This window comes from Glycine max, chromosome 10 (genome assembly GCF_000004515.6).
Source record: "Glycine max cultivar Williams 82 chromosome 10, Glycine_max_v4.0, whole genome shotgun sequence".
Taxonomy (NCBI): Eukaryota; Viridiplantae; Streptophyta; class Magnoliopsida; order Fabales; family Fabaceae; genus Glycine; species Glycine max.
In genome coordinates, this window is record NC_038246.2 from 10,357,239 (window position 1) to 10,429,327 (window position 72,089).

Below are 72,089 nucleotides of genomic sequence, written 5' to 3' on the forward strand. Positions count from 1 at the left end.
GGAAGGTGCAGATGACGACGTTAGTCACTGCATGCTATCGGGCTTTGAGTCTTACGAATAGCAAATGAGACTTTTTCGCAGTTTCGACCGGAAGATGCTGACATCTTCGGGAAAGGTGCAGATGATGATGTTAGTCACTGCATTCTATCGAGCTTTGAATCTTACGGATAGCAAATTAGACTTTTTCGCAGTCTCGGCCGGAAGTCGCTGACATCTTCGGGGAAGGTGCAGATGACGACGTTAGTCACTGCATGCTATCGGGCTTGGAGTCTTATGGATAGTAAATGAGACTTTTTCGCAGTCTCGGCTGAAAGACACTGACATCTTCGGGGAAGGTGCAGATGACGACGGTAGTCACTGCATGCTATCGGACTTTGAGTCTTACGGATAGCAAATGAGACTTTTTCGCAGTCTCGGCCGGAAGACGCTGACATCTCTGAGGAAGGTGCAGATGACGACGTTAGTCATTGCATGCTATCAGGCTTTCAGTCTTACGGATAGCAAATGAGACTTTTCCGCAGTCTCGGCCGAAAGACGCTGACATCTTCAAGGAAGATGCAGATGACGACGTTAGTCACTGCATGCTATCGGGCTTTGAGTCTTACGTATAGCAAAATGATACTTTTTCACAGTCTCGGCCGGAAGACGCTGACATCTCCAGGGAAGGTGGAGATGACGACGTTTGTCACTGCATGCTATCGAGCTTTGAGTCTTACGGATAGCAAATGAGTGTGTACGGGTTACCGTATAGGGCGTCTCCTACATATCCTCAATTTATGATGAGGAACTCAGACCAACGTAGTTCTCGACTTTGTGTGAGACTAAAATAGTCTCGGAGTTCTTTCGCTAAAATGCGAACATGCTTTAGCAAAGAAACAAAACCTCCAATTTATCAGAGCAACATATAGTTTTTGGAGAAAAATAAGTGTGTCTACCGGGGGGAAGGAGGGTATGCTGATAAAATTTTCTTCTAAGTGACCATTTAGAGGAAACACTGGGTCCAACAAAAAACAAGAAAAATCACTCAAAGTGTATAAATCTCACACAGGTAAGTGTTTTATCCTAATTCCGAACCATAGATACGTCATGACTTGATTATGCAAATCATTTCCTATCAAATTAAATATTACACACGTGATCATGGATCAATAGGACTTTTTCGGGAATGTTGTTTTGGTGGGAAATTCGACTCTGAGTGTTTAGGCCTTTTCCCTTTTCTGTTTTTGTTTAGTGCGGGGCGAGAAAGTCGTTAGTGCACAGGATTTTGGTTGGCGATCAAAGGGAAAGGACCACTTCAAGCTGTGGTTTCCTTTCTTTTCTTGTATGCTTGTGACAATTTGTATTGTTCAGATATTGTCTAGTCCAAAGACTTTTCTGTATATTTCTTTTGTTTTCTTCTGATCTTTGATCGAGAATTTTTCTTTCTTCTTTTTTTTGCTTTCTTCCAATCTTTGATTGGGAATTTTCTTCTTTTCCTCTTCTTCCGATCTTTGATCAGGAACTTCTTTTTTTTCTTTTCTTTTCTTTTTCTTTTCTTCTGAGGGCAAAGATGGACATTCTCACCCTGGGTCAATGTTTATGGTGAGTTGGTATTTTTGGCTCAGAGCTTGTAGAATGACTGGACATGATATATGTCAGGGTGTTGGTTTGGTCAGCAGTCCAGGGGTAAAGGGATGTCCCACATTATTTCCATGACACGCGCGCAACGATGATGATTCAGAAATTTTATGCAAAACTGGTCACGCATGCACCTATGTGGACACTCAAGCATCAAGTTTTTGTGGTCACATGACACTAGGGATCATGATTCATCATTTTTCCTATTTAAGTTAACCCAGTGTTTCCAAAATATGCTCATTTATCAATTCATACATTTTTCCGAGTCTATCTTGGGCGTTCGGGAAAATTTTCACAGCATTCACCCTTTAGGTGCGTACACACATTTTTTTTTAACAAAGCCTTTGTGTCACGATCAGTAAATCTTTTCTATCGAAGAAAAGCCAAAAGTTATTTCTTTTCCAAAGCATGTTGGCATTTTAGTTAACCAATTTATTTTTATTTTGTTTTTCTTTTTGACAAAGGTGATATCTACGATCACATATGTTTTTTTTTCTTTTCTAAAAAGTCGTGCGAACGAGGGTACGCAAGGCCCACCTACGTCAAAATAAACAAAGAAAATGCAATGATAAGTCGTAATAAAAAAACAATGCAAAACAAATTGAGAGACGTAATGCCAGACCACGGTGGGAGTAAACACAATAACTGAAAGCAGTAGTGTTAAATCACAATGGAAAAAAAAACAATAACTGAAAGCAGTAATGGAAACAAAAACAATAACTGAAAGCAGTGATGTTAGACGACATAGAATCATAAGTGCGACGACCTTGGCCGTGTAGCTCCGCCCTCTCCTAGGTAACCAAGCAGGTCGGCCATATCCTCATCCATGTGGGCTTCCTCCGCTTCGCCCGGGGATCCTACGGGTCCGGTTCCCTCCTCAGTGGGCCAATCTCCAGGCCACGTGACCTTAGCCCTGAATTGCTCTGGGGTAGGGCATACAAAAGGAGGGGAGCCCTGCCCCTACTGGATGAGGCTGAATTGGTAGAAGCACTCATGCAATTGCACCTGCACGTGGTGGTTGGCCGTCTGCTGGCAAACCATATGTCGTAGATACTGCTCCACACTCAGTGGGATAACCGGATCGGGCTGCTGAGGTGGTGGTGCATCCGCAGCCTGTTGTGTGTCACCCTTCGCTTGCCTAGGGGTGCAATGTTTCTCGATGAAAAGTCGAGTGATCGGCGGCTGGATTACCTTGCTGGGGATGACAAGTACCCCGTAGAACTGGCAAAGGCCCGTGATCAAGGCCGAAAATCCCAGGGCCCTATTGGACCTCTCCGGGTCCAAAGGGTGCCTAGTGGGCGCCGTCCCTGCAAATAAATAAATGGCGTAAGCAATTATCTGGGCCATGTGAACAGTCATCCTTGTCAGGATGGTGTACACCATCTGGCACTTAGGCAGAGGGAGGTAAAAATTATGGTCGTTGGGCAGGATGTTGCTGAGTAGTAGCGTCATCCTTATCTGTGTCAGAGTAGTCATGCTGGTGCACATAATCCACACCCGCCTCCCCGCAGCAGTCCGGGCAAAGTCTTGCCCCGATATGCACAATAGCTGGGCGATGACCTCCTCGTCAAAGCCAGAAGTCTGGTCCCTCCTCTAGCTGAATTCACACCGATGGTCCTCCTCCAAGATCAGTGGGTGACCCAGGAACTAGCTGAGGGCATCTGTGCCGAAGGAAATCCACTGACCCCTTACCCAAGAGCGCATATCTCAAACTCCCTCCTCCGTGGGCCAGGCATTAGCGTAGAACTCTAGGACTATCTCAGGGTCGAACTTGGCCATTGGAGTCACTAGAGGTGTCCAATGCCTGCATGCTATCTCCTCCAGGAAGTCTGAGTACTCATCCTCTATGAGCTGGACGCGCCTCTCCCTATGGAATGACTATCCCTTGATGGCCTCAAAACGCTGCTGGTGCTCGGCACTCCAGAACCGGTGACTGTCGAACTCCATGGAGGCGCTGGAGCTTTCCCCATGGGCGTTCCTCCTGGACCTCTTTGTGGAGAGCTTCTTCGGTGCCATCTCTTGTTGGGGATGAATAAAAGTGCAAAATGGAATCAAAAAACGTTGAGAAATGGTGACCTAAGGCTGGAAATCCAAGGGATCCAGTGAGCATACGTTTTTTGGATGAGAGGAAGACGTTTTGGGTGAAAAACTCACCCTTTCCCTCTCCTTTTAATCTTTCTCGTGCAGGGGGTGCTCGCCCAGGCGAGCTAACCCTGTGCATCCTTTTTTTTTCAAACAAGAAAATCACGCATTCACCTATGGGTCCGTGCTTGTTCGCTCGGAGTCCATAGGATAAGTTAGGCATATAAAAAGACAGAAGCTTTAAAGGATACTAGGTTGTCTCTTAACAGGGCCTCCTCAACATGCGAAGCCAGTCGCGGGATGATGATCTGATGACCATCAGCCTAGTGCCTGCTCGTACCCGTCCCTGAGCATCTGAAAGCAAGAAATGACATTTATGCAGTGAAAATATGGCCACGCTACCACTTACCTTGGTTTATCCCTGTCTTGGATTTGACGCTGTATTGACCACCTCTCGAAATGATCATGTCCCTGTCTGTCGATTCATAAGGTACAAAATGCATGTGCATGCATATGCATGAGCAGTTTCAAACGCCATAATTCTTTAGCAGGGTTGAAACAACGAATCATCAATCTCGCGCTCTTTAAATGATCGCGACGACAATTTACAGAGGACAGGAATCCGTGGGGGAAACCAACAAAAAATTAAACATGCAACGACTCTCCTAATTGCCCCAAGTCTCAAGTGTAGTATCGCTTGACGACATTGGCATTTACGAGTGAAGGTAGCTCCTCGTCATCCATGTTAGTGAGCAAAAGGGCCCCTCTGGAGAAAGCCTTTTTTACCACGAAGGGCCCTTCGTAGTTCGGTAACCATGTAGTGCGAAAGGGAGCATCTTGTGCGAGTCCTTGTATGACACGGTCATCTTCTGAATAATCTTCTTGATATTCTTGTTGGCTGCCTACACTGCTCCGTTCATCTTGGGCCTGTAGGGTGTGGAATTGTGGTGTTGGATCTTAAATTCCTCGCACATTTCCCCCATCATTTTATTATTCAAATTGGTGTCGTTGTCTGTGATAATCTTCCTTGGCAAACCATACCTGTAAATTATCTCCCTCTTGATGAACCTAACCACCACACTCCTTGTGACACTAGCGTATGAGGCAGCTTCGACCCACTTGGTGAAGTAATTGATCGCCACCAAGATGAAACGATGTTCGTTCGCAGCCTTGGGCTCTATGGCTCAGATCACATCTATCCCCCACATGGAAAAGGGCCACGGTGCGGCCAATACATTCAATGGCAAGGGTGGAGCGTTGACATTGTTTGCAAACGTCTGGCATTTGTGACACTTCCTTACATGGAGGCAACAATCGCTTTCCATGGTGAGCCAATAATAGCCCGCCCTCAGGATCTTCCTAGCCATGGCCTTCCCGTTAGCATGCGTACCGAAAGAGCCCTCATGGACCTCCTCCAGCATGCGTCCAGCTTCCTTAGTGTTCACGCATCGGAGCAACACTATGTCATGGTTTCTCTTGTATAGTATACCCCCACTTTAAAAGAAACCGGCCACCAACCTCCTTAACGTCCTTTTGTCGTTGTCGGAAGCTTCCGGTGGGTACTCTTTGCTTTCAACGTATCGCTTGATGTCAAAATACCAAGGTTTACCGTCCCATTCCTCCTCTACCAAACAACAATATGCGGGCCTGCCACGACACCTGAACTCAATGTATGGTAGGTCTCCGTGCGGTGTCAGCTGGAACATGGACGCTAAAGTGGCGAGTGCATCCACCATCTGGTTTTCCTCTTGACGAACGTGATGGAAAGAGATCTCATCAAAGAACTCAGCCAGCTCCTTGATGTAGGTCTGGTAGGGTATTAGCTTGTGATCCCTAGTTTCCCACTCTCCTCTTAGCTGGTGAATCACCAGTGTCGAGTCTCCGTACACCTTGAGCAGTTTGACGTTGAAGTCAATTGCTGCCTGGACACCCAGGGCACATGCTTCGTATTCAGCCATGTTATTGGTGCAGTCGAAACCAAGTCTGGCTGTGAAAGGTATGCATTGATTTTTCGACGAGACCGATTCCGCCCCAACACCATGGCCCAGAACGTTAGATGTTCCATCGAACCACACGATCCACTTGTCCCAGTCCTTTTCTAGCTTCTCTTCATATTAGGCCATGATGTCCTCATCTGGGAACTCAGGATGCATGGGTTGATAATCATAGAGAGGATGCTGAGCCAAATAGTCCGCCAAGGCGCTTCCCTTTATCGCTTTTTGGGTTACGTAGACTATGTCGAACTCGGATAGCAAAACCTACCACCGAGCGATCCGCCCGTGAGAGCGGGCTTCTCAAATATGTACTTGATCGAGTCCATCTTGGATACCAGCCAGGTGGTATGGCTCAGCATGTACTGTCTTAGTCGGTGGGACGCCCATACCAAAGCGCAACATGTCCTTTCTAGCAGGGAGTAGTTCATCTCACAGGCCATGAACTTCTTACTTAAGTAGTAGACGACTCGCTCTCTTTTTCCCGACTAATCATGCTGCCCCAGCATGCACTCCTTTTGACATACGATGAAACCCAACAGCTTTCCTGACTTGACCCCGAAGGTGCACTTAGCGGGGTTTAACCTCAATTGATGCCTCCTAAGCCTCTCGAACAACCTCGCAAGTTGACGAGGTGTTCTTCCTCAGTTATGGACTTGGCAATCATGTTGTCTATGTAGACTTTGATTTCTCGGTGCATCATGTTGTGGAACAAAGCCACCATAGCCCGTTGATAGGCTACCCCGACGTTCTTGAGCCCAAAGGACATCACCTTATAGCAGAACGTTCCCCACAGTTGGTATACTTTATGTTCCTATTGGTTATAGCTTTGGTGCTAGAATGTTCAATTTTGAGTCCACAAGAGGAGGATCTCCATATGGTGCTGGAGTTTTTGCTGGAGATGGTACAAGACAAGCAAGTGACATGGAGCTGGAGCTTGCAGAGTATCATGGCAAGTATATATGAAATTAGCCCATAAAAGCTAGATTGAATTCCGTGATTAAAATTCCATTAAGCCCTCCTAGCTAGGTCAGCATTCTAGTCTGTCCCAAGTTGGTGACCTCTAAATCAAACTTCTTAATGCACTGAAACAAACCATTGGTGACCACAAAATCGAACTCCAAGTCAGTGTTGTCATAAAAGAACTCTAGATTTAATAAGTGGGCAGCTGCATGCAATGGTCTATGAAGCTGACAATTCCATCTTTTATCAATGATTGCAAACACATCTTTGTACTTGTTTTCATTGTTGTTGAAAGACTTGATAATTGTTTCTTTTGCCTTGTCCATTGCTGCATAAATATAGCCCATGGCTAGTTTTCTTTCACCATCCACAAGATGAAGCACTTTCACAAGTGGAGCCATGACTTTAAGAGTGTAAACCACACTATTCCAAAAAAAAAGGCATGAGCACTACCTTTGCAGCTTCTTTTCCCTTAAGCTCCTTAGATAGCTTGTTCAAAGTCCATTCATCAGAAGTAAACATCTTTCTAATATTGGCTTTCTCTTTGTGGAGCCTTTCTAAGGTTAGATAAGAAGTGGCAAATCTAGTAATAGCATGTCTCACCAATTCCCTCTTGTTTGTAAAATTTCTCAACAAACTTAAGGTACTAGAATAGGCATAGATAAACCCAACTAGATTAATTGCCCTTCTAATTGTCTTCCTTATCAAGGGAAGTTTCCCAATATCTTCAAGCATCAAATCAATACAATGAGCTGCACAAGGAGTCCAATAAGTATGTTTCCTTTTCTCCTCCAACAACTTACCCGCTAAAACATAGTTGCTCCCATTATCGGTTACAACTTGAACAACATTCTCTTCTCCAACTTCCTTCCAAGTGGCATCAAGCAACTCAAAAATCTTTTCACCCGTCTTTACAAAATCAGAGCCATCAACAGACTTCAAAAACATGGTACCAACTTGAGAGTTAATAAAAAAATTAATGATGCATCTTTGTTTCCGATCAGTCCATGCATCAGACATAATAGTACAACCATTCTTAACCCATTGCTCCCTGTGGCCTTTTATCAAATTTTCAGTATATTCAACTTCCTTCTTCAGGAGTGGAACTCTGATGTCATGATAGCTAGGAATGGGAAAATGTGGCTCATATTGACCAATGGCTGCAACCATATTCTCAAAGCTTTTCAATTTAATGAGGTTGAATGACAAACCGCTTGGTACCAAAAGCGAGAAATATGTTGATGCACCTTCAATACTTCATTCTTATCCATTGATTCTCTTATGTTCATTTGCCTCAACATCTCCATTTTTCTCCGATTGATTGTATTTTCTGGATTCTTACAAAATTTGTCCATTGGTTCCTTTTTAGTCCCACACTTTGTCTTTGCACTTGCAGTAGCTTTACAAGAGTCCGCAAACTCATCATCTTCACTTCCATCACATCCAATTGGTTCACCAAATTCAAAATCTCTTATATTTGCCATATTACCACTGCCAGAAGTACTGTAAGTGGTCCCACTTTTGTTTGGTAGTCATATATTCCTTCAACTCTTCGACTACATTTGATGGAGTTTTCTTGCAAGCTGCAATGTTACCCAACTTCCCAATCAGGTTTGTTTGGCTCTGGTTATTCCTCCCTTTGTGATTTTTCCACGAAATTACAAACAATTATGTTTGTTTCTCCTTCCACCAGTGGATGACAATATTTCCAGCCTGGGTCTGTCTTATTTTTCCTCGTTGCACTTGCAGTAGCAGCATCGGATGATGGTTCAGCCAATTAAAAGAGGACTAAACAAAAAAAATTGTGGTGTCAAATAGAAAAAAAAATAAAAATGGGACTGTCAAAAGTAAAAAGAGTGTCAAATAGCAAAAGGAAAAAGACGGTGCTCGTCACCGCCGTGGGGTCGTTGCTGCTGGCTGCGTTCTGCGTACGGGGGGTCGCGGCTGGGTGCAGGGGTTGCACTTTTAGTTGGAGGAGGGCTGCGTTCTGAATTCTAATTCAACTTGCGTGGGAGGGGACGACAACGCTTTTGATTAACTTACCGGGTAGGGTTGGGTCGGGTCTGCCCAACTCCTATAGCAGAAAAAAAAACAAAAAAAAAATGCTATTTGCGCCATGCTGCCATAACCGCCATGACCGCCATGGCGCCGTCATTCGCAACCCGTCACACCATCGCTATTCGGTGGCATTTTTTCAAAAAACCGCCACGCCTTTCCGCTATGGCACCGCCATGACTGGCATTTGACAACACTGGTCCCAACAGATCAAATAAAATTTTCATCAATATACTTCATTATAATTTAAAATATGTCACCACACCGTCTTTTTTTATTGATATTGTTATACAACCAATATAGATTTTCAACGTGAAATAACGTGAAATATCTTCATAATTAGTAGCGATATTATTATTCATCAAATGTCCATATCATGTCATATAAAATATTCCATGGATGGAAAACGGGAAAAGTGACCAAATTCAAATTCCATTCGAATTCAACTTTTCATAAACTATAGGATTTATAATACGTAAAGTAAAAACAACAGTATTTATTTGACATTAATTTGAAATAAATTAAATTTATAAGATATTTTTATTAAGTTAAAGGTGAAGAAAGCTTTTGCATAAAAAAAGTTGAATAAAGATTTACTTTCTAATTATTTTATACAAAAAATATATGGATGATAATTAATGTATAGATCAATGATAATAAATATTTGTAACTAGTGTATTTTTTTTTACTGAATCTAATTAGTGTACCTAAAAGTAACAATATTGAATGAAAATGTATAGTTAAACATTTTCAAATATTAATAATTAGTGGTTTTTTTGTGTGAATATATTAGTAAGTAGTGGTGAGCATTACCCAATCCGGTCCATTAGCTTTTTTTACATGAAATTGAGAGATGTGCTAAGACCAATTGAAGGGAGCAATCCTAATTATAGATTGAAACTACAACCTTTAATAGCCAAAATAACACATTCCAATATGAAGTGCCTTTGCACTGCATGTGCAATATAGTCTCCAAGTGTCCTTCTAGGATGTTCTTCTTCCGCCATTTCAGGCTCCTCAAAGATAGGAAGAGGTAAGAGTAATGGCAAGTGTGGTGGATGTGTAGGTTGTGGTTTTGGTTGTGTGGTGAAGAAGATGAAGCTTGTCGAGTTCTTTTCTTAGCCCTATTCTCTTTTTGCTTTTGCTTCTTTCTTAAGGCATTGCTTCTTCTACAAGTTCTTCGAATCTCTTGGTCCAAAGGGACTAGATCTTCTTAAGAAACTCTACCTCATATACATGGAACAAAGCAACTAAAGAACATGTTAGCAAAGAACTCAAGAGTAATACAAAAACAGAATTTAAAAGCAAAGAATTGAAGAATAATGAATCATTGCATAGAATATGAAATTAGCATAAGTTGCCTAATACGAGAAACAAGTCCCCGACAACGAAGCCAGAAAACTTATTACATCATTGACAAATGTACCAATTAGTGTAGTATTTTCAATAGTAAGTAGAAAGACGGTCTCCTCAAGGACTTATTTGTACTAAGATTTTTTGTGTAAACTCAACAACTAAGCAATGGTAATTTCTTCTTTTGAGATAAGGTTGCAATAAATTGAAGTTCAGCTCTAAAATTAAACTACTAAAAATAAGGTACATTTCACAAAGACAATATATCAAACAGTTGATGTGCAGTAATTGGAAACAACAATTAAACAAACTAGTTAGGGTTTTTAGTGGTAGCTGGCAATAACAATATCTCGATCCACACAAGTCTTCTAACCTTGATTTCTCAAGTAAAAGAGGCTAAATCACTTAACTCTACTCCTAACTCCTAAGCAAGTTAAGTTAAATGAATTATTTAAGAGAAAGGATTGCCAAGAGAATAATAAACATTACTTTATCCCCAAATGAGACATTCATTATATAGTATTCTCAAATCTCAGTTTTAAAGCATTTTCTAATGACAATGAAACATACAAATAAGTGTTTGGGTGATCAAGCCAAGAACAAACATTAAAAGCAGAGAAATAACATTATTATTGAATAATCATTAAATAGATAGTAGACATAGTTACATGAGATTTGCTAGTACACAAAATCCTCAACTTCAAAGAGATTAACTCCTCATTGTCATGAGAAGCTACCAAAACATACAAGGGAAAGTTAAAAAAAATGGAAGATTGGTGAAGGAAGTAAAAGAGAGTAAGTTCTTGAGTCTCTAACCGCTACACATGCAACCCTAGATTGATATTGATTGTCTCCAATGATGAGTGGATCCAAATTCCATGCAGTATCTTTGTTTTGTTGTTTCCTCATTAAAGCACACTAAGTGAATTTTTCATGGGATCACTTTTTTTCTTCTTCCAAAGAGGCTGCGTCACTCAACGAGCCTTGATGTTGTTGACATGGCTTCTTCAAGAGAAATCTGCTAAGAGAGATAGACTTCTCGCTTAGCCACCAGCTACCACGTGTCTTCTTCTAATATGGCTTCCTAGTTAAGCTACTTGGCAAACTCATTGAGTGATCAATTTTTACTTCAAAACCGTCAATTTCTTTCCAGGTGCACTAAAATGACTAAATTACTGTAAAAACATGTAAAAGCTAATAAATTTTCTAAATTTTAACTGTATGAAAATATCTAACTAATTATATATATTCCCTAACTTAAACAAGGGCAAACTTAGCTACGATCAAGGAAAAGTGAGATAATTGTTGTGAAATAGATTGCAAATATAGGAATGCACAACCGTTATCAAACTCCCTCAAACTTAAAGCTTTGCTTGTGCTCAAGAAAAAGTAAAATAAACTAAAATAAGTTAGATTAACGACAAGACTAAGGACTAGGATCAATTACAATTCCCAAAACATAAGCATGTTCACCAAAACAAAACAAGTTCACACGATCTCAAAATCACACTTGTTATGGTGATTTTGATATATAGAATCATAAAAGAAATGAACTCAAGAGTTCAAGGGATCAACAAGAATGGCAATTGGCAATGAAAAGATAAAAAATACAATTCATTTCTCACAAGGCTAGTATTTTACTTAAGTACACAAGTGTTTCAGCTGCACATGATATTCAATCAATCCCAATTGGAATTACACAATCCCAACTTTGCATACCATCTCATTCAAGCAATTGCACACACACAACATGGATCACTAAGGACTTTATTAAAGTTGTAATTTGGCTAGGCTACAAAGGAAAATTGTTTTTTTATATCCTAGAAATCAAAGCACCTAAGGGTCTAGGAGAACACTAACTAATTTCCTTTTCAATTCATGAGACAAACAATTCCAAACACTGTTTCCCAACATTTTATTCACAAATTTAAAATAGCAACAACAACTTGAAATTGTTTTTGAATTTGATTGATTTTCTACTTTTTTTAAACATTGTAGCTTTCCCAAATGTGTATGCTTTTGTTTTACAACAATCCCTTGAGCATTACAAAACAAACTCCCCTAAATTTGGAACAAATTTGCCTCAAACCATATGATATGATTTTCTATTCCCTAAAGTAAGGTAGACATTTTTTTCCTTTTTAGGCTCAAGGATTCAAGTACAAACTCATTTATTGTTTTTGGGTCAAAGGTTAATGCAAGGGAATTCATAATTAAAAAGTTTTTTTTTTTGCTATAAGTGGCTGAACATTTAATTATAAACACACAATGCCTTAATCATATCCACATAATGGATGCACTTAAACAATCTTCAAAGAATCATGCAAAATCGAGTGTGCAAAACCAATGGAAAAATAAAATACAAATATATTTTACTTACAATTAATTTAAGTAGTTATGAAGGTACATCTCATTTTGGAGTTTATGTAGAATGACAAAAAAGAGTGATGGAAAGAAAAAAAAAGTAAAAGAAAAGAGAGAAAATGACATATGATGAGTGATATATAATTGGAAATATAAAGAGAAATAAGAAGAAAATTCAATGAAAGAAAATAGATAAAAATATGAGCATAATTATTATATTAATATTCTATATTGTAACTCTACTTATAATCAACATAAAATTATTATAAAATTGAATTTATTTTTTGGATTTATTTTGTTAGAAACATAATTTTATCTCAAAACAAATGGGCTAAAGAAAATAAGGTGACCTTAAATATCAAACTATTATGTAATACATAATTGCATGATAATGATTAATTATAACCTTGTAAAATTAATTTAACTTTTTAAAAAGGTTTAAGTCTCTAATTGGTTCTTGAAATATACTCAAATTTTTTTTGGGTCCCTAGTAAGATTTTTCTTGTCTTTTCATCCTTGGATTTTTTTTATTTTATATTTGGTCCTTGCCATTAGGTTGGCTCTATTAAGTGTTGACGCATATGTGAAAATTTTTAAATTTTTTGGTGGTTTTTAAAATTGGTTGTATTTATTTAAATAATTAAATTACAATTTTTGGTATTTTAAAATTTTCTAAAACCATTTAAATGCAACCACACCATGGACCAGTTGTTTTAAAACTTTAGATGTCATTTAAATAAATCAATAGCTAGGATATAAACACTAATTATTATTAATTTAAAATTTGTAAATAATCAAGAAAATTGATTCTTGTTAACCCTAAACCTAAAGGCTTCTCCTTCCTTTTGAATCGTGACTGTTTACAAACCTTTCCTCGATGCTGATTCCAAACAGCACCCAAAAGCACCCTTTGAAGCTTTCGTTGCAGGCTCGACACCCCCTTAGAAACTCGACTCCTAATATGTGTGGTCTTTTGTTCTCAGTACATGTTTTTGGGTTTCTTGAGACCCCTAACTCATATCACCAACTTCAAGTTCACTTCTCAACCAATCACATTTCCCACTCGGATGAGGTTGACACATCACCTGACTCACCTTCATGTTGGCTCATGATCTAGGAAAGTGTACCTAATCTAGTAGTAAAGAAACAATAAGTATTATGTATTGTATTCACAAAGACTTGGTGTAATATTTATGAATTGAGCAAAAAATGTAATCTAAAACATTCACTGCAGTGTGTTGTCAATTTGTTTTAGTGAGTGAGACAATGTTTTTCAGTTTTCAAAAGAGAATTTTGTTGTAGCAAGACCGAGTTTGCTATAGCGAGAAAAGAACAATTGGTGGATTTTGAAAAAAATTGGAGCAAAAATGGAAATCAAAGAAAAAAGGCATTGCTGACTTGAATTCCATAGCATTCAACATATGGAAGTCAATTTCTAATCATTTTCCTAGTTCAATGCAACCAAGATTCAGCTCAATTGATTAATCCTAATTCCTTAGGTGATTAATCTTTTATTCCTAAGCTAAATTCCTAATTCCTTAGGTAACTTAACCAAGAACTCAGAACATGAACAAGAATCTCTTCAATGCAAAAATTGATTTCATTCCTAAAATTAAGCTCTCACACAATTCCAATTCAAATCTAGAATCAATTTTTTTCAACACAATTCAATTCCTAAAAGCTAGTTTGATCAAGCCTAAGCATGCATTTAAGCAAATATTTGGAATATGATCACATGTATAACAAAGAAAATAAATCAGAAAATGAAGAATCACATACTTGGTTACTACTTCATTCAATTAACAACTTCAATGTTTAGCTCCAATGGATCTTGATTTGGTCTAAAATAACATTAAAATCAAAAGTTACAATAGAGAGAGAGAGAGAGAGAGAGAGGAAAAAATGAAATCTATAAGTCTGAATCGAAAAAATGACAAAAGGTGCCAATTATGATGTTACAAGTTATTTTAGTTAGAGCCAAATCTATATATTTTTTCTGTCACATTAGACTTCATTGTAGCGAGGACACTTCTTGCTACAACGAGGCTTCATCTTTTGCAAATGATACTTCACTTGAATCTTCTTGCTCTATGACCAACTTTCGCTATGGTGAGAGTTGTACTCGTTGTGGCGAGTGCTTGCTCAATATCTTAGTCTTCAACATTCATATTCATTGTGGCAAGTCTTCACATTCATTCACTTGATAACTGGTCCTCTTTTGCTGTGGTGAAGGGTCATCTAGCTATGGTCAGCTTAAGTCTGCAACTTATCAATCCTTTAAACTAAAAAATATCTTTGTAACATCAAAATTTAAAACAAAACAATAAAAACTCTCTTTTTATTTCTGAAATGATTTTTTATAATAGTTTATTCACAATAGCAACAATATATTAACAAAAATCCTAAAAAAGTTAGGCTAATTGCTCACAAAAACAAAGTGTGAGAAACAATTATCACCTCACCCGCACACAACATTGTGGAAGGATAATAAAAGGGTCATCTTCAATTACCTTTGTGTTTTGGGTAGCATTGGGGTAGTTATGAAAAAATGGTCAAGGTTGTGACATCTTTAATTCAAGTGTTTGGACTTTTTTTTTTTTTGCTTTAATTGATGAGGTGCTTGTCATTGAAGGGAAAGTTAAAGTTGTGGCCTTAATGAATCATCCTTGTGTTCCAATGATGTTTTTGTTTTTATTTTGGATTGTGAAGAGTTGCATGAGAGTTGGGGATTTATGTACTAGATCTATTTTCTTGAAAATGCATATGTATTATTGAGAAGAGTTGCATGAGATTTTGGATTGTAAATTGTCTTTTCTTCCAAAATTTTTCAAGGTTAGTGCATATGTATTATTGTCAAGAGTTGGCATGAGGTTGTGGATTGTGAATTGTCTTTATGTTCCAAATATGTTTTCTTTCTTTCTTTTTTTCTTTAATTGATTTGACGGTTTTTAAGCTGCTAGAAATTTTAATTTGAAATTCTAAATGAATATTGATGATTTTAAAACCCACCACAAATTGTTGTTTAAAAATTTAATGGACATATGAACACTTAACAGAGCCAACCAAATGGTCGGGACTAAACACAAAATATAAAAATTTAAAATATTGATTGCATGCATTTTATGAATTCCATTTTGGCTTAATGATACTTTTGGTCCTTAAGGTATCACAATTGAGAATTGAAATACCTAAAGTTTCAATTGAGCTAGTTGGATCCCTCAGCTATCACAAATGTGTGACTTTAGTCCCCTATATATCAATTGCGTCAATTGGGTCCTCATGTACACAATTGTATAAATTTCATTTAAGTATTGTAATTGTGGGATTTTAGTCCCCAAGGTATCACAATAATGTGATTTTTTCCCTGAAAAATGATAGTTCTAATAGTGCAATTATAAATTTTAAGGTACTAAAATCGCACAATAGAGACACCTAAGGCACTCAATTGTCACAATTGAAATCTAAGGGACTAAAATCACACATTTGTGATACGTAGGGGATCCAATTGGCATAATTGAAATTTAGGAGACTAAAAGTATAATTAAAAATTATTTTAATTACTTAAAATACATTAAATATTTTACTTATCTATTTAAAATACATTAAATAATTCTTTGACCCCCTACGAAATGGAATGGAGATTTAATTATTTGTGCTGTTCTATTTTAAGCCTACCTCCAAACTCGACCTACCTTAGTTGAAGATGAGAAAATGAAAATCCCCAACCAAAGTTCAAAAGGTTGGAATTTCTAATAGAATTGGATTTTTATGTATTTAAGATGCCCTTTCATTCAAACACTACATCATGTAGAAACTACATCACAATTACAAACTCCACTAACAAAGCAAAGAAACAACATAAAGGAAACATAGTTTACCAACACATGATGAAGACTATTCAACATAACGAAAACATAAGTCCTAGATAATCAATCCTAACCACACCCCAAACATTAATTTGATTAAGCTAGTGCTTATTCTAAAACATATTAAATTAAAAAACATTGACTAAAACTTTAAATAGGGCATCATCAGTTGAGGTTCCCACGTTTTTCTTTGAGTTGTCTCTTAAAATCCTCTAACATCTTCTTATACTTGTCAAGTTGGGAATCGGTCATGCTTTCAATAGGCCTAGCCCACCAGAACTGATCCTCTGCAGCCTTCGCTAAATGATTTAAATCCTTTGTGCGCTTCTTCTCAATAGCAATTTGGTTGGACAAGCAGTGGAGGTGTGTGTGGAGCTCAACTTCGTCCACAGTGGAGTGCACCTTGTTGAGGTCCAAGGTAAGGAGGGGAGGTGGGCCCTGTGTCTTATAGCGTTGGACAACAGAATCAACACTGGGACTGCCAAACGAAAATACTCGATTACGGGTGAGAACATAATCACAGCGACATCCACGCCACAAAGGGTTGCAAGCTCACTGGCTTTCTTGAAAACCCCAGTGCGACGCTTGAGAATGTCACCGAAGGTTACTCTCTTTCTCATCTTCTTCATTTCGATCTTTTGTCGACCTTTAGTCTTCTTAGCGACACCGTTCAAGTCTGGCATGTTGTTTGACTCCATGGGTTATAGGCTTTGCTATCTTATATGATATGAAATATGAATATTGAGGTGCAACATAGAGGAGATGTTAGGCTCAATTTATAGGAAAAGGTTTGGTTTGGCGAACTAGAGTCTGATATGGTGAGCCAAGCGCGCCTCTGTGGACTTTCTGACCTGTATTTTGACCGCATTAAAATGGTTTCAAGATTAAGTGAATCTCAATTGAATGCCTTATATGGTATGTGCAAATGATTTTCTATATAAACCATTCTGGGTACAGAAATGTATATCTGTACTGAGTTTTTTTCCAGGTAGTTTTCTTTTACAGCGTCAGTCTTATCTGTTATTTTGAAGAATAATTTGGTTTAATAATTAATTAAGGAAAATGATAGTTAATTTATTACCAAAGGAGGGCTATGAAATAGTTTTTAGCATACCCCTTCTAACACCCCATCTGTAATTAGTTGGAATTTATTGAAAACTACAAATTCAAGAGAGAGAAAATCATTACATATGATGTGGGACCCAACAAATTTTGTCATTTCCAATGAATGTCAACCAATAAAAGAAAATGTATTGAAAATAATTTGTTCCTAACTTTTATCTTTTCTACTATATGTCAATTATATTTTGGTACAATTGACTTTATACTCCCATTGCAGTTTGCACCACTGAGAAATGAGTCATATCATGTTGAACTTGTTTATCTGAATTTGACTAGATAAGAATCAGTTATGTTTGAAGCTCAATTTGAATTTATTTTTTTTCAAGCTGAAAGTCAATTCAATTCAAGCTCATGAACCAATTTGGTTTAGATCATTAACTCGATTCGATTTAAAATTATTATGTTACATTAATTTATTTCATACAAATGGAATTAATTAGAAGTTAATTATATGAATTTTTTAATATAAAATATTAATATATATATATATATATATATATATATATATATTTGATATTATATATAATTAATGTAGAAGCAATGACTTCCAAGATTATTTTGTTGATGCCAAAGAATCATGAGTTAAGCAAATTCCAAAGATTCAAGAATCAAGTTTCAAGAATCAAGATTCAAGAACAATCAAGATCAAGATTCAAGACTCAAGATTTAAGAATCAAGAGAAGACTCAATCAAGATAAGTACTACAAAAGTTTTTCAAAATATTGAGTAGCACAAGAATTTTTCACAAAATCTTTTACCAAAGAGTTTTTACTCTCTGGTAATCGATTACCATAAGGTAGTAATCGATTACCAGTAGCCAACATTGTTTTCAAAACTGATTTACAAAGTTGTAATTCATTACCATGAGCATGTAATCGATTACCAATGTTTTAAAACGTTATAATTCAAACTTCAACAGTCACAACTAGTGATAAAACATTTTCAAATCATTTTTAACTTGTGTAATCGATTACACAATACTTGTAACCAATTACTAGTGTTTCTAAACATCTTGATTTTCAAATTTAAACATGAAGAGTCACATTTGTTTTTACGCACGGGGAAGGTATTAGCACCCCACGCGTCTGTCACAATGGACGGCAGACTTTAATCAAGTGTGCAAATATGACTTCAAAATGTTTTATTTTCCCTTTTTTATGTCTTTTTGTGTTTTTATGCTTTTTATGTTTTTTGTATTTTTTATCTTTTTGTGGTCGACAAGGGTGTTTCCCTCGCTCCTACGTATTCTCAATTGCGATGAGGAAATCAAACCTACGTAGTTATTTTAGAACTAAACGTTGGTTAAGTTGTTTTGATCTTTTTCCGCAAGATCGATTTTAACCGCACAAAAAATTGTTTAAGGCATTGGACCATTAAACGATCTTTTGAAAGGACAGAAACATTAAGGTGTTGGACCATTAACGATCTCTTATTTTAGAAACGTTAAGACGTTGGACCATTAACGATCTCTTGTTTTGAAAGGAGAGAAATGTTAAGGCGTTGGATCATTAACGATCTCTTGGGGTGGTCGACAAAAGCGGGGCTTTTGCTCCTACGTATCCTCAATTGCGATGAGGAAATCAGATTTGTGTAGTTCTTGCAAAAGCGGTAAAGTTATGGGTTGATTTTATGCTTTTGAACGGTTCATGTTAACCGATAAAAGCAAAGAGGACCGTTTGAGGCGTTGGACCTTAAAACGGTTTTAAGTGACTTTTACGGACAAAGCTTGATGTGTGAGTTGATTTTAACCTTAGTTTCACTTTGGTTATTAGTCAATTCATTCAAGGAAACTTCCAAAGAAAAACATCCGATTGATTTTTTTGATTATTTTATTCAAAGATATTTTGATTATTTTATTATTATTTTTTCAAGATATTTTGATTATTTTATTATTATTTTGTTTTTTTTGTTTAACCGAGGTTACAACGTGAACTATTGGTTAGATTTTGCTTTAACAGTGATTAAATGACATTACAACACAAATGATTGGTTGAAATTCATTTTATCATTTATTAGGCGAGATAACGGCTTAAATAAACGGTTAAAGCACGTTAAAAACAGAAGAAAAGAAAATCGAAAGTGAACGAGATGAAGATGAAAGCAAACAAAACAAGAAATGAATTGAAAGTCTCGGATTCAAACACTTACCGGTTGAAGAACGAAGAACAGTGAAGAACGAAGGAAAATCTTCATAGATTTACTCACGGAAACGTCTTGGAAGCGTTACGGAAGCACTTCGACTAGATTCTTCTTCACGAAAACATGTTTTTTACCCAAAATAGCTGAAATGCATAGCCTAAGGGTCATGAATATTTTTGGAACAGCCCCCCTCCCCTATTTATAGGGAAAAAGGGTGGTGCTTGCCGCCCAGAGGCTTTTTGAGGAAAATTTCTAAGCACACCCCAATTACTAAGTTCACCCCCTTTTGTACTTTACGAAAAAGTTATGGAAGCCTTACGGAAGTTTTTCGGATTTGATTTTCATCTTTTTTTCTCTTCCCTTTCACCAATATTAAGTGAAATATGCTTACCCAAGATTTTCAGAAATTTTACGGAAGCCTCAAAAACCATTTTTCAACAAAACGTGGAGGAGTTTGCCGCCTATTTGCTTCCTCCTTATGCAACCCAACTTCCAAAATATTCCGAAAGGGCCTAGATTCGAATTTCTATTTACATCCTATCTTGATAAGTCCACCCCTTATTTTTATGTTTTTGGCTGTTTTCTTTCCAAAATCTCATGAAACTTTATGGATTCCACCGCGATGAGTGTTAAGCATTCCGAAGCAATCAACAATGGTCCTCGGATGAAATTATAGTGTAACAGTTTATTTACACACACTCTACTTTGCTAAATACACTCCCGTTTTCGTGTTTTTGACTGGTTTCTTCTCGAAACATCTCAGAACTTTATGGATTCTACAACGATGGGTGTTAAACATTTTGAGGTGGTCAAACGAAGGTCGCATGCCGACAAACAATGGATTCCGGACGAAATTAGGGTATGATAGTAGTCCCTCTTTACTTATCTTTTATCGGAGATAAAAGGGAAGTAAAGATAAGACACTAATTTCGTTCGAGCGGATCCTCACTCGAGTAATCAATAGCCCAACCAGTGAAACTCATCGTCAGACTTGGACGTCTTTGGATGGAAACAGAAAAAATTGGGGAAAACCTGCAAAAATCTTCAAAATGATTAGATATGGCCGACCATCATCATTCTGATTTCATCAGACTTCTTTGTCTCTGGATGATAAAGGTGCAGATAACCATGAGGTATATCCATGTGCTACCGGACCCTTGAGTCTGACGGATAGCAAAATGAGACTTTTCGCAGTCTCGGCCCGAAGATGCTAAAATCTCCGGGGAAGGTGCAGATGACGATGTTAGTCACTGCATGCTATCGGGCTTTGAGTCTTATGAATAGCAAATGAGACTTTTTCGTAGTCTCGGCCGGAAGAAATTGACATCTCCGGGGAAGGTACAGATGACGACGTTAGTCACTGCATGCTATCGGATTTTGAGTCTTATGGATAGTAAATGAGACTTTTTCGTAGTCTCGGCCGGAAGACGCTGACATCTCTAGGGAAGGTGCAGATGACGACATTAGTCACTGCATGCTATCGGACTTTGAGTCTTACAGATAGTAAATGAGACTTTTTTGCAGTCTCGGCCGGAAGATGCTGACATCTCTGGGGAAGGTGCAGATGATGACGTTAGTCACTGCATGCTATCAGGCTTTCAATCTTATGGATAGCAAATGAGACTTTTCCGCAGTCTAGGCCGGAAGACGCTGACATCTTCGGGGAAGGTGCAGATGACGACGTTAGTCACTGCATGCTATCGGGCTTTGAGTCTTACTGATAGCAAATGAGTGTGTGCGAGTTACTATATAGAGCATCTATGCATGCCAACGGACTCACAGGTCACGATAGCAAAAAGTGGGGTCGTCGACAAAAGCGTGGCTTTTGCTCCTGCATATCCTCAATTTGTGATGAGGAACTCAAACCAACGTAGTTCTTGACTTTGTGTGAGACTAAAATAGTCTCAGAGTTCTTTCGCTAAAATGAAAACATGCTTTAGCAAAGAAACAGAACCTCCAATTGATCAGAGCAACATATAGTTTTTGGAGAAAAACAAACGTGTCTACCGAGGGGAAGGAGGGTATGCTGATAAAATTTTCTTCTAAGCGACCATTTAGAGGAAACACTGGGTCCAACAAAAAAGAAGAAAAATCACTCAAAGTGTATAAATCTCACACAGGTAAGTGTTTTATCCTAATTCCGAACCATAGATATGTCATGACTTGATTTTGCAAATCATTTCCTATCAAATTAAAGATCACAGGGTGATCATGGATCAATAGGACTTTTTCGGGAATGTTGTTTTGGTTGGAAATTCGGCTCTAAGTGTTTGGGCCTTTTCCTTTTCTGTTTTTGTTTAGTGCGGGGCGAGAAAGTCGTCAGTGCACAGGATTTTGGTTAGCGATCAAAGGGAGAGGACCACTTCAAGCCGTGGTTTCCTTTCTTTTCTTGTTTGCTTGTGACAATTCTGTATTGTTCAGATATTTTCTAGTCCAAATACTTTTCTGTATATTTCTTTTGTTTTCTTCCGATCTTTGATAGGAAATTTTTCTTTCTTCTTTTTTTTGCTTTCTTCCAATCTTTGATTAGGAATTTTCTTATTTTCCTCTTCTTCCGATCTTTGATCAGGAACTTCTTTTTTTTCTTTTCTTTTTCTTTTCTTCCGAGGGCAAAGATGAACATTCTCACCCTAGGCAGACGAAGGTCAAAATTATGGTCGCTGGGCAGGATGTTACTGAGTAGCAGTGTCATCCATATTTGAGTCAGAGTAGTCATGTTGGTGCGCATAATCCACAACCGCCTCCCCGCAGCGGTCCGGGCAAAGTCTTGCCCCAGTATGCACAACAGTTGGGCGATGGCCTCCTCGTCAAAGCCAGAGGCCTGGTCCCTCCTCTGGCTGAATTCGCACTGTCGGTAGAACTCTAGGACTATCCCAGGGTCGAACATGGCCATGGGAGTCACTAGAGGTGTCCAATGCCTACGAGCTATCTCCTCCTGGAAGTCTGAGTACTCATCCTCTATGAGCTGGATGCGCCTCTCCCTATGGAACGATTATCCCTTGATGGCCTCAAAATGCTGCTGGTGCTCGACACTTCGGAACCGGTGACTATCGAACTCCACGGAGGCACTGGAGCTTTCCCCATGGGTGTCCCTCCTGGACCTCTTTGTGGAGAGCTTCTTCGGAGCCATCTCTTGTTGGGAATGAATAACAGTGCAAAATGGAATCAAAAAACATTGAGAAATGGTGACCTGAGGCTGGAAATCCAAGGGATCCAGTGAGCATACGTTTTTTGGATGAGAGGAAGAAGTTTTGGGTGAAAAAGTCACCATTTCCCTCTCCATTTAACCTTTCTCGTGCAGGGGGTGCTCGCCCAGGCGAGCTAACCTCGCCCAGGCAAGCTAACCCTGTGCATCCTTTTTTTTTTTCAAACAAGAAAATCACGCGTTCACCTATGGGTCCGTGCTCGTTTGCTCGGAGTCCATAGGATAAGTTAGGCATATAAAAAGATAGAAGCTTTAAAGGATACTAGGTTGTCTCTTAACAGGGCCTCCTTAACATGCGAAGCCAATCGCGGGATGATGATCTGCTGACCACCAGCCTAGTGCCTGCTCGTACCCGTCCCTGAGCATCTGAAAGCAGGAAATGGCATTTATGCACTGAAAATATGGCCACGCTACCACTTACCTTGGTTCATCCCTGTCTAGGATTTGACACTGTATTGACCACCTCTCGAAATGATCATGTCCCTGTCTGTCGATTCACAAGGTACAAAATGCATGTGCATGCGTATGCATGGGCAGTTTCAAACGCAATAATTCTTTAGCAAAAACCCATTGGGTTCAGTTTTAAATAAGCACTTAGAGCATCCCTATAGGTCGAGCGAAAAGGCTCGGATCATTTAAAAAGAATATGCATCCTTAAAGGCACAAAACCAGGGTTGAAACAAGGAATCATAAATCTCGCCCTCTTTAAATGATCGTGATGACAATTTATAGAGGACAGGAATCCCTAGGGGAAACCAACAAAAAATTAAACATGGAACGACTCTCCTAATTGCCCCAAGTCTCAAGCGTAGTATCGCTTGAAGACATTGGCATTTACGGGTGAAGGTAGTTCCACGTCATCCATGTTAGTGAGCACAAGGGCCCCTCCGGAGAAAGCCTTTTTTACCACGAAGGACCCTTCATAGTTTGGTAACCATGTAGCGTGAAAGGGAGCATCTTGTGCCGGTCCTTGTATGACACGGTCATCTTCTGAATAATCTTCTTGATATTCTTGTTGGCTGCCTACACTACTTCGTTCATCTTGGGCCTGTAGGGTGTGGAATTGTGGTGTTGGATCTTAAATTCCTCGCACATTTCCCCCCATCATTTTATTATTCAAATTGGTGTCGTTGTCTGTGATAATCTTCCTTGGCAAACCATACCGGCATATTATCTCCCTCTTGATGAACCTAACCACCACACTCCTTGTGACACTAGCGTATGAGGCAGCTTAGACCCATTTGGTGAAGTAGTCAATCGCCACCAAGATGAAACGATGTCCGTTCGCAGCCTTGGGCTCTATGGCTCAGATCACATCTATCCCCCACATGGAAAAGGGCCACGATGCGGCCAATACATTCAATGGCAAGGGCGGAGCGTTGACATTGTTTGCAAACGTCTGGCATTTGTGACACTTCCTTACATGGAGGCAACAGTCGCTTTCCATGGTGAGCCAATAATAGCCCGCCCTCAGGATCTTCCTAGCCATGGTGTGCCCGTTAGCGTGCGTACAGAAAAAGCCCTCATGGACCTCCTCCAGCATGCGTCCAGCTTCCTTAGTGTTCACGCATCGGAGCAACACCATGTCATGATTTCTCTTGTATAGTATGCCCCCGCTTTAAAAGAAACCGGCCGCCAACCTCCTTAAAGTCCTCTTGTCATTGTCAGAAACTTCCGGTGGGTACTCTTTGCTTTCAGCGTATCGCTTGATGTCAAAATACCAAGTTTTACCGTCCCACTCCTCCTCTACCAAACAACAATATGCGGGCCTGCCACGACACCAGAACTTAATGTATGGTAGGTCTCCGTGCGGTGTTAGCTGGAACATGGACGCTAAAGTGGCGAGCGCATCGACCATTTGGTTTTCCTCTCGGGGAACGTGATGGAAAGGGATCTCATCAAAGAACTCAGTCATCTTCTTGATGTAGGTCTGGTAGGGTATTAGCTTGTGCTCCCTAGTTTCCCACTCTCCTCTTAGCTGGTGAATCACCAGTGTCGAGTCACCGTACACCTTGAGTAGTTTGACGTTGAAGTCAATTGCTGCCTGGACACCCAGGGCACATGCTTCGTATTAAGCCATGTTACTGGTGCAGTCAAAACCAAGTCTGGCTGTGAAAGGTATGCATTGATTGTCTGGAGAGACCAATTCCGCCCCAACACCATGGCCCAGAACGTTAGATGCTCCATCGAACCACACGATCCACTTGTCCCAGTCCTTTTCTAGCTTCTCTTCAAATAAGGCCATGATGTCCTCATTTGGGAACTCAGAATGCGTGGGTTGATAATCATTGAGAGGATGCTGAGCCAAATAGTTCGCCAAGGCGCTTCCCTTTATTGCTTTTTGGGTTATGTAGACTATGTCGAACTCGGATGGCAAAACCTGCCACCGAGCGGTCCGCCTCGTGAGAGCGGGCTTCTCAAATATGTACTTGATCAGGTCCATCTTGGATACCAGCCAGGTGGTATGGCTCAACATGTACTGTCTTAGTCGGTGGGACGCCCATACCAAAGCGCAACATGTCCTTTCCAGCAGGGAGTAGTTCATCTCACAGGCCATGAACTTCTTACTTAAGTAGTAGACGACTCGCTCTCTTTTTCCCGACCAATCATGCTGCCCTAGCATGCACCCCTTTTGACTTACGATGAAACCCAACAGCTTTCCCGACTTGACCCCGAAGGTGCACTTAGCAGGGTTTAACCTCAATTGATGCCTCCTAAGCCTCTCGAACAACCTCCGCAACTTGACGAGGTGTTCTTCCTCAGTTATGGACTTGGCAATCATGTCATCTACATAGACTTTGATTTCTCGGTGCATCATGTTGTGGAACAAAGCCACCATAGCCCGTTGATAGGCTACCCCGACGTTCTTGAGCCCAAAGGACATCACCTTATAGCAGAACGTTCCCCACAGGGTAACAAACGTGGTTTTTTCCATATCTTCTAGCGCCATCTTTATTTGATTGTAGCCTGAGAAACCCTCCATGAAGGAAAACAAAGCGAAATTGGATGTGTTGTCTACGAGGACATCGATGTGTGGCAGAGGAAAATTATCTTTGGGACTGGCTCGATTCAGGTCCCGATAGTCCACACACATTTGTGCCTTCCCATCTTTTTCACCTCCTCCTTGATCTTCAGCGACTTCTCGGGTTTCATTCCCCTTAGCTTTCGCTTCACCTCCTCCTTGTTGTTCTGCCTCTATTAGAAACAATCGAAAGATATATATACAAGGTCATCCAACCACCTAACTAAGATTTCTCTTATAGCTTTTCCTGACATATCTAATACAGCTATCTATCCTAAAAATAAGTGATCCCAATAATCAAGAGATCAAGATACAAAATAAAATTAAAATACAATAAGAATTAATACATACAATCAGAATTAATACAAATAGAATCAATTAAGATCAGCACAATCATGTAGCAATATTCTCAATACAATTAGGATTAGCACAATCATACAACAATATTCTCAATGCATTATATAATCATCCTTTTTCAGCCCCCTGGACTCTTTACAACCGCTAGGTGAATTGTATAGATCCAACTAAAAAGTTTAGTTTTAGAATTTTACATATCTACTGCGAAGGCAATGCTTATGCTGACAAGCTTGCTTCTTTTGGTGCATAGAATGCGGGAAAAAAAATAGTAAGTGTCATGAATCTCTGACATAAGCTTGAACCAATTAACATTGTTTGAATGACAACTGTTGTAGTTGGACAACAATCACATAGTTTTTCCACAATGGTATGCTTTATGTTCCTATTGGTTATAGTTTTGGTATGCTTTTGTTCCTATTGGTTATAGCTTTGGTGCTAGAATGTTCAATTTGGAGTCCACAAGAGGAGGATCTCCATATGGTGCTGGAGTTTTTGCTGGAGATGGTACAAGACAAGCAAGTGAAATGGAGCTGGAGCTTGCAGAGTATCATGGCAAGTATATATGAAATTAGCCCATAAAAGCTAGATTGAATTATGTGATTAAAATTCCATTAAGCCCTCCTAGCTACGTCAACATTCTAGTTTGTCCCAAGTTGGTGACCTCTAAATCAAACTTCTTAATGCACTCAAACAAATCATTGGTGACCTCAAAATCAAACTCCAAGTCAGTGTTGTCATAAAAGAACTCTAGATTTAAGAAGTGGGCAGCTGCATGCAATGGTCTATGAAACTGACAATTCCATCTTTTATCAATGATTGCAAACACATCTTTGTACTTGCTCTCATTGTTGTTGAAAGACTTGATAATTGTTTCATTTGCCTTGTCCATTGCTGCATAAATATAGCCCATGGCTAGTTTCCTTTCACCATCCACAAGATGAAGCACTTTCACAAGTGGAGCCATGACTTTAAGAGTGTAAACCACACTATTCCAAAAAAAAGGCATGAGCACTACCTTTGCAGCTTCTTTTCCCTTAAGCTCCTTAGAAAGCTTGTTCAAGGTCCATTCATCAGAAGTAAACATCTTTCTAATATTGACTTTCTCTTTGGGGAGCCTTTCTAAGGTTAGATAAGAAGTGGCAAATCTAGTAATAGCATGTCTCACCAATTCCCTCTTGTTTGTAAAATTTCTCAACAAACTTAAGGTACTAGAATAGGCATAGATAAACCCAACTAGATTAATTGCCCTTCTACTTGTCTTCCTTATCAAGGGAAGCTTCCCAATATCTTCAAGCATCAAATCAATACAATGAGCTGCACAAGGAGTCCAATAAATATGTTTCCTTTTCTCCTCCAACAACTTACCCGCTAAAACATAGTTGCTCCCATTATCGGTTACAACTTGAACAACATTCTCTTCTCCAACTTCCTCCATAGTGGCATCAAACAACTCAAAAATCTTTTCACCCGTCTTTACAAAATCAGAGCCATCAACAAACTTCAAAAACATGGTACCAACTTGAGAGTTAATAAAAAAATTAATGATGCATCATGTTATGTTGGACTATCATTACCAAAGACAAAAATCATTAATGGTACAAGAGTACATGTTATGAGAAGCATTCATACATGTCTTGGGGAGTTAAAATGTCATATTCTTACATGCCCATACTTCAACCCCATTAACTTATATGATGTGTCTCATGTGAATTGAAGCACCTGAACTCTTAATTTGCTTCAATCAGCTAAAGGGGTGTAGCTTGGATTAGCAAGTCACACACTACTATCTAATGTCTTATCAGACTCTTATTTACAACCATAAAGGTGACATTCGAATTATGTGAAAAGAATAAAAACTAAAGCAATTATGCCACTGTTTGAAAATAGAAATTGAACATAAAGTGCTTGTGATCTCCCACCAAAATTAGTGTCCATTTTAACAGTAACAATATGCGAAGCGACACCTTATCCACAACTTTATTATTAGAACGTTTCTTATAATATCTTTGATGAATCGTGCCCTATGTACTGCTCCTAATAACACGGCATGCTACTAATTTTAACTCATGTGAAATGAGGAATGAAGTAAAGGCTAAATTACTTTTGGCTACATTAGATAAATTTCTCAATAAACAATTATAAAAATTTAAAATAAAATGAATTAAAATGGATATGAATTAATAACACTTAATCACATATTATGTAGAGATTAATATAGATCATATGATTCAAAACCACCAAATAATTTTTCTTGTTGAAATTTAGTGGTGTTAATTCTAATAGGCACTTCAACACATACGTAATAAAGAGGATCAGTTAATTTAGAAAATTTTAAAAAAGTTGAATGAAAGAACTTTTATTGAAGTTAAGCTTATGATTTGATTTTAGGTTATGAAAGAAGTTTAATTATTTTATCGTTTTACTTTTTTTTTTTTTATCTCTGATTAGTGGCATTGCAGGGAAGTTTGTTTAAATATGGTTAAAAATCAAAATCAATTGAAAAAACTACATGGACAAACTTTTATAAAATTTGAATACACAAGTTAATTTTAATTTATGAGAAATTTAATTCATTTAGTTTTATATTTAACTATTTATTATGGAGAAGAACATTATCGCTACAGGGCACATAAAAAATCTACCATTCATAAGTTTTAAAGCAATTTAGAAGGGAAAACACATGATGATGATGATGATTACATTCAAATGATGCAACCTTGTTGTCATGTAATTGAAAAAAAAAAACAACTTGACAAGTGATGATGGGTTCCAAAAACTTATAACATCCCCCTGATGTTTTCCATTTACAAGGTTGACCCAATCAATTAATTTTTAACAGCAAGAACCTGAAGATAATTAGGAGCAGAAACAGTGGTGGCATTAATCCTTTGTTGCGGAGAAGAGTTTTCTCTCTGAGAGGGGCTTCTCCAAAACCCACTTCCATAAAACCTCTCCCACATCTCTTTCTCCAACTCCACCACCTCCTTGTCCTTCTCCACCGAGCTACGGCTTCGCAGCACCGCCACGTCGCCGCCGTCGTTGCTGCACAGCGGGTAAACCCGCCCGGCGCTGATGATGTCATCGCAGCAGCCGCAGGTGCACCGCGGCCGCGACGGGACCGCCGCTGCTTCCTCCCTGGTCTGAAGGAGGAGGAGGCGGCGGCTCCGCCGCTTCCTCCGCAGCGCCTTCTGGCACAGCATCGCCGGAACCTTGTACATCGCTAGGTACATAATGTTGGCCAGGCCGAAGGAGAAGCAGCAGCACACGGCGGCGGTGCCGCCCACCGCCTCCCCCATGACCCGCGTCCCTGCCTTCCGGTAGCTCTCACTCTGCTGCAGCAGCAGCGGCTGCCGCCGATGAGATGCCGCCGTCGGAAGAATTACTTTTTTAGACATAACTGATTAACAGAATCTGTTATGAATGACTAATTATTTATTCCTCCAAAAAGAAAAATAAACAAAGAATGGATCACTAGGGTTATTTATCCCTTCTTTTCTCAGCACCAAATGATCATGCACACGATGTTCTCGTGTGGATTCCTTAATATTCTGAAGAAAGAAGGAACAAAAAAAAAGGTTTTTTCAGAGTGCGGCTTTATCTTCTTCCTTGTCCGTGGCCATGGCGCAATGGGGCATAGGGTCATGAAAGTTATATAGGAAAAGATCAAATTTGGTTTTTTGATGCCAAATTAAACTTTGGTAGATAAATAACCTAATACTTGGAGAAGGGATAGAGGTGTTAATTAAGGGTGATTTTTTTTTGGGAGTTATATGTTTTGGGTTTGGAGTGAGTGGAATTTGATGGAAATAGCTCTTACTTAATCTAGAAATAGTTGACGCAGTGGCAGCTCAAAACTTATATGTTAATTAAGAAACTAAGGCACACCACACGGATGTAGAATATATTAGAGAGGTGGCAGAGGCTCCGTAATTTGACAAAACCTCTTAGGTGATTAGTGTCATTTACCCAAAATTGTCCGTGACTAGTCCATTCAAGTGGTGTTTGAGCCTTCCCTTGGTTGTTCAAACCATTTATTTCTTAGTAGAAGAGTGGTTACTCACCTCATGGGGATAAGGGAGGTACCTTATGGCAAACATATCCTTTGCTTTGGCCCTCAACCACCATGGCCTATGTAACTCCTAATATGGTTTGTTGGCAACTCAGCTTCACAAGTACCAAACATAATAACCTAATTTTAACTGAGGAAAGTAATTTATCAAAGAATTTGAATTTCGATAATTTAGAATTCATTGTTTGGATATTTTTTTGTGAAAAATTTAAAATTTTAGAATTTTAAAACAGAATTTTAAACAACTAAAAATCTGAAATTTCAATTTCCTTCTAAAATGTGAGAAATTGAAATTCTCTTCTTAAAGTCTTCTTCAAGAAACACCGCATAAGATTGTGGAACATCGATCGGGTTTAAGCGTAGAGAAACACGTATAACTAGCACACCAATCATATCTTTTCTTTTTTTTCATTCATTTTTTTTTCACCCTCATAATTTTAACTTTTTTTATCTAAACAAAAAATTTTGAAAATAAAAGAATTTCAATTGAAGTATTTGAAATTCTTAGAATTTAAAATTTTTCAGAATTTTAAATTCCTCCATCCAAACACACTCTGCCAATCCAACAGATTGACATTTTCTCAACCCAAATAAGTTGACAAGCACTAGGTCCAAAAGGATCATCCTAAGTTTGAGAGGATCAAATAAGGTTGTGTATCCTTTTGAGTATTTTAGCCAAAGCGAAGTTTTATATGTTTACAATGGTGAAAGATTTTCATTGGTGTTTGGAGTAACAATAGTGTTGTGCAGTGGTTAAAAATGAAAGTAACTAGGAGCAGATTTTAAAAACATATATTACATAGGTTCTTATTTGAACTAGTGTAAAATGACATTTTACATTGGTTCAAATAACAACTTATAGGAGTTCCCCTTTTTCAAGGAAAGCCCAAAAAAGGTCACCTTCATCCTATCACAGAGAGGATATAGTCAAAATTATCAGCTTGGAAAGGAAAGCTTAGTCAAAATTTTCATTCATAGCATGCTCACTTATAGCTTTCATGTGTACTTATGGCATGCTGAGCTTTTGAAAAAAAAATGATCGATGAATAAGAAACTTCATTTGGAGTGGGGATGTGGAGAACATTCAATGTAGCTTGGAACTCCTTGTGTTTGTTGATGATGGTCTCGACCTGCGATCTGTCACAACTATAAACAGAGTTGCCATGTTGAAGTTGGGTTGGGAGTTGATCTCTTCAAATCTGCATTGGATGAAACTACCGAGGGGAAGAGTTTTAAAGAAGAACGAAGTCATCTCAGGTCATATTTCCTCATCCATTTGGATTGACATTAAATCTGAGTTTGTTTTTTGACGAATAATTCCATTTGGCTACTAGGAAAGGGTACCATCAATTTTTGGTGTGATAGTTGGTTTGATATTTCCATTTCTAATCTATTTGATATTCCTACTATGAAACATGCTCTTCTCCAAGCTACTATTTGTGAATTTTGGAAAATGGGTAATTGGTATCTTTCTAATTTCCTTGTTGAGAATTTTCTTGATATTACTGGCATTATTTTGTAAGTGATTATCCCGACTGCTATGGAGGATGATTGTTTGATTTGAAAAAAATCTCCTTCAGGAATATTGACCCTCAAATACTCTCATTTGTTCCATTTCCCCATAATGAATGATGTTACTTAGGCTAAGAGAATTTGGAGCTCTTGTATTCCTCCCTCCAAATCTGTAGTGATATGGAAAGCTCTCCATCATAGGCAGCCAACAGATGAAAACTTAAGGAGAAAATGTATTACTATTGTTTCGATGTGTTACAAATGTGGGAGTTGCTTCGAAACCACTAAACACATTTTCTTATCTTGCTCCTTTGCTCATCAAATATGGAATTGGGTTCAAAATATGCTTGGCTGATCCTTGGATCTTTCTTCTGTCCAGAACATTCTTTTGATTAGTATGGTTAGTAGATCTTCTCAAGATTAAGACTTTGTTCTTTCAACTATAACTTTTGCTATCTTCCATATATGGAATAGAAGAAACAAAATTAGATTTGAGGATCATTGTCAACCCTAATATAGTTACCAACTTAATTTCTTCTCTAGTGCCCTTATTTCTGGTAACCTATCTGCTAGAACACTTTCTAATTCCAAATATGATTTTGGTATTGTCAAACAATTCTCTGTTGATATCCATCCTCGAAAGCTTGGCCAGATTAAGCAAGTAGTTTGGTTTCCTCCCCCTAGGTTGTGGTTTAAATGTAATGCTGATGGAGCTGTGAGGGGGAGCCATGGTTTTTCCGGTTGTGGCAGATTTTTTTGTGAATGGTGACCAACGGTTTTTAGGTGTTTTTGCTTTTAGCATTGGTTTAAGCACAACTTTTGAAGCTGAGATGTGGGCAACCATGAAGGCAATTGAGATAGTTGTTAGCAAAGGTTGGCCTAATCTTTGGTTAGAAACCAATTCTTGCCTCTTGATTCATACCTATAATAAGAAAACAGTAAATGGAATTTGTTGTTTTGCCTCTATTAGAAACAATCGATAGATATATATATATATATATATATATATATATATATATATATATATATATACAAGGTCATCCAACCACCTACCTAAGATTTCTCCTATAGCTTCTCCTGACATATCTGATACAACTATCTATCCTAAAAATAAGTGATCCCAATAATCAGGAGATCAAGATACAAAACAAAATTAAAATACAATCAGAATTAATACAGATAGAATCAATTAGGATCAACACAATCATACAACAATATTCTCAATACAATTAGGATCAACACAATCATGCAGCAATATTCTCAATATTCTACATTACCCCCCCCCCCCCCCCTCAAGTGGGAGCATGAAGATTTCGAATGCCCAACTTTCCAAGCAGAAGATTAAGTGGTGGATGTCCCAAAGCCTTAGTAAATGTGTATGTGAGTTGTGCATGGGTAGGAACATACGAAGGCTAGAGGTGACCATAAATAATTTCATTACGTACGAAATGACAATCGACTTCAATGTGCTTCGTACGTTCATGAAAAACATGATTCTGCGTAACCTGACTATCACAATAGAGTTGCATAGGCATGGGATGAATGATACCAAGACTTGAAAGAATACCATTCACCCACTTATGTTCGCATGTTGTGTTAGCCATCGAACGATACTCAGCTTCAGCAAAGGACTGGGACATCATTTGCTGCTTCTTGGTCTTCCAAGAGATAGGAGAACGACCTAAAAAAATGATCCAACCAGTAAGTGACCATCGAGTAAGGGGACAAGCAGCCCAATCAGCGTCACACCAGCCATATAATTTTATATCACAGTCGCTATCTAAAAAAATCCCTTGCCCCGAATTCCCTTTGAGATATTGCACCACCCGTAGTGCAGCAGTCCAATGTTCTGCTCGTGGTTGTTGTATGAATTGAGAGAGAACATGGACACTATATGACAACTCAGGTCGAGTAAAACAAAGATAAATAAGGCGACCAACAAGCCTGCGATACCTGTCTGATTGTCAAGAAATTGTCCTTTGGCAAGACTAAGATTATGGTTTTGCTCTATTGGAGTTTCCATAGGCTTTGCTCCAAGCAATCCAACTTCACTAATAATGTCTAAAGCGTATTTTCTTTGGCAAAGAAAAATCCCAGTACGATATCTGACCACTTCCACTCCTAAAAAATATTTCAAGAATCCCAAGTCTTTCATATGAAAACACTGACTCAAATAATCCTTGAAGTGCTGAATAAATGTAGAATTATTTCCACAAATGATTAGATCATCAACGTAAACCAGAACCACAAGTTGCACATCTTTATCAATTAAAGTGAATAAGGAATAATCTGAGTAGGATTGGTGAAATCCATAATGCTTGAGAGCTGAGGAAAGTTTAGCAAACCAACAACGGGGAGCTTGTTTTAAGCCATATAATGATTTTGCTAGCTTGCACACCATACCTGGCTAAGCAGTGTAAAATCCAGGAGGTAATTTCATGAACACTTCCTCTTGCAACTCACCATGAAGAAATGCATTATGCACGTCCATTTGATGAAGAGCCCACCCCTTTGCTACAACAACAACTAAAATAATCCGAGCAGTGACCAATTTGGCCACAGTAGCAAATGTTTTGGTGTAATTGATTCCTTCCACTTGAGGGTTTCCAAGAATGACTAGGCGAGCTTTAAACCATTTTATAGTGCCATTGGAATGGTACTTGATCTTGTAGATCCATTTATATTGCAAGGCCTTTTTATTTGCTGGAAGAGGACACATGGTCCATGTGTGATTGTCTTCAAGAGCTTGTATTTCATGTTGCATAACAGAGCACCATCTACCATCTTTAACTACCTTTGAGAATGTTGTTGGTTCTTTCTCTGCAATCACAACAGCAAGAAACCTGCGATGCTGGACAGAAAATTTATCACAACTCATATAATGTGTTATAGGATAGGGCGCAACTAATTTTCACTGTGGAGAGAGTGAACAATGGGATGGGCTCATCTTATGGACAATATAAGTCACAAAATCTTACAGCTTCACAGAGGGAATTCTGCTACGTTTACCTCGGCCAAGAGATTCCTCATTATTTGGTTCAGATTCATCATCATCATCATCATCACGATACACTTCTCTTGATGTTCCAACATCTTGAGTGAGCTCCAATTCGACACGCCCCTTACTTCAAGAATCCTATCTTCTGTAGCCACCACTGACTCCTCACTCATTGCATTTTCAATTTCAGTTTCAACACTTCCCGCTACAACATTACCAGTGGAAAGAAAAGGGAACTCATTCTAAAAAAAAAATTAACATCTCTTGCCACAAAGTAAGTTTTGTTATCTAGATCAAAAAGCTTCCATCCTTTCTGTCCATGAGGGTACCCAACAAACACACACTTTTTACTTTTGCTAGCAAACTTGTCGCCCTTCTTACCTTGATTATGATCATAACATAGAGACCCAAACACCCTTAACTGATCATACAAAGGTGGTTTCCCATTAAGCACCTCATAGGGAGTTTTTCTATTTAACAATGGTGTTGGCGTTCTATTTATTAGATATCCAACTGTTAAGATGCACTCACCCCAAAAACAAATAGGTAGTGTTGGACAAGTGACCTCAATAACTTGAGAGGGGGGGGGGGGGGGTGAATTAAGTCTTACAAAATTTCCCACTAACAAACTTTTAACCCCTTTTTAAATGATAGGCTCAAAATGTAGAAGAAGAAGCAACAATCAATTTAATAATGTTCTTTAACTGTGCAAGACAAAATTGATTGCAATAAAATAAATAAGATAAGGGAAGAGAGAATTGCAAACTCGATTTATACTGGTTCAGCCACTTCCCATGCCTACGTCCAATCCCCAAGCAACCCACTTGAGATTTTCCACTATCTCTGTAAATCCTTTCAGACTTTGAACACACCTTGGGATCCCTCATCCTTGTGTTCAAGATTTTCACGCTCCAAGAGACACACCGTCTCTTGATCAAAACTGAGTTCAAGAGATGAACAAAAAGATTTCTCTCCTTTAGAGTAGATGATACAAATTGAAGATCCTAGAAGAATTCTCAATAAATTTACAAGTGTTGGTCCAAGAGTTGTTTAGAGAGCATTTGACAATTAAGCTCTCTTAGAACATCTCTTTCTTTCTTTTTGAAGTCAGACACACACATATATAGGCCCATCGTACCTTTTCAAAATGGTTTGAAGAGATGTGTCTTTTCAAAAAGATTTTCTGAAGTTTTCTCATTGGTAATCGATTACAGATTTCTGGTAATCGCTTACACAGTTATATTTTGAAGGGTCATGACTTTTCAAAGCATTTTCTAAAGTTTCGTTACTGGTAATTGATTACAAACATTTGGTAATCGATTACAAGATTTAAAATTCAAATTTCAAAACCCTTTTGAAAAGCTCATTTGAAATCTTGTCTTATGGTAATCGATTACACTGCCTGGTAATCGATTACCAGTGCCTTAATTTGTTGGCAAATAACTGTTTGAGGCCAAAGCTGATCAACCAGTGAGATTCTTTTAACAAATGAACTAAGGCCTTATCTTTTTCTTGATCTTGTTTGCTTGACCTTGAATTAATCTTGAAGCAATTTCTGTTTGCTTAACCTTGAATGTTTCTTGAAGCAATCTTGTTTGATTATACTTTTGGCATAATCAAGAACCTGTATTCATACATTTACAGGTAGGTTACCTTAAAATCTCAAAGCACGAGCAACAATAAGGATATGTCTATGTTTTCTTTCCACTCTGCCATTTTGCTAGGGGTTTCCTACACATGATGCCTGAAAAACAATGCCACACTCAAGAAATTGCATTCTTAAACATGTAAATTCAGCAAGACTCGTAACACTTCCTTTTTATCAAGCAACAAATAAATCCAGACAACTTGAGAAAAATCATTTACTATAGTTAAAAAATAATAAGCTCCACAAGAAGATGGTGTTTTGTAAGGCCTCCACAAATCACAGTGAACCAATTCAAAACTACTACTAGCTTTATGACTACTCAAAGGAAAACTATCTCTAGTTTGCTTTGCCCTCTGACGTACATCACATGCTTTATGTCTAGTTACACTACTATCAATATTTGGAATTAACTGAGTAATCTTCAAGGAAGGGTGCCTCATACGCTTGTGCCAAAGATCAAATAAAGACATATCATCTACTTTGAAAACTTTCTCATGACAAATCCCTCTAAAATAGTAGAGCCCATCTCTTCGTTCACCCATTCCAATCAGCGTCCTCAAAGTAAGGTCCTGCATAACACACAAAGAGTTAGTGACCTAGACTATATAGTTTGTATCTATCAATTGAGTCACTGATATTAAATTGCAATTTAATTCGGGCACATATAACACATTGATAAGCTTCAATCCTCCTTCGAGAGTTATAGTTTCTTCCTTAGTTGCGATAGCTTGTTCTCCATTTGTTAGTCCCACAGGACATCCTTGCACAAGCTTCAACTCATGAAGAAGTCTCAAATCTCCTATCATATAATTAGAGGCTCCTATATCAATAATTCACACCGTGTTTTTACCTATCATTCTTTCTATGGTGCTTCCCTTATGATTGTTCAGAAGATTCACCAGAGTTTGCCACTACTCACTGCTCAAACCTGTCAGTCCGCCCTTGTGTGTATCCATCGCTTATAGAATCGTTCCTCCATTGGAATGACCATTTTGGATACCCAACCACCTGAAAACAGTTTGTGGCATCATGTCTTGTTCGGTTGCAGTGCCCACAAACCGTGGACTTGTCTTTTGCATCTCCACGCCCTCTTGTCCTTCCACCAATTTGCACAGCCAGACCAACAACTTCCCCTCGTTCCTCCTTGGTTCTGGAAATTGCCTTCACACGTTTTTCTTTTATGAGAGTAGCATATACTCTGTTAAATGATGGCAACGGATTAGTAGCAAGAAGATTTGAACGGACTGTCCCATATAACACATCATCCAACCCCATCAAGAATTAATGTACTTTTTCTTCTTCCCTCCTCTTTTCTAATTTTGCCTTGATGCCACGTTTGCATCCTCCACACGTGCATGCCGGTATCTGCTGGTAGTTTGTCAATTCATCGCACAACATATTTAGATTTCCTTAGTAATTTACCATGGTCATTCCTTCTTGCTTGCATTCAGCCGGTTCTGATTTCAGTTGTGGAATCCTAGGGCCGTTCATCACTGAAAACCATTCTTTAATGTCTTCCCACAATTCTTTTGCATTCTCCATGTAAGAGATAGTGGAACGCAATGATGTTTTAATGGTGTTTAAAATCCAAGACACCAACATAGATTGCACGATCCACCAATCCTCCATCTCTGATGATCATTCCTTTGGATGCTTTACGGTGCCATCCACAAAACCCCATTTACGCCATGCACGTAAGGAGGTTTTCATAGCCTTAACCCCTTCTTTGTAGTTTTCACCCCGTAATTGGACTTGGGTGATCACACTTTTAGGATTGTCATTCACACTCAGATCATATGGAGACGATGTTCTCTTTACCGTCTCTGATCCTTCATCGTGCTTATCCGCCATTCTTCAATACTCATTTTTGAATCAGAGCCTGGCTCTGATACCAAGAAAACAATAAATGGAATTTGTTGTTCTGCCTCTATTAGAAACAATCGATAGATATATATACAAGGTCATCCAACCACCTAACTAAGATTTCTCCTATAGCTTTTCCTGACATATATGATACAACTATCTATCCTAAAAATAAGTGATCCCAATAATCAAGAGATCAAGATACAAAATAGAATTAAAATACAATAAGAATTAATACATACAATCAGAATTAACACAAATAGAATCAATTAAGATCAGCACAATCATGTAGCAATATTCTCAATACAATTAGGATTAGCACAATCATACAACAATATTCTCAAAATTCTGCATTATATAATCATCGTCTTTCAGCCCCCTGGACTCTTTACAACCGTTGGGTGAATTGTATAGATCCAACTAAAAAGTTTAGTTTTAGCATTTTACATATCTTTCAGCCCCCTGACAAGCTTGCTTCTTTTGGTGCATAGAATGCAGGCAAAAAAAAAAATAGTAAGTGTCATGAATCTATGACATAAGCTTCAACCAATTAACATTGTTTGTATGACAACTGTTGTAGTTGGACAGCAATCACACAGTTTATCCACCATGGAATGCTTTATGTTCCTATTGGTTATAGTTTTGGTATGCTTTATGTTCCTATTGGTTATAGCTTTGGTGCTGGAATGTTCAATTTGGAGTCCACAAAAGGAGGAACTCTATATGGTGCTGGAGTTTTTGCTGGAGATGGTACAAGACAAGCAAGTGAAATGGAGCTAGAGCTTGCAGAGTATCATGGCAAGTATATATGAAATTAGCCCATAAAAGCTAGATTGGATTCTGTGATTAAAATTCCATTAAGCCCTCCTAGCTAGGTTAGCATTCTAGTCTATCCCAACCAATGTTGTTAATGGCGGATGGCGGTTCATGGCGGAAAGCCAAAAATCCACCATAAAAATATGGCGGATGGCGTAGCGGAAAATGGAGAATGTCATGGCGGACAAAAAAATATATACATATATATAAACTCATTGAAATTGAAAAAAAAACATGGATTGCATTCAAATAAACTAAAAAAGTTTCATGAGTTCATACAATAATCAAGTACCAACACCAAGTAAACTCATTAAAGAGTTCAAAATAAGAAAATGATAAAAACATAATGCAAAGTGCAAAGTGAAGGTTCGGGCTCTAATCATCTTCTCCAATCCCAACATAATCATCTTCGTTATTATCATATGGTAATGGAGCATCTCCCTCTCCCTCTTCCCCATCAGATGCCTCAAAATTGACCATGATTTCTTCTTCTTCAGATTCAAGATCAATATTCTCCTCAAAATCTAGATCCTCATCATTTTCTTGGACTGCTTTTTGCTTCCTTGATGAAGATCCAACAACCATTGCCTGTTTTTTTAGTAGTTTGGGTAGCAGCAACACTTGTTGTTTTTTGCTTTTTCCGCCTAGTATACATCCTACACTCCAACCCCCGAAGCCTAATACACAGTTGCCTAATTTAGAGCATCATCATCTTCAAATACCAAATCATTTCCAGCATCATTATCATCATCTTGATCCATCTCTCCCACGATCCATTCATTGCACACATCAATATCATTAAGAGAAATTGGATCAATTTCATCTCTTGCATTATATCCTTGCTTCAATTGTTGGTTGTATTTGACAAACACCAAATCATGCAACCTCTTGTGCTCAAGCCTATTTCATTTTTTGGAATGAATCTACAACATAACAAATAAATTTTGATTTCAATCTCAAATATACTCCAAATAAAACTTGATCATCAAAATTAAATAAAATTAAAAAGTATAGTTAGAGTTTTGTCACAATTACTTGCTCAAACACACTCCAATTTCTTTCACATCCTGAAACACTGGAAGTCAAACTCAAAATTTTAATAGCTAGCTTCTGCAAATTTGGAGTTTGTGACCCAAACATTCGCCACCAATATGCTGCAATACCAATTACCAACTAAAAGCATAACTTAGAATTCTGAATTATAACATTAATACATAAGAAAATAGTATAGTATTTGTATTTGTCATATGGTAAAAGTTTCTTACTAGGAGAATGGGTTTTCCTTTGAGCCATTGCAAAGTCAAAACCAAAGTGTTCAGCACCAATCTTGTAAAGATGCAACTCGGTTAGAATTTTCTGTTGCACATCAAATTGTGGAATTAACTTCTTAATGCACTCAAACAAACCATTGGTGACCTCAAAATCAAACTCCAAGTCAGTGTTGTCATAAAAGAACTTTGGATTTAAGAAGTGGGCAGCTGCATGCAATGGCCTATGAAGCAGAAAATTCCATCTTTTATCAATGATTGCAAACACATCTTTATACTTGCTTTCATTGTTGTTGAAAGACTTGATAATTGTTTCTTTTGCCTTGTCCATTGCTTCATAAATATAGCCCATGGCTGGTTTCTTTTCACCATCCACAAGACGAAGCACTTTCACAAGTGGAGCCATGACTTTAAGAGTGTAAACCACACTATTCCAAAAAAAAGGCATGAGCACTACCTTTGCAGCTTCTTTTCCCTTAGGCTCCTTAGATAGCTTGTTCAAGGTCCATTCATCAGAAGTAAACATCTTTCTAATATTAGTTTTCTCTTTATGGAGCCTTTCTAAGGTTAGATAAGAAGTGGCAAATCTAGTTATAGCATGTCTCACCAATTCCCTCTTGTTTATAAAATTTCTCAACAAACTTAAGATACTAGAATGGGTATAGATAAACCCAACTAGATTAATTTCCCTTCTAATTGTCTTCCTTATCAAGGGAAGCTTCCCAATATCTTCAAGCATCAAATCAATACAATAAGTTGCACAAGGAGTCCAATAAATATGTTTCCTTTTCTCCTCTAACAACTTACCCTCTAAAACATAGTTGCTCCCATTATCGGTTACAACTTGAACAACACTCTCTTCTCCAACTTCCTCCACAATGGCATCAAGCAACTCAAAAATCTTTTCACTTGTCTTTAAAAAATCAGAGCCATCAACAGACTTCAAAAACATGGTACCAACTTGAGAGTTAATCAAAAAATTAATGATGCATCTTTGTTTCCGATCAGTCCATGCATCGAACATAATAGTACAACCATACTTGACCTATTGCTCCCTATGGCCTTTCATCAAATTTTCAGTATACTCAACTTCCTTCTTCAGGAGTGGAACTCTGATGTCATGATAGCTAGGAATGGGCAAATGTGGCTCATATTGACGAATGGCTGCAACCATATTCTTAACGCTTTTCAATTTAATGAGGTTGAATGACAAACCGCTTGGTACCAAAAGCGTGCAATATGTTGATGCACCTTCAATACTTCATTCTTATCCATTGACTCTCTTATGTTCATTTGCCTCAACATCTCCATTTTTCTTCGATTGATTGCATTTTCTAAATTCTTACAAAATTTTTCCATTGGTCCTTTTTTAGTCCCACACTTTGTCTTTGCACTTGCAGTAGCATTACAAGAGTCCGCAAACTCATCATTTTCACGTCCATCACATCCAATTGATTCACCAAATTCAAAATCTCTTATATTTGTCATATTACCACTGCCAGAAGTACTGTAAGTGGTCCCACTTTTTTTTGTAGTCATATATTCCTTCAACTCTTCGACTACATTTGGTGGAGTTTTCTTGCAAGCTGCAATGTTACCCGACTTCCTAATCAGGTGTTGTTAGGCTCTGATTATTCCTCCCTTTGTGATTTTTTCACAGAAATTACAAACAATTGTGTTTGTATTCCTTCCACCAGTGGATGACAATATTTCCAGCTTGGGTCTGTCTTATTTTTCCTCGTTGCACTTGTAGTAGCAGCATCGGATGATGGTTCAGCCATTTAAAAGAGGACTGAACAGAAGAAAAATTATGGTGTCAAATAGAAAAAATAAATAAAAATGGGACTGTCAAAAGTAAAAAGAGAGTGTCAAATAGCAAAAGGAAAAAAGAAAAGCTAAGGAGTGTCAAACAACAAAAACAAAATTAAAAAAAAATTAAGCTAGCACGCACCACTTCGTAAAAGCCGCGATGTTCACTGCCTTCGTGAGGGTAGTCGCTGCCGTTCGTGCCGGTGCTCGTCACCGCTGTGGGGTCGTCACTGCTGGCTGCGTTCTGCGTGCGGGGGGTCGCGATTGGGTGCAGGGGTTGCTCTTTTAGTTGGAGTAGTGCTGCGTTCTGAATTCTGATTCAACCTGCGTGGGAGGGGAGGGCTGCGCTTTTGATTAACTTACCGGGTAGGGTTGGGTCGGGTCAGCACAATTCCTACCGCGAAAAAAAAAAACAAAAAAAAATGCTATTTCCGCCATGCCGCCATAATCGCCATGACCGCCATGGCATCGCCATTCGCAACCCGCCACGCCACTGCTATTCGGTGGCATTTTTTCAAAAAACCATCACGCCTTTCCGCCATGGCACTGCCATCACCGCCATTTGACAACACTGGTCCCAACAAATCAAATAATATTTTCATCAATATAATGATAGATTTAAATAAATAAAAAATCGATGTAATATTCTTCGTTATAATTTAAAATATGTCACCACACCAATATAGATTTTCAACGTGAAATGTCATCTTTGTAGTATTGTTAGCCTTAACTCAATCACACTAAGGTATCTTCCCCTATCCCTAGGAGACAAACTAATTACTTTTCTATTAGGGAATAAACAACTTAAATGATTAACAGAGTGTTAGAAACAATGTTATAAAACTCAGACCAATGATTGACTTTATATAATACTATGCCAATGGGTTACAACCTGAATTAGTGAGTTATTAATTGAATTTTATGATCTAGAGTTATACACTTTTTTTCCCCAAATATATGTCAACAAATCCATACAGTGTAGTGGTCTAAATTTTGTACGCTATTAGGTGTTATGTTAATTTGATCCTTGCCTACTTTAATACCGCTTGCTTTGTACACGAGAGAGTAAAACAAGAAAAAGCTAGCAACCAAGGACTGAGCCAGCCCCCCTCCCGGGGGGAAATGTATACATATATAAATTTATACGAAATATTATTAATCTATATATTATAAAACATTAATTAAAATAACAATATATATAAAATATATCTTTTTGAATTTTTCATAGCATAAAAAATATATTTAAATATATTTTTCGTTCTTACAATTTAGTATTTTTTTTTCATTTTTGTCTCTGTGATTTCTTTTAATCATTATAAAATGTGTTCGTTTTATTTTTTATACTTAAAAAGCTTTAAATAGTTCTTTGAATAGTTAAAAAAATGCTTCGAATAGTAAAAAAAAAATGTTATGTAAAATGCTTTAAGAACGAAAATGAAAAAAATACTAAATTGTAAAGATAAAAAAGATATTCAAGCCTACACTTATCTATAATTAAATTTACACTAGAATTTTCAAATCAATTTTATAATAAATTTTCTTTGTTGACGAAAGTTAATAAATAAATTTTAATTTTCAAATCAATTAAAACTAAATCAGTATAAATGAAAGACTAATAAAGTTATTTGATTTCTAAAAAAATAAATTTATTTTATTGCAAATGAAACTATTTTTAACTTTTAAAATAACAATAACTAATTATAAAAATAAAATATTACTTGAACAATTACACTTGAAATTTTTATCTTATATAAGTTAAAAAGAATGCAATTATCTCTACTTTAAAGTCTATAAAGAAAAAAATAAAAAATTTATTTAAAATAAGAAAAATGTCATTATGTTAAATACTGTTATCTACAAAATTAAATCTTATTAAATAAAAAATAATATTAAAAATATAATCTATATATATACCAAAAAAATATTGCAAAAAATTAGGGGAAGTATCTTTTTGCTGGGAACATCATCAACAAAAAATTATTATGTTCACTATTTTTCATCCACCGATGCAGAAAATTATCCAGTTTTCCATTCTCGTATGAGGCCGGAAAGTTTATTGGCAATAGGTCGGCAGAAGAATTTTCGGGGGTTATTTGATTCATTTTTTTTAGTTTTATTCATAAATTAATATTAATTTATCTTCGAATAAATTTGTTTATTTTCTTAGTTTCTATCCAATATTTTTTTTTAATAGAAACTAAGAAAAAAAGAAAATAAATTATTATTTGAATATTCTTGAACACAACTAGAAAATGGATCCAATACTTCAAAATAGAATTAAGCTTAGAGTCATATGAATGAAAATCTCATGCAAGCACGAATTTCTGGAGGGGAGAAGGCACTAGTACTAATCCCCTTTTCTTAAAATTTCTCATGTACATTATTAAGTAAAATCAAGTAAAGTTATTTCTCACAGATTTCTAGATCTATCCGTCCAAGAGCACGATAGAAAGTTATTATTACATAGACTATATTGATTTAAGAAAAAGAAAAAAGTTATTACATAGAGATGTTTTAACCTAGTTTGATGACATCAACATCAAATCAATAATATATGATTCTAAGAATTAACTCGAACTGGTTAGTACACCAAAAATAAAAAACTCGAACTAGTTATAAGTTTTATTCCTAATCCATCCGACCAATTAGTTTAATAACACTAGTTAGAACTTAAAACATTCGAAACACACACTTGAATCTTGAAAGGACTAATCATACGCAGTCTATAGGCTGGTATCTGAGGCTTAATAATAATAATAATAATAATAATAATAATAATAATAATAATAATAATTATTATTATTATTATTATTATTATTAAGTTAAAAAATTATTAAAAATTAACCCTTTATGAAAAAGATAAAAGCAAATATTTTCATCATTTTATATTTATTATTATTATTATTATTATTATTATTATTAGGTTAAATTACTCATTTGACCAATTTCAAGTTCACTTCTCAACCAATCACATTTCCCACTCGGATGAGGTTGACACATCACCTGACTCACCTTCATGTTGGCTCATGATCTAGGAAAGTGTACCTAATCTAGTAGTAAAGAAACAATAAGTATTATGTATTGTATTCACAAAGACTTGGTGTAATATTTATGAATTGAGCAAAAAATGTAATCTAAAACATTCACTGCAGTGTGTTGTCAATTTGTTTTAGTGAGTGAGACATTGTTTTTCAGTTTTCAAAAGAGAATTTTGTTGTAGCAAGACCTGAGTTTGCTATAGCGAGAAAAGAACAATTGGTGGATTTTGAAAAAAATTTGGAGCAAAAATGGAAATCAAAGAAAAAAGGCATTGCTGACTTGAATTCCATAGCATTCAACATATGGAAGTCAATTTCTAATCATTTTCCTAGTTCAATGCAACCAAGATTCAGCTCAATTGATTAATCCTAATTCCTTATGTGATTAATCTTTTATTCCTAAGCTAAATTCCTAATTCCTTAGGTAACTTAACCAAGAACTCAGAACATGAACAATGAATCTCTTCAATGCAAACATTGATTTCATTCCCGAAATTAAGCAATCACGCAATTCCAATTCAAATCTAGAATCAATTTTTTTCAACACAATTCAATTCCTAAAAGCTAGTTTGATCAAGCCTAGCTAAGCATGCATTTAAGCAAATATTTGGAATATGATCATATGTATAACAAAGAAAATAAATCAGAAAATGAAGAATCACATACTTGGTTACTACTTCATTCAATTAACAACTTCAATGTATAGCTTCAATGGATCTTGATTTGGTCTAAAATAACATTAAAATCAAAAGTTACAATAGAGAGAGAGAGAGAGAGAGAGAGAGAGAGGGAGGAAAAAAATGCAAATCTATAAGTCTGAATCGAAAAAATGACAAAAGGTGCCACTTATGATGTTACAAGTTATTTTAGTTAGAGCGAAATCTATTTATTTTTTCTGTCACATTAGACTTTCATTGTAGCGAGGACACTTCTTGCTACAACGAGGCTTCATCTTTTGCAAATGATACTTCACTTGAATCTTCTTGCTCTATGACCAACTTTCGCTATGGTGAGAGTTGTACTCGTTGTGGCGAGTGCTTGCTCAATATCTTAGTCTTCAACATTCATATTCGTTGTGGCAAGTCTTCACATTCATTCACTTGATAACTGGTCCTCTTTTGCTGTGGTGAAGGGTCATCTAGCTATGGGTCAGCTTAAGTCTGCAACTTATCAATCCTTTAAACTAAAAAATATCTTTGTAACATCAAAATTTAAAACAAAACAATAAAAACTCTCTTTTTATTTTCTGAAATGATTTTTTATAATAGTTTATTCACAATAGCAACAATATATTAACAAAAATCCTAAAAAAGTTAGGCTAATTGCTCACAAAAACAAAGTGTGAGAAACAATTATCACCTCACCCGCACACAACATTGTGGAAGGATAATAAAAGGGTCATCTTCAATTACCTTTGTGTTTTGGGTAACATTGGGGTAGTTATGAAAAAATGGTCAAGGTTGTGACATCTTTAATTCACGTGTTTGGACTTTTTTGTTTTTTTGCTTTAATTGATGAGGTGCTTGTCATTGAAGGGAAAGTTAAAGTTGTGGCCTTAATGAATCATCCTTGTGTTCCAATGATGTTTTTGTTTTTATTTTGGATTGTGAAGAGTTCCATGAGAGTTGGGGATTTATGTACTAGATCTATTTTGTTGGAAAATGCATATGTATTATTGAGAAGAGTTGCATGAGATTTTGGATTGTAAATTGTCTTTTCTTCCAAAAAAATTTTCAAGGTTAGTGCATATGTATTATTGTCAAGAGTTGGCATGAGGTTGTGGATTGTGAATTTTCTTTATGTTCCAAATATGTTTTCTTTCTTTCTTTTTTTCTTTAATTGATTTGACGGTTTTTAAGCTGCTAGATATTTTAATTTGAAATTCTAAATGAATATTGATGATTTTAAAACCCACCACAAATTGTTGCTTAAAAATTTAATGGACATATGAACACTTAACAGAGCCAACCAAATGGTCGGGACTACAAAATATAAAAAATTTTAAAATAATGATTGCATGCATTTTATGAATTCCATTTTGGCTTAATGATACTTTTGGTCCTTAAGGTATCACAATTGAGAATTGAAATACCTAAAGTTTCAATTGAGCTAGTTGGATCCCTCAGCTATCACAAATGTGTGACTTTAGTCCCCTATATATCAATTGCGTCAATTGGGTCCTCATGTACACAATTGTATAAACTTCATTTAAGTATTGTAATTGTGTGATTTTAGTCCCCAAGGTATCACAATAATGTGATTTTTTCCCTGAAAAATGATAGTTCTAATAGTGCAATTATAAATTTTAAGGTACTAAAATCGCACAATAGAGACATCTAAGGCACTCAATTGTCACAATTGAAATCTAAGGGACTAAAATCACACATTTGTGATACGTAGGGGATCCAATTGGCATAATTGAAATTTAGGAGACTAAAAGTATAATTAAAAATGTATTTTAATTACTTAAAATACATTAAATATTTTACTTATCTATTTAAAATACATTAAATAATTCTTTGACCCCCTACGAAATGGAATGGAGATTTAATTATTTGGGCTGTTCTATTTTAAGCCTACCTCCAAACTCGACCTACCTTAGTTGAAGATGAGAAAATGAAAATCCCCAACCAAAGTTCAAAAGGTTGAAATTTCTAATAGAATTAGATTTTTATGTATTTAAGATGCCCTTTCATTCAAACACTACATAATGCAGAAACTACATCACAATTACAAACTCCACTAACAAAGCAAAGAAACAACATAAAGGAAACATAGTTTACCAATACATGATGAAGACTATTCAACATAACGAAAACATAAGTCCTAGATAATCAATCCTAACCACACCCCAAACATTAATTTGATTAAGCTAGTGCTCATTCTAAAACATATCAAATTAAAAAACAATGACTAAATCTTTAAATAGGGCATCATCAATTGAATGCCGTATATGGTATGTGCAAATGATTTTCTATATAAACCATTTGGGGTACAGAAATGTATATCTGTACTGAGTTTTTTTCCAGGTAGTTTTCTTTTACAGCGTCAGTCTTATCTGTTATTTGAAGAATAATTTGGTTTAATAATTAGTTAAGGAAAATGATAGTTAATTTATTACCAAAGGAGGGCTATGAAATAGTTTTTAGCATACTCCTTCTAACACCCCATCTGTAATTAGTTGGAATTTATTGAAAACTACAAATTCAAGAGAGAGAAAATCATTACATATGATGTGGGACCCAACAAATTTTGTCATTTCCAATGAATGTCAACCAATAAAAGAAAATGTATTGAAAATAATTGGTTCCTAACTTTTATCTTTTTTACTATATGTCAATTATATTTTGGTACAATTGACTTTATACTCCCATTGCAGTTTGCACCACTGAGAAATGAGTCATATCATGTTGAACTTGTTTATCTGAATTTGACTAGATAAGAATCAGTTATGTTTGAAGCTCAATTTGAATTTATTTTTTTTCAAGCTGAAAGTCAATTCAATTCAAGCTCATGAACCAATTTGGTTTAGATCATTAACTCGATTCGATTTAAAATTATTATGTTACATTAATTTATTTCATAAAAATGGAATTAATTAGAAGTTAATTATATGAATTTGTTAATATAAAATATTAATATATATATATATATATATATATATATATATATTTGATATTATATATAATTAATGTGGAAGCAATGACTTCCAAGATTATTTTGATGATGTCAAAGAATCAAGAGTTAAGCAAATTCCAAAGATTCAAGAATCAAGTTTCAAGATTCAAGAACAATCAAGATCAAGATTCAAGACTCAAGATTCAAGATTCAAGAGAAGACTCAATCAAGATAAGTACTAAAAAAGTTTTTCAAAACATTGAGTAGCACAAGAATTTTTCACAAAATCTTTTACCAAAGAGTTTTTGCTCTCTAGTAATCGATTACCATAAGGTAGTAATCGATTACCAGTAGCCAACATTGTTTTCAAAATTGATTTACAAAGCTGTAATTGATTACCATGAGCATGTAATCGATTACCAATGTTTTAAAACATTAGAATTCAAACTTCAACAGTCACAACTAGTGATAAAACATTTTCAAATCAGTTTTAACTTGTGTAATCGATTACACAATACTTGCAATCGATTACCAGTGTTTCTAAACGTTTTGATTTTCAAATTTAAACATGAAGAGTCACATTTGTTTTTACGCACGGGGAAGGTATTAGCACCCCACGCGTCTGTTACAATGGACGACAACTTGTAATCAAGTGTGCAAATATGACTTCAAAATGTTTTATTTTCCCTTTTTATGTCTTTTTGTGTTTTTATGCTTTTTATGGTTTTTGTATTTTTTATCTTTTTGTGGTCGACAAGGGTATTTCCCTCGCTCCTACGTATTCTCAATTGCGATAAGGAAATCATACCTACATAGTTATTTTAGAACTAAAAGTTGGTTAAGTTGTTTTGATCTTTTTCCGCAAGATCGATTTTAACCGCACAAATAATCGTTTAAGGCATTGGACCATTTAACGATCTTTTAAAAGGACAGAAACATTAAGGTGTTGGACCATTAACGATCTCTTATTTTAGAAACGTTAAGACGTTGGACCATTAATGATCTCTTGTTTTTGAAAGGAGAGAAATGTTAAGGCGTTGGATCATTAACGATCTCTTGGGGTGGTCGAAAAAAGCGGGGCTTTTGCTCCTACGTATCCTCAATTGTGATGAGGAAATCAGATCTACGTAGTTCTTACAAAAGCGGTAAAGTTATGGGTTGATTTTATGCTTTCGAACGGTCCATGTTAACCGATACAAGCAAAGAGGACCGTTTAAGGAGTTGGACCTTAAAACGGTTTTAAGTGACTTTTATGGACAAAGCTTGATGTGTGAGTTGATTTTAAGCTAAGTTTCACTTTGGTTATTAGTCAATTCATTCAAGAAAACTTCCAAAGAAAAACATCCGATTGATTTTTTTGATTATTTTATTCAAAGATATTTTGATTATTTTATTATTATTTTTTCAAGATATTTTGATTATTTTATTATTATTTTTTTTTTGTTTAACCGAGATTACAACGTGAACGATCGGTTAGATTTTGCTTTAACAGTGATTAAACGACATTACAACACAAATGATCGGTTGAAATTCATTTTATCATTTATTAGGCAAGATAACGGCTTAAATAAACGGTTAAAGCACGTTAAAAACAGAAGAAAAGAAAATCGAAAGTGAACGAGATGAAGATGAAAGCAAACAAAACAAGAAATGAATTGAAAGTCTCGGATTCGAACACTTACCGGTTGAAGAACGAAGAACGGACGAAGAACGGTGAAGAACGCAGGAAAATCTTCACAGATTTGCTCAGTAAAACATCTCGAAAGCGTTACGGAAGCACTTCGACTCGATTCTTCTTCACGGAAACATGTTTTTTTTACCCAAAATAGCTTAAATGCATAGCCTAGGGGTCATGAATATTTTTGAAACAGCCCCCCTCCCCTATTTATAGGGAAAAAGGGAGGTGCTTGCAGCCCAGAGGCTTCTTGAGGAAAATTTCTAAGCATACCCCAATTACTAAGTTCACCCCCTTTTTGTACTTTACGGAAAAGTTACGGAAGTTTTTCGGATTTTATTTTCATCTTTTTTTCTCTTCCCTTTCACCAATATTAAGTGAAATATGCTTACCCAAGATTTTCAGAAATTTTACGGAAGTATTACGGAAGCCCCAAAAACCATTTTTCAACAAAACGTGGAGGAGCTTGCCACCCAGTTGCTTCCTCCTTAAGCAACCCAACTTCCAAAATATTCCGGAAGGGCCTAAATTCAAATTTCTATTTACATCCTATCTTGATAAGTTCACCCCCTATTTTTATGTTTTTGGCTGTTTTTTTTCCAAAATCTCACGAAACATTTTGGATTCCACCGTGATGAGTGTTAAGCCTTCCGAAGCAATCAACAATGGTCCTCGGATGAAATTATAGTGTAACAGTTTATTTACACACACTCCACTTTGCTAAATACACTCCCGTTTTCATGTTTCTGATTGGTTTCTTCCCGAAACATCTCAGAACTTTACGGATTCTACAATGATGAGTGTTAAACATTTTGAGGTGGTCAAACGAAGGTCGCATGCCGACAAACAATGGTTTCCGGACGAAATTAGGGTATGATAGTTGCCCCTCTTTACTTATCTTTTATCGGAGATAAAATGGAAGTAAAGATAAGACACAAATTTCGTTCGAGCGGATCCTCGCTTGAGCAATGAATAGCCCAACCAGCGAAACGTGACATCGAACTTGGACGTCTCTGGATGGCAAAGGAAAAAATTGGGGAAAACCTGCAAAAATCTTCAAAATGATTAGAAATGGCCGACCATCATCATTCTGATGTCATCAGACTTGTTTGTCTCTGGATGATAAAGGTGTGGATAACCATGAGGTATATCCACGTGCTACCAGACCCTTGAGTCTGGCAGGTACCAAAATGAGACTTTTTCACAGTCTCGGCCGGAAGACGCTGAAATCTCCAGGGAAGGTGTAGATGACAATGTTAGTCATTGCATGCTATCAGGCTTTGAGTCTTACGAATAGCAAATGAGACTTTTTTGTAGTCTCGGCTGAAAGACACTGACATCTCCGGGGAAGGTGCAGATGACGACGTTAGTCATTGCATGCTATCAAACTTTGAGTCTTACGGATAGCAAATGAGACTTTTTCACAATCTCGGCCGGAAGACGTTGACATCTCTGGGGAAGGTGCAAATGACAATGTTAGTCACTGCATGTTATCAGGCTTTCAGTCTTACGGATAGCAAATGAGACTTTTCTGCAGTCTCGGCCGGAAGACGCTGACATCTTCGGGGAAGGTGCATATGATGACGTTAGTCACTGCATGCTATCGGGCTTTGAGTCTTACATATAGCAAAATGATACTTTTTCGCAGTCTCAGTCGGAAGACACTGACATCTCCAGGGAAGGTGCAGATGACGACGTTAGTCACTGCATGATATCGGGCTTTGAGTCTTACGGATAACAAATGAGTGTGTGCAGGTTACCGTATAGGGCGTCTCCGCGTGCCAACGGACTCACAGGTCACGATAGAAAAAAGTGGGGTGGTCGACAAAAGCGAGGCTTTTGCTCCTACATATCCTCAATTTGTGATGAGGAACTCAGACCAACGTAGTTCTTGACTTTGTGTGAGACTAAAATAGTCTCGGAGTTCTTTCGCTAAAATGGGAACATGCTTTAGCAAAGAAACAGAACCTCCAATTGATCAGAGCAACATATAGTTTTTGGAGAAAAACAAACGTGTCTACCAGGGGGAAGGAGGATATGCTGATAAAATTTTCTTCTAAGTGACCATTTAGAGGAAACACTGGGTCCAACAAAAATGAATAAAAATCACTCAAAGTGTATAAATCTCACACAGGTAAGTGTTTTATCCTAATTCCGAACCATAGATATTTCATGACTTGATTTTGCAAATCATTTCCTATCAAATTAAAGATTACACGCGTGATCATGGATCAATAGGACTTTTTCGGGAATGTTGTTTTGGTGGGAAATTCGGCTCTGAGTGTTTGGGCCTTTTCCTTTTCTGTTTTTGTTTAGTGCGGGGCGAGAAAGTCGTTAGTGCACAGGATTCTGGTTGGCAATCAAAGGGAGAGAACCACTTCAAGCCGTGGTTTCATTTCTTTTCTTGTTTGCTTGTGACAATTCTGTATTGTTAAGATATTGTCTAGTCCAAAGACTTCTCTGTATATTTCTTTTGTTTTCTTCCGATCTTTGATCGTGAATTTTTCTTTCTTCTTTTTCTTGCTTTCTTCCAATCTTTGATTGGGAATTTTCTTCTTTTCCTCTTCTTCCGATCTTTGATCAGGAACTTCTTTTTTTTCTTTTCTTTTTCTTTTCTTCCGAGGGCAAAGATGGACATTCTCACCCTGGGTCAATGTTTATAGTGAGTTGGTATTTTTGGCTCAGAGCTTGTAGAATGACTGGACATGATATATGTCAGGGTGTTGGTTTGGTCAACAGTCCAGGGGTAAAGGGATGTCCCACATTATTTCCATGACACGCGCGCAACGATGATGATTCAGAAATTTTATGCAAAACTGGTCACGCATGCACCTATGTGGACACTCAAGCATCAAGTTTTTGTGGTCACACGACACTAGGGCTCAGGATTCATCATTTTTCCTATTTAAGTCAACCCAGTATTTCCAAAATATGCTCCTTTATCAATTCATACATTTGTCCAAGTCTATCTTGGGCGTTCGGGAAAATTTTCACAGCATTCACCCTTTAGGTGCGTACACACATTTTTTTAACAAAGCCTTTATGTCACGATCAGTAAATCTTTTCTTTCAAAGAAAAGCCAGAAGTTATTTCTTTTCCAAAGCATGTTGGCTTTTTAGTTAACTAATTTATTTTTATTTTGTTTTTCTTTTTGACAAAGTTGATATCTACGATCACATATGTTTTTTTTCTTTTCTGAAAAGTCGTGCGAACGAGGGTATGCAAGGCCCACCTATGTCAAAATAAACGAAGAAAATGCAATGATAAGTCGCAATAAAAAAAACAATGACAAAACAAATTGAGAGACGTAATGCCGAACCACGGTGGGAGCAAACACAATAACTGAAAGCAGCAGTGTTAGATCACAATGGAAACAAAAACAATTACTGAAAGCAGTAATGGAAACAAAAACAATAACTGAAAGCAGTAATGGAAACAAAAACTGAAAGCAGTAATGGAAACAAAAACAATAACTGAAAGCCGTGATGTTAGACGACATGGAATCACAAGTGTGGCGACCTCAGTCGTGTAGCTCCGCCCTCTTCCAGGTAACCGAGCAGGTCGGTCATATCCTCATCCATGTGGGCTTCCTCCGCTTCGCCCGGGGATCCAGCGGGTCCTGTTCCCTCCTCAATGGGCCAATCTCCAGGCCACGCGACCTCAGCCCTGAACTGCTCTTGGGTAGGGCATACAAAAGGAGGGGAGCCCTGCCCCTACTGGCTAAGGCTGAAACGGTAGAAGCACTCATGCAATTGCACCTGCCCGTGGTGGTTGGCCATTTGCTGGCAAACCATATGCCGTAGATGCTGCTCCACACTCAGTGGTATAACCGGATCGGGCTACTGAGGTGGTGGTGCATCTGCAGCCTGTTGTGTGTCACCCTTCGCTTGCCTAGGGGTGCAATATTTCTCGATGAAAGCTCGAGTGATCGGTGGCTGGATTACCTTGCTGGGGATGACAAGTACCCCATAGAACTGGCAGAGGCCCGTGATCAAGGCCGAAAATCCCAGGGCCCTGTTGGACCTCTCCGGTTCCAAAGGGTGCCTAGTGGGCGCCGCCCCTGCAAACAAATAAATAGCGTAAGCAATTATCTGGGCCATGTGAACAGTCATCCGTGTCAGGATGGTGTACACCATCTGGCACTTAGGCAGAGGGAGGTCAAAATTATGGTCGTTGGGCAGGATGTTGCTGAGTAGCAGCGTCATCCATATCTGAGTCAGAGTAGTCATGCTGGTGCGCATAATCCACACCTGCCTCCCCGCAGCGGTCCAAGCAAAGTCTTGCCCCGGTATGCACAATAGCTGGGCGATGGCCTCCTCGTCAAAGCCGGAGGCCTGGTCCCTCCTCTGGCTGAATTCGCACCGCTGGTCCTCCTCCAAGATCAGTGGGTGGCCCAGGAATTGGCTGAGGGCATCTGTGCCAAAGGGAATCCACTGACCCCTTACCCACGAGCGCATATCTCGAACTCCCTCCTTCGTGGGCTAGGCATTAGCGTAGAACTCTAGGACTATCTCAGGGTCGAACTTGGCCATGGGAGTCACTAGAGGTGTCCAATGCCTGCGTGCTATCTTCTCCTGGAAGTCTGAGTACTCATCCTCTATGAGCTAGACGTGCCTCTCCCTATGGAACGACTATCCCTTAATGGCCTCAAAACACTGCTGGTGTTCAGCACTCCGGAACCGGTGACTGTCGAACTCCAAGGAGGCGCTGGAGCTTTCCCCATGGGCGTCCCTCCTGGACCTCTTTGTGGAGAGCTTCTTCGGAGCCATCTCTTGTTGGGGATGAATAACAACACAAAATGGAATCAAAAAATGTTGAGAAATGGTGACCTAAGGCTGGAAATCCAAGGGATCCAGTGAGCATACGCTTTTTGGATGAGAGGAAGAAGTTTTGGTTGAAAAACTCACCCCTTCCCTCTCCTTTTAACCTTTCTCATGCAGGGGGTGCTCGCCCAAGTGAGCTAACCTCGCCCAGGCAAGCTAACCCTGTGCATCCTTTTTTTTTTCAAACAAGAAAATCACGCGTTCACCTATGGGTCTGTGCTCGTTTGCTCGGAGTCCATAGGATAAGTTAGGCATATAAAAAGACAGAAGCTTTAAAGGATACTAGGTTGTCTCTTAATAGGGCCTCCTCAACATGCAGAGCCAGTTGCGGGATGATGATCTGCTGACCACCAGCCTAGTGCCTGCTCGTACCCGTCCCTGAGCATCTGAAAGCAGAAAATGACATTTATGCAGTGAAAATATGGCCACGCTACCACTTACCTTGGTTCATCCCTGTCTAGGATTTGACGTTGTATTGACCACCTCTCGAAATGATCATGTCCCTGTCTGTCGATTCATAAGGTACAAAATGCATGTGCATGTGTATGCATGGGCAGTTTCAAACGAAATAATTCTTTAGCAAAAACCCATTGGGTTCAATTTTAAATAAGCACTTAGAGCATCCCTATAGGTCGAGCGAAAAGGCTCGGATCATTTAAAAAGAATATGCATCCTTATAAGCACAAAACCAGGGTTGAAACAACGAATCATCAATCTCGCGCTCTTTAAATGATCACGACGACAATTTACAGAGGACAAGAATCCCTGGGGGAAACCAACATAAAATTAAACATGCAACGACTCTCCAAATTGCCACAAGTCTCAAGCGTAGTATCGCTTGACGACATTGTCATTTACGGGTGAAGGTAGTTCCTCGTCATCCATGTTAGTGAGCACAAGGGCCCCTCCGGAGAAAGCCTTTTTTACCACGAAGGGCCCTTCGTAGTTCGGTAACCATGTAGCACGAAAGGGAGCATCTTGTGCCAGTCCTTGTATGACACGGTCATCTTCTGAATAATCTTCTTGATATTCTTGTTGGCTACGTCCACTGCTCCGTTCATCTTGGGCCTGTAGGGTGTGGAATTGTGGTGTTGGATCTTAAATTCCTCGCACATTTCCCCCATCATTTTATTATTCAAATTGGTGTCGTTGTTTGTGATAATCTTCCTTGGGAAACCATACCGGCAGATTATCTCCCTCTTGATGAACCTAACCACCACACTCCTTGTGACACTAGCGTATGAGGCAGCTTCGACCCACTTGGTGAAGTAATCGATTGCCACCAAGATTAAACGATGTCCGTTCGCAGCCTTGGGCTCTATGGCTCAGATCACATCTATCCCCCACATGGAAAAGGGCCACGGTGCGGCCAATACATTCAATGGCAAGGGCGGAGCATTGACATTGTTTGCAAACGTCTGGCATTTGTGGCACTTCCTTACATGGAGGCAACAGTCGCTTTCCATGGTGAGCCAATAATAGCCCGCCCTCAGGATCTTCCTAGCTATGGCGTGCCCGTTAGCGTGCGTACCGAAAGAGCCCTCATGGACCTCCTCCAGCATGCGTCCAGCTTCCTTAGTGTTCACGCATCGGAGCAACACCATGTCATGGTTTCTCTTGTATAGTATGCCCCCGCTTTAAAAGAAATCGGCCGCCAACCTCCTTAACGTTCTCTTGTCATTGTCGGAAGCTTCCGGTGGGTACTCTTTGCTTTCAACGTATCGCTTGATGTCAAAATACCAAGGTTTACCGTCCCGCTCCTCCTCTATCAAACAACAATATGCGGGCCTACCGCGACACTTGAACTCGATGTATGGTAGGTCTCCATGCGGTGTCTGCTGGAACATGGACGCTAAAGTGGTGAGCGCATCGACCATTTGGTTTTCCTCTCGGGGAATATGATGGAAAGAGATCTCATCAAAGAACTCAGCCAGCTCCTTGATGTAGGTATGGTAGGGTATTAGCTTGTGATCGCTAGTATCCCACTCTCCTCTTAGCTAGTGAATCACCAATGCCGAGTCTCCGTACACTTGAGCAGTTTGACGTTGAAGTCAATTGCTACCTGGACACCCAGGGCACAAGCTTCGTATTCAGCCATGTTATTGGTGTAGTCGAAACCAAGTCTGGCTGTGAAAGGTATGCATTTATTGTCCGGAGAGACCAATTCCGCCCCAACACCATGGCCCAGAACGTTAGATGCTCCATCGAACCACATGATCCACTTGTCCCTGTCCTTTTCTAGCTTCTCTTCAAATAAGGCCATGATGTCCTCATCTGGGAACTCGGGATGCATGGGTTGATAATCATTGAGAGGCTGCTGAGCCAAATAGTCCACCAAGGCGCTTCCCTTTATCGCTTTTTGGGTTACGTAGACTATATCGAACTCAGATACCAAAACCTGCCACCGAGCGATCCGCCCCGTGAGAGCGAGCTTCTCAAAGATGTACTTGACCGGGTCCATCTTGGATACCAGTCAGGTGGTATGGCTCAACATGTACTGTCTTAGTCGATGGGACGCCCATACCAAAGCGTAACATGTCCTTTCCAGCAGGGAGTAGTTCATCTCACAGGCCGTGAACTTCTTACTTAAGTAGTAGATGACTCGCTCTCTTTTTCCCGACTCATCATGCTGCCCCAGCATGCACCCCATTGACTCGTCCAAAACTGTCATGTACAGGATGAAAGGTCTCCTGGGCATCGGTTGCATAAGAGTGGGAGGGTTCATGAGGCGCCATTTGATCTTTTCAAACACCTCTTGACAGTCCTTGTCCCAGTGGATGGACTGGTTCTTGCGTAAGAGTTTGAAAAGTGGCTCACAGGTAGCTGTGAGCTATGATATGAATCTGGCAATGTATTTTAAACGCCCCAGGAAACCTCAAACATGCTTCTCGGTTCAGGGTTTCGGCATCTCAAGGATGAATTTTACTTTTTCGTGGTCCACCTCTATTCCCTTCTGACTTATGATGAAACCCAACAGCTTTCCCGACTTGACCCCGAAGGTGCACTTAGAGGGTTTAACCTCAATTGATACCTCCTAAGCCTCTCGAACAACCTTCGCAAGTTGATGAGGTGTTCTTCCTCAGTTTTGGACTTGGCAATCATGTCGTCTATGTAGACTTCGATTTCTCGGTGCATCATGTTGTGGAACAAAGCCACCATAGCCCGTTGATAGGCTGCCCCGACGTTCTTGAGCCCAAAGGACATCACCTTATAGCAAAACGTTCCCCACAGGGTAACAAACATGGTCTTTTCCATATCTTCTGGCGCCATCTTTATTTGATTGTAGCCTGAGAAACCCTCCATGAAGGAAAACAAAGCGAAATTGCCTATGTTGTCTACGAGGACATCGATGTGTGGCAGAGGAAAATTATCTTTGGGACTGACTCGAATCAGGTCCCGATAGTCCACACACATTCGTACCTTCCCATCTTTCTAAGGGATTGACACAATGTTGGCCACTCACTCGGGGTATCGAGCCACCGCCAAGAAATCAACGTCAAATTGCTTTTTCACCTCCTCCTTGATCTTCAGTGACGTCTCGGGTTTCATTCTCCTTAGCTTTTGCTTCACCTCCTCCTTGTTGTTCTGCCTCTATTAGAAACAATCGATAGATATATATACAAGGTCATCCAACCACCTAACTAAGATTTCTCTTATAGCTTTTCCTGACATATCTGATACAGCTATTTATCCTAAAAATAAGTGAACCCAATAATCAAGAGATCAAGATACAAAATAAAATTAAAATACAATAAGAATTAATACAAATAGAATCAATTAAGATCAGCACAATCATGTAGCAATATTCTCAATACAATTAGGATTAGCACAATCATACAACAATATTCTCAATATTATGCATTATATAATCATGCTTTTTCAGCCCCCAGGACTCTTTACAACCGCTAGGTGAATTGTATAGATCCAACTAAAAAGTTTAGTTTTAGAATTTTACATATCTACCGTGAAGGCAATGCTTATGCTGACAAGCTTGCTTCTTTTGGTGCATAGAATGCGGGAAAAAAAAATAGTAAGTGTCATGAATCTCTGACATAAGCTTGAACCAGTTAACATTGTTTGAATGACAACTGTTGTAGTTGGACAGCAATCACATAGTTTGTCCACCTTGGTATGCTTTATGTTCCTATTGGTTATAGTTTTGGTATGCTTTATGTTCCTATTGGTTATAGCTTTGGTGCTAGAATGTTCAATTTGGAGTCCACAAGAGGAGGATCTTCATATGGTGCTGGAGTTTTTGCTGGAGATGGTACAAGACAAGCAAGTGAAATGGAGCTGGAGCTTGCAGAGTATCATGGCAAGTGTACATGAAATTAGCCCATAAAAGCTAGATTGGATTTTGTGATTAAAATTCCATTAAGCCCTTCTAGCTAGGTCAGCATTCTAGCCTGTTCCAAGTTGGTGACCTCTAAATCAAACTTCTTAATGCACTCAAACAAGAGAAGGGCATTGGATAGAAAACTCCAAGTAGATTGGGCCAGAGATGCAAGAGAAGGCCCTAGGGTTCTTATGAGCCTTAGGGTAGATTTCGGGCCCATGGGCTAAGTACGAGCCCACTTATCTTTGTAAATATTAGATTAAGGTTTCATTATTTTTGGGCCTTGTATTTAGGGCTCCATAATGTAGGTAGGGTACCCTAGAAATATAGGATTTTTCAGCCCTTGTATTTTAGGGCACCTAGACTAGTTTTTGTATTAGGGGTAGTTTTGTAATTTCACATGCACTAAGTGGATATTTGATGTGTGTGGTTGGAAATAAATTTAATTGAATTGGTAGAAGCCCAATCCAATTAAATTTTAGAGGGGGAGGTGAGCATTTGCTTACTACACCCCATTGCCACATCATATAGTCACACTTTGTGCATGTCCTTCATGCTTTTCATGCCTCATGACACCTAAGCACACTTAGTGGAGAATCTTGGAATTGATCTTGGATTAGTGGGCTGAACCATAACTAAAATTCACTAATCATAATTAGTGAAATTTTGGCTCCAAAGTTTGGCTCCACAAATTCAATTTCAAATTCAAGTGAAATTTGAATTTCCCTCCAATTTTGTGTGACACTTAGGCTATAAATAGAGGTCATGTGTGTGCATTTTTTTCAACTTTGATCATTTGAATATTAACTTCAGATTTCAGAGCTCCTTTTGAGCACAAAATTTCGTGCTCTTCTCTCCCTCTCCCTTCATTCATCTCCTTCTTCCTCCAAGCTCTTATCCATGGCCTCCTATGGTGGTGAGCTTCTTCTAGACTCATCTTCTCCTTGAAGTGGCGTCTCCTCTCTCTCTTCCTTCTCCATTCCGCTGCCATTCATCTTCCAAGAAGCAAAGGAATCCATTGATGAAGAAGATCCTAGGCCTACAAGCTCCAATGGAGCTTGCATCATGTGGTATCAAGAGCATCTTCGTCTAGGTGTTGAGGAAAAAAGCCCAGCGTTTCAAGAACCTCGGGATTTGAGGTCAAATCCTTTTCAAGGGGGAGGGAATGATGCAATCCTACCCCGCAAGGGCATTGGATAGAAAACTCCAAGTAGATTGGGCCAGAGATGCAAGAGAAGGCCCTAGGGTTCTTATGAGCCTTAGGGTAGATTTCGGGCCCATGGGCTAAGTACGAGCCCACTTATCTTTGTAAATATTACATTAAGGTTTCATTATTTTTGGGCCTTGTATTTAGGGCTCCATAATGTAGGTAGGGTACCCTAGAAATATAGGATTTTTCAGCCCTTGTATTTTAGGGCACCTAGACTAGTTTTTGTATTAGGGGTAGTTTTGTAATTTCACATGCACTAAGTGGATATTTGATGTGTATGGTTGGAAATAAATTTAATTGAATTGGTAGAAGCCCAATCCAATTAAATTTTAGAGGGGGAGGTGAGCATTTGCTTACTACACCCCATTGCCACATCATATAGTCACACTTTGTGCATGTCCTTCATGCTTTTCATGCCTCATGACACCTAAGCACACTTAGTGGAGAATCTTGGAATTGATCTTGGATTAGTGGGCTGAACCATAACTAAAATTCACTAATCATAATTAGTGAAATTTTGGCTCCAAAGTTTGGCTCCACAAATTCAATTTCAAATTCAAGTGAAATTTGAATTTCCCTCCAATTTTGTGTGACACTTAGGCTATAAATAGAGGTCATGTGTGTGCATTTTTTTGAACTTTGATAATTTGAATATTAAACTTCAGATTTCAAAGCTCATTTGGAGCACAAAATTTCGTGCTCTTCTCTCCCTCTCCCTTCATTCATCTCTTTCTTCCTCCAAGCTCTTATCCATGGCCTCCTATGGTGGTGAGCATCTTCTAGACTCATCTTCTCCTTGAAGTGGCGTCTCCTCTCTCTCTTCCTTCTCCATTCCGCTGCCATTCATCTTCCAAGAAGATTTTGCACACATATTACTATATCATAATTGAAATAATCATACACCAAAAGCTTGATAAAGTAGAGACCATTTTACATATGTTCAGCACTTATAAAACAGCACATCAGCAACCATATCCAAACTATTTTTGGAGCCATCAGACCATTTGATGCAATCCTACCCCGCAAGGGCATTGGATAGAAAACTCCAAGTAGATTGGGCCAGAGATGCAAGAGAAGGCCCTAGGGTTCTTATGAGCCTTAGGGTAGATTTCGGGCCCATGGGCTAAGTACGAGCCCGCTTATCTTTGTAAATATTAGATTAAGGTTTCATTATTTTTGGGCCTTGTATTTAGGGCTCCATAATGTAGGTAGGGTACCCTAGAAATATAGGATTTTTCAGCCCTTGTATTTTAGGGCACCTAGACTAGTTTTTGTATTAGGGGTAGTTTTGTAATTTCACATGCACTAAGTGGATATTTGATGTGTGTGGTTGGAAATAAATTTAATTGAATTGGTAGAAGCCCAATCCAATTAAATTTTAGAGGGGGAGGTGAGCATTTGCTTACTACACCCCATTGCCACATCATATAGTCACACTTTGTGCATGTCCTTCATGCTTTTCATGCCTCATGACACCTAAGCACACTTAGTGGAGAATCTTGGAATTGATCTTGGATTAGTGGGCTGAACCATAACTAAAATTCACTAATCATAATTAGTGAAATTTTGGCTCCAAAGTTTGGCTCCACAAATTCAATTTCAAATTCAAGTGAAATTTGAATTTCCCTCCAATTTTGTGTGACACTTAGGCTATAAATAGAGGTCATGTGTGTGCATTTTTTTCAACTTTGATCATTTGAATATTAACTTCAGATTTCAGAGCTCCTTTTGAGCACAAAATTTCGTGCTCTTCTCTCCCTCTCCCTTCATTCATCTCCTTCTTCCTCCAAGCTCTTATCCATGGCCTCCTATGGTGGTGAGCTTCTTCTAGACTCATCTTCTCCTTGAAGTGGCGTCTCCTCTCTCTCTTCCTTCTCCATTCCGCTGCCATTTATCTTCCAAGAAGCAAAGGAATCCATTGATGAAGAAGATCCTAGGCCTACAAGCTCCAATGGAGCTTGCACCATGTGGTATCAAGAGCATCTTCATCTAGGTGTTGAGGGAAAAAGCCCAGAGTTTCAAGAACCTCGGGATTTGAGGTCAAATCCTTTTCAAGGGGGAGGGAATGATGCAATCCTACCCCGCAAGGGCATTGGATAGAAAACTGCAAGTAGATTGGGCCAGATATGCAAGAGAAGGCCCTAGGGTTCTTATGAGCCTTAGGGTAGATTTCGGGCCCATGGGCTAAGTACGAGCCCACTTATCTTTGTAAATATTAGATTAAGGTTGCATTATTTTTGGGCCTTGTATTTAGGGCTCCATAATGTAGGTAGGGTACCCTAGAAATATAGGATTTTTCAGCCCTTGTATTTTAGGGCACCTAGACTAGTTTTTGTATTAGGGGTAGTTTTGTAATTTCACATGCACTAAGTGGATATTTGATGTGTGTGGTTGGAAATAAATTTAATTGAATTGGTAGAAGCCCAATCCAATTAAATTTTAGAGGGGGAGGTGAGCATTTGCTTACTACACCCCATTGCCACATCATATAGTCACACTTTGTGCATGTCCTTCATGCTTTTCATGCCTCATGACACCTAAGCACACTTAGTGGAGAATCTTGGAATTGATCTTGGATTAGTGGGCTGAACCATAACTAAAATTCACTAATCATAATTAGTGAAATTTTGGCTCCAAAGTTTGGCTCCACAAATTCAATTTCAAATTCAAGTGAAATTTGAATTTCCCTCCAATTTTGTGTGACACTTAGGCTATAAATAGAGGTCATGTGTGTGCATTTTTTTGAACTTTGATCATTTGAATATTAAACTTCAGATTTCAAAGCTCATTTGCAGCACAAAATTTCGTGCTCTTCTCTCCCTCTCCCTTCATTCATCTCTTTCTTCCTCCAAGCTCTTATCCATGGCCTCCTATGGTGGTGAGCTTCTTCTAGACTCATCTTCTCCTTGAAGTGGCGTCTCCTCTCTCTCTTCCTTCTCCATTCCGCTGCCATTCATCTTCCAAGAAGCAAAGGAATCCATTGATGAAGAAGATCCTAGGCCTACAAGCTCCAATGGAGCTTGCACCATGTGGTATCAAGAGCATCTTCATCTAGGTGTTGAGGAAAAAAGCCCAGCGTTTCAAGAACCTCAGGATTTGAGGTCAAATCCTTTTCAAGGGGGAGGGAATGATGCAATCCTACCCCGCAAGGACATTGGATAGAAAACTCCAAGTAGATTGGGCCAGAGATGCAAGAGAAGGCCCTAGGGTTCTTATGAGCCTTAGGGTAGATTTCGGGCCCATGGGCTAAGTACGAGCCCACTTATCTTTGTAAATATTAGATTAAGGTTGCATTATTTTTGGGCCTTGTATTTAGGGCTCCATAATGTAGGTAGGGTACCCTAGAAATATAGGATTTTTCAGCCCTTGTATTTTAGGGCACCTAGACTAGTTTTTGTATTAGGGGTAGTTTTGTAATTTCACATGCACTAAGTGGATATTTGATGTGTGTGGTTGGAAATAAATTTAATTGAATTGGTAGAAGCCCAATCCAATTAAATTTTAGAGGGGGAGGTGAGCATTTGCTTACTACACCCCATTGCCACATCATATAGTCACACTTTGTGCATGTCCTTCATGCTTTTCATGCCTCATGACACCTAAGCACACTTAGTGGAGAATCTTGGAATTGATCTTGGATTAGTGGGCTGAACCATAACTAAAATTCACTAATCATAATTAGTGAAATTTTGGCTCCAAAGTTTGGCTCCACAAATTCAATTTCAAATTCAAGTGAAATTTGAATTTCCCTCCAATTTTGTGTGACACTTAGGCTATAAATAGAGGTCATGTGTGTGCATTTTTTTCAACTTTGATCATTTGAATATTAACTTCAGATTTCAGAGCTCCTTTTGAGCACAAAATTTCGTGCTCTTCTCTCCCTCTCCCTTCATTCATCTCCTTCTTCCTCCAAGCTCTTATCCATGGCCTCCTATGGTGGTGAGCTTCTTCTAGACTCATCTTCTCCTTGAAGTGGCGTCTCCTCTCTCTCTTCCTTCTCCATTCCGCTGCCATTCATCTTCCAAGAAGCAAAGGAATCCATTGATGAAGAAGATCCTAGGCCTACAAGCTCCAATGGAGCTTGCATCATGTTGTATCAAGAGCATCTTCATCTAGGTGTTGAGGAAAAAAGCCCAGCGTTTCAAGAACCTCGGGATTTGAGGTCAAATCCTTTTCAAGGGGGAGGGAATGATGCAATCCTACCCCGCAAGGGCATTGGATAGAAAACTCCAAGTAGATTGGGCCAGAGATGCAAGAGAAGGCCCTAGGGTTCTTATGAGCCTTAGGGTAGATTTCGGGCCCATGGGCTAAGTACGAGCCCACTTATCTTTGTAAATATTAGATTAAGGTTGCATTATTTTTGGGCCTTGTATTTAGGGCTCCATAATGTAGGTAGGGTACCCTAGAAATATAGGATTTTTCAGCCCTTGTATTTTAGGGCACCTAGACTAGTTTTTGTATTAGGGGTAGTTTTGTAATTTCACATGCACTAAGTGGATATTTGATGTGTGTGGTTGGAAATAAATTTAATTGAATTGGTAGAAGCCCAATCCAATTAAATTTTAGAGGGGGAGGTGAGCATTTGCTTACTACACCCCATTGCCACATCATATAGTCACACTTTGTGCATGTCCTTCATGCTTTTCATGCCTCATGACACCTAAGCACACTTAGTGGAGAATCTTGGAATTGATCTTGGATTAGTGGGCTGAACCATAACTAAAATTCACTAATCATAATTAGTGAAATTTTGGCTCCAAAGTTTGGCTCCACAAATTCAATTTCAAATTCAAGTGAAATTTGAATTTCCCTCCAATTTTGTGTGACACTTAGGCTATAAATAGAGGTCATGTGTGTGCATTTTTTTCAACTTTGATCATTTGAATATTAACTTCAGATTTCAGAGCTCCTTTTGAGCACAAAATTTCGTGCTCTTCTCTCCCTCTCCCTTCATTCATCTCTTTCTTCCTCCAAGCTCTTATCCATGGCCTCCTATGGTGGTGAGCTTCTTCTAGACTCATCTTCTCCTTGAAGTGGCGTCTCCTCTCTCTCTTCCTTCTCCATTCCGCTGCCATTCATCTTCCAAGAAGCAAAGGAATCCATTGATGAAGAAGATCCTAGGCCTACAAGCTCCAATGGAGCTTGCATCATGTGGTATCAAGAGCATCTTCGTCTAGGTGTTGAGGAAAAAAGCCCAGTGTTTCAAGAACCTCGGGACTTGAGGTCAAATCCTTTTCAAGGGGCAGGGAATGATGCAATCCTACCCCGCAAGGGCATTGGATAGAAAACTCCAAGTAGATTGGGCCAGAGATGCAAGAGAAGGTCCTAGGGTTCTTATGAGCCTTAGGGTAGATTTCGGGCCCATGGGCTAAGTACGAGCCCACTTATCTTTGTAAATATTAGATTAAGGTTTCATTATTTTTGGGCCTTGTATTTAGGGCTCCATAATGTAGGTAGGGTACCCTAGAAATATAGGATTTTTCAGCCCTTGTATTTTAGGGCACCTAGACTAGTTTTTGTATTAGGGGTAGTTTTGTAATTTCACATGCACTAAGTGAATATTTGATGTGTGTGGTTGGAAATAAATTTAATTGAATTGGTAGAAGCCCAATCCAATTAAATTTTAGAGGGGGAGGTGAGCATTTGCTTACTACACCCCATTGCCACATCATATAGTCACACTTTGTGCATGTCTTTCATGCTTTTCATGCCTCATGACACCTAAGCACACTTAGTGGAGAATCTTGAAATTGATCTTGGATTAGTGGGCTGAACCATAACTAAAATTCACTAATCATCATTAGTGAAATTTTGGCTCCAAAGTTTGGCTCCACAAATTCAATTTCAAATTCAAGTGAAATTTGAATTTCCCTCCAATTTTGTGTGACACTTAGGCTATAAATAGAGGTCATGTGTGTGCATTTTTTTCAACTTTGATCATTTGAATATTAACTTCAGATTTCAGAGCTCCTTTTGAGCACAAAATTTCGTGCTCTTCTCTCCCTCTCCCTTCATTCATCTCCTTCTTCCTCCAAGCTCTTATCCATGGCCTCCTATGGTGGTGAGCTTCTTCTAGACTCATCTTCTCCTTGAAGTGGCGTCTCCTCTCTCTCTTCCTTCTCCATTCCGCTGCCATTCATCTTCCAAGAAGCAAAGGAATCCATTGATGAAGAAGATCCTAGGCCTACAAGCTCCAATGGAGCTTGCACCATGTGGTATCAAGAGCATCTTCATCTAGGTGTTGAGGGAAAAAGCCCAGAGTTTCAAGAACCTCGGGATTTGAGGTCAAATCCTTTTCAAGGGGGAGGGAATGATGCAATCCTACCCCGCAAGGGCATTGGATAGAAAACTCCAAGTAGATTGGGCCAGATATGCAAGAGAAGGCCCTAGGGTTCTTATGAGCCTTAGGGTAGATTTCGGGCCCATGGGCTAAGTACGAGCCCACTTATCTTTGTAAATATTAGATTAAGGTTTCATTATTTTTGGGCCTTGTATTTAGGGCTCCATAATGTAGGTAGGGTACCCTAGAAATATAGGATTTTTCAGCCCTTGTATTTTAGGGCACCTAGACTAGTTTTTGTATTAGGGGTAGTTTTGTAATTTCACATGCACTAAGTGGATATTTGATGTGTGTGGTTGGAAATAAATTTAATTGAATTGGTAGAAGCCCAATCCAATTAAATTTTAGAGGGGGAGGTGAGCATTTGCTTACTACACCCCATTGCCACATCATATAGTCACACTTTGTGCATTTCCTTCATGCTTTTCATGCCTCATGACACCTAAGCACACTTAGTGGAGAATCTTGGAATTGATCTTGGATTAGTGGGCTGAACCATAACTAAAATTCACTAATCATAATTAGTGAAATTTTGGCTCCAAAGTTTGGCTCCACAAATTCAATTTCAAATTCAAGTGAAATTTGAATTTCCCTCCAATTTTGTGTGACACTTAGGCTATAAATAGAGGTCATGTGTGTGCATTTTTTTGAACTTTGATAATTTGAATATTAAACTTCAGATTTCAAAGCTCATTTGGAGCACAAAATTTCGTGCTCTTCTCTCCCTCTCCCTTCATTCATCTCTTTCTTCCTCCAAGCTCTTATCCATGGCCTCCTATGGTGGTGAGCTTCTTCTAGACTCATCTTCTCCTTGAAGTGGCGTCTCCTCTCTCTCTTCCTTCTCCATTCCGCTGCCATTCATCTTCCAAGAAGCAAAGGAATCCATTGATGAAGAAGATCCTAGGCCTACAAGCTCCAATGGAGCTTGCATCATGTTGTATCAAGAGCATCTTCATCTAGGTGTTGAGGAAAAAAGCCCAGCGTTTCTGAAGGGCCCTTCCCAGTTGACCGCCAACTTCCCATCTGAAGTGATGCAATCCTACCCCGCAAGGGCATTGAATAAAAAACTCCAAGTAGATTGGGCCAGAGATGCAAGAGAAGGCCCTAGGGTTCTTATGAGCCTTAGGGTAGATTTCGGGCCCATGGGCTAAGTACGAGCCCACTTATCTTTGTAAATATTAGATTAAGGTTGCATTATTTTTGGGCCTTGTATTTAGGGCTCCATAATGTAGGTAGGGTACCCTAGAAATATAGGATTTTTCAGCCCTTGTATTTTAGGGCACCTAGACTAGTTTTTGTATTAGGGGTAGTTTTGTAATTTCACATGCACTAAGTGGATATTTGATGTGTGTGGTTGGAAATAAATTTAATTGAATTGGTAGAAGCCCAATCCAATTAAATTTTAGAGGGGGAGGTGAGCATTTGCTTACTACACCCCATTGCCACATCATATAGTCACACTTTGTGCATGTCTTTCATGCTTTTCATGCCTCATGACACCTAAGCACACTTAGTGGAGAATCTTGAAATTGATCTTGGATTAGTGGGCTGAACCATAACTAAAATTCACTAATCATCATTAGTGAAATTTTGGCTCCAAAGTTTGGCTCCACAAATTCAATTTCAAATTCAAGTGAAATTTGAATTTCCCTCCAATTTTGTGTGACACTTAGGCTATAAATAGAGGTCATGTGTGTGCATTTTTTTCAACTTTGATCATTTGAATATTAACTTCAGATTTCAGAGCTCCTTTTGAGCACAAAATTTCGTGCTCTTCTCTCCCTCTCCCTTCATTCATCTCTTTCTTCCTCCAAGCTCTTATCCATGGCCTCCTATGGTGGTGAGCTTCTTCTAGACTCATCTTCTCCTTGAAGTGGCGTCTCCTCTCTCTCTTCCTTCTCCATTCCGCTGCCATTTATCTTCCAAGAAGCAAAGGAATCCATTGATGAAGAAGATCCTAGGCCTACAAGCTCCAATGGAGCTTGCACCATGTGGTATCAAGAGCATCTTCATCTAGGTGTTGAGGGAAAAAGCCCAGAGTTTCAAGAACCTCGGGATTTGAGGTCAAATCCTTTTCAAGGGGGAGGGAATGATGCAATCCTACCCCGCAAGGGCATTGGATAGAAAACTGCAAGTAGATTGGGCCAGATATGCAAGAGAAGGCCCTAGGGTTCTTATGAGCCTTAGGGTAGATTTCGGGCCCATGGGCTAAGTACGAGCCCACTTATCTTTGTAAATATTAGATTAAGGTTGCATTATTTTTGGGCCTTGTATTTAGGGCTCCATAATGTAGGTAGGGTACCCTAGAAATATAGGATTTTTCAGCCCTTGTATTTTAGGGCACCTAGACTAGTTTTTGTATTAGGGGTAGTTTTGTAATTTCACATGCACTAAGTGAATATTTGATGTGTGTGGTTGGAAATAAATTTAATTGAATTGGTAGAAGCCCAATCCAATTAAATTTTAGAGGGGGAGGTGAGCATTTGCTTACTACACCCCATTGCCACATCATATAGTCACACTTTGTGCATTTCCTTCATGCTTTTCATGCCTCATGACACCTAAGCACACTTAGTGGAGAATCTTGGAATTGATCTTGGATTAGTGGGCTGAACCATAACTAAAATTCACTAATCATAATTAGTGAAATTTTGGCTCCAAAGTTTGGCTCCACAAATTCAATTTCAAATTCAAGTGAAATTTGAATTTCCCTCCAATTTTGTGTGACACTTAGGCTATAAATAGAGGTCATGTGTGTGCATTTTTTTCAACTTTGATCATTTGAATATTAACTTCAGATTTCAGAGCTCCTTTTGAGCACAAAATTTCGTGCTCTTCTCTCCCTCTCCCTTCATTCATCTCCTTCTTCCTCCAAGCTCTTATCCATGGCCTCCTATGGTGGTGAGCTTCTTCTAGACTCATCTTCTCCTTGAAGTGGCGTCTCCTCTCTCTCTTCCTTCTCCATTCCGCTGCCATTCATCTTCCAAGAAGCAAAGGAATCCATTGATGAAGAAGATCCTAGGCCTACAAGCTCCAATGGAGCTTGCATCATGTGGCATCAAGAGCATCTTCATCTAGGTGTTGAGGAAAAAAGCCCAGCGTTTCAAGAACCTCAGGATTTGAGGTCAAATCCTTTTCAAGGGGGAGGGAATGATGCAATCCTACCCCGCAAGGACATTGGATAGAAAACTCCAAGTAGATTGGGCCAGAGATGCAAGAGAAGGCCCTAGGGTTCTTATGAGCCTTAGGGTAGATTTCGGGCCCATGGGCTAAGTACGAGCCCACTTATCTTTGTAAATATTAGATTAAGGTTGCATTATTTTTGGGCCTTGTATTTAGGGCTCCATAATGTAGGTAGGGTACCCTAGAAATATAGGATTTTTCAGCCCTTGTATTTTAGGGCACCTAGACTAGTTTTTGTATTAGGGGTAGTTTTGTAATTTCACATGCACTAAGTGGATATTTGATGTGTGTGGTTGGAAATAAATTTAATTGAATTGGTAGAAGCCCAATCCAATTAAATTTTAGAGGGGGAGGTGAGCATTTGCTTACTACACCCCATTGCCACATCATATAGTCACACTTTGTGCATGTCCTTCATGCTTTTCATGCCTCATGACACCTAAGCACACTTAGTGGAGAATCTTGGAATTGATCTTGGATTAGTGGGCTGAACCATAACTAAAATTCACTAATCATAATTAGTGAAATTTTGGCTCCAAAGTTTGGCTCCACAAATTCAATTTCAAATTCAAGTGAAATTTGAATTTCCCTCCAATTTTGTGTGACACTTAGGCTATAAATAGAGGTCATGTGTGTGCATTTTTTTCAACTTTGATCATTTGAATATTAACTTCAGATTTCAGAGCTCCTTTTGAGCACAAAATTTCGTGCTCTTCTCTCCCTCTCCCTTCATTCATCTCCTTCTTCCTCCAAGCTCTTATCCATGGCCTCCTATGGTGGTGAGCTTCTTCTAGACTCATCTTCTCCTTGAAGTGGCGTCTCCTCTCTCTCTTCCTTCTCCATTCCGCTGCCATTCATCTTCCAAGAAGCAAAGGAATCCATTGATGAAGAAGATCCTAGGCCTACAAGCTCCAATGGAGCTTGCATCATGTGGTATCAAGAGCATCTTCATCTAGGTGTTGAGGGAAAAAGCCCAGAGTTTCAAGAACCTCGGGATTTGAGGTCAAATCCTTTTCAAGGGGGAGGGAATGATGCAATCCTACCCCGCAAGGGCATTGGATAGAAAACTGCAAGTAGATTGGGCCAGATATGCAAGAGAAGGCCCTAGGGTTCTTATGAGCCTTAGGGTAGATTTCGGGCCCATGGGCTAAGTACGAGCCCACTTATCTTTGTAAATATTAGATTAAGGTTTCATTATTTTTGGGCCTTGTATTTAGGGCTCCATAATGTAGGTAGGGTACCCTAGAAATATAGGATTTTTCAGCCCTTGTATTTTAGGGCACCTAGACTAGTTTTTGTATTAGGGGTAGTTTTGTAATTTCACATGCACTAAGTGAATATTTGATGTGTGTGGTTGGAAATAAATTTAATTGAATTGGTAGAAGCCCAATCCAATTAAATTTTAGAGGGGGAGGTGAGCATTTGCTTACTACACCCCATTGCCACATCATATAGTCACACTTTGTGCATGTCTTTCATGCTTTTCATGCCTCATGACACCTAAGCACACTTAGTGGAGAATCTTGAAATTGATCTTGGATTAGTGGGCTGAACCATAACTAAAATTCACTAATCATCATTAGTGAAATTTTGGCTCCAAAGTTTGGCTCCACAAATTCAATTTCAAATTCAAGTGAAATTTGAATTTCCCTCCAATTTTGTGTGACACTTAGGCTATAAATAGAGGTCATGTGTGTGCATTTTTTTGAACTTTGATCATTTGAATATTAAACTTCAGATTTCAAAG

At 38.5% G+C, this 72,089-nt stretch overlaps 6 protein-coding genes across 6 annotated transcripts; all 6 read right to left on the bottom strand.

The window, feature by feature from the left end:
- Positions 1–7,076: 7,076 nt before the first annotated feature.
- On the bottom strand, positions 7,077–7,823 carry LOC100806266 (uncharacterized). Its single transcript, XM_003537090.1, has one exon. It carries the CDS (start codon positions 7,821–7,823, stop codon positions 7,077–7,079), a length of 747 nt encoding a protein of 248 aa, XP_003537138.1.
- Positions 7,824–16,456: 8,633 nt separating this feature from the next.
- Positions 16,457–16,989, bottom strand: LOC106794751 (agamous-like MADS-box protein AGL62). Its single transcript, XM_041006168.1, has 2 exons — positions 16,813–16,989; positions 16,457–16,729 (listed from the first exon to the last, which is right to left on the bottom strand). Exons 1-2 carry the CDS (start codon positions 16,987–16,989, stop codon positions 16,457–16,459), a joined length of 450 nt encoding a protein of 149 aa, XP_040862102.1.
- Positions 16,990–26,761: 9,772 nt separating this feature from the next.
- On the bottom strand, positions 26,762–27,646 carry LOC102668636 (uncharacterized). The gene has a single exon (XM_006589826.1). It carries the CDS (start codon positions 27,644–27,646, stop codon positions 26,762–26,764), a length of 885 nt encoding a protein of 294 aa, XP_006589889.1.
- Positions 27,647–28,961: 1,315 nt separating this feature from the next.
- Positions 28,962–29,531, bottom strand: LOC106794752 (uncharacterized). Its single transcript, XM_026124213.1, has one exon. The coding sequence runs from the start codon at positions 29,529–29,531 to the stop codon at positions 28,962–28,964; it is 570 nt and encodes a 189-aa protein (XP_025979998.1).
- A 9,886-nt stretch (positions 29,532–39,417) lies between these two features.
- LOC100803072 (uncharacterized) lies at positions 39,418–41,262 on the bottom strand. Its single transcript, XM_014762636.1, has 3 exons — positions 40,308–41,262; positions 40,078–40,196; positions 39,418–39,630 (listed from the first exon to the last, which is right to left on the bottom strand). Exons 1-3 carry the CDS (start codon positions 41,260–41,262, stop codon positions 39,418–39,420), a joined length of 1,287 nt encoding a protein of 428 aa, XP_014618122.1.
- Positions 41,263–56,910: 15,648 nt separating this feature from the next.
- Positions 56,911–57,536, bottom strand: LOC102668907 (uncharacterized). Its single transcript, XM_006589828.1, has 2 exons — positions 57,336–57,536; positions 56,911–57,270 (listed from the first exon to the last, which is right to left on the bottom strand). Exons 1-2 carry the CDS (start codon positions 57,534–57,536, stop codon positions 56,911–56,913), a joined length of 561 nt encoding a protein of 186 aa, XP_006589891.1.
- Between the last annotated feature and the right edge of the window lie 14,553 nt (positions 57,537–72,089).

Coding starts and splice junctions, on each gene's coding strand:
- LOC102668907 (XM_006589828.1), bottom strand. CDS start 57,536: ATGGCCTTATTTGAAGAGAAGCTAGAAAAGGACAGGGACAAGTGGATC. Junction 57,271..57,335: donor CTTGTGCCCTGGGTGTCCAG/GTAGCAATTGAC, acceptor GTGATTCACTAG/CTAAGAGGAGAGTGGGATAC.
- LOC100803072 (XM_014762636.1), bottom strand. CDS start 41,262: ATGTTTTTGAAGTCTGTTGATGGCTCTGATTTTTTAAAGACAAGTGAA. Junction 40,197..40,307: donor AAGGAAAACCCATTCTCCTA/GTAAGAAACTTT, acceptor TTGGTATTGCAG/CATATTGGTGGCGAATGTTT. Junction 39,631..40,077: donor ATTGGAGTGTGTTTGAGCAA/GTAATTGTGACA, acceptor CTAAAAAAACAG/GCAATGGTTGTTGGATCTTC.
- LOC106794751 (XM_041006168.1), bottom strand. CDS start 16,989: ATGGAGTCAAACAACATGCCAGACTTGAACGGTGTCGCTAAGAAGACT. Junction 16,730..16,812: donor TTTGTGGCGTGGATGTCGCT/GTGATTATGTTC, acceptor TATAAGACACAG/GGCCCACCTCCCCTCCTTAC.
- LOC102668636 (XM_006589826.1), bottom strand. CDS start 27,646: ATGTTTTTGAAGTTTGTTGATGGCTCTGATTTTGTAAAGACGGGTGAA.
- LOC106794752 (XM_026124213.1), bottom strand. CDS start 29,531: ATGTCTAAAAAAGTAATTCTTCCGACGGCGGCATCTCATCGGCGGCAG.
- LOC100806266 (XM_003537090.1), bottom strand. CDS start 7,823: ATGGTTGCAGCCATTGGTCAATATGAGCCACATTTTCCCATTCCTAGC.